This window comes from Salvia miltiorrhiza, chromosome 4, assembly GCF_028751815.1.
Source record: "Salvia miltiorrhiza cultivar Shanhuang (shh) chromosome 4, IMPLAD_Smil_shh, whole genome shotgun sequence".
In the NCBI taxonomy this organism is placed as follows: domain Eukaryota; kingdom Viridiplantae; phylum Streptophyta; class Magnoliopsida; order Lamiales; family Lamiaceae; genus Salvia; species Salvia miltiorrhiza.
The window spans coordinates 47,390,964-47,462,489 of record NC_080390.1 but is presented as its reverse complement, the minus strand read 5'-3'; the positions used below and the strand labels follow the sequence as shown (position 1 = coordinate 47,462,489).

Here is a 71,526-nt window from a genome sequence, read left to right as displayed (position 1 = left end):
ATATCTACGATGCTTTCCAAATCAAGATTATGCAGCAAAGGAGTCGGTTGCTGCACAACTGGAGAGCAACAATAAGTCCTCTCTCTCTCTCTCTGTGGGAATGAATGAGGCAATGGATCAGTGTTAAAGAGAAGCAATATACTCTTGTCGGTGGTTTTGTAGAGTAAGCCTCTCTGTGTCTGTATCTCAAACCAATTTCGCCCCACTCATCCCTAACTTACACACCATATTTTATTTACTTGGAATCTTTGGATGGCTTTTGGGGGACACACAAACTTCCTCGTTTTCTTGCACACTTCTTAACCATCTCTCTCTCTCTCTCTCTCTAAAATTAGTTGCCTGAAACTGGATTTGTTATTGCTGACGGTGGTGCACTGTCGTTTTATCTCAGGGTTTGGTTACTTTAATTGCATCTTAGCTAGGGTGGTGGAGTTGGGGGCCCATTTAAGTTTTATGTCCGAAATTTAGTCTCTAGATTCTTTGATTTATTATTGCTCCTTAGATTTTCTTGGAATGAGGTCAAAATGTGTAGCACCTCCTGCTTGCTTATTGGGAATAGGGTTTTGAGAAATATTGGCCAAAATGGGTGGTGGGCTTACCACTAAAAGGTCCAATTCAACATAAAACAAAAGGCAAAAGCTCTTGGATTACTGATTTGATTAGCATCTTGTCCTCACATTAGCTCAAGTTAAATCCAAATTAGAGGCAAAAATTCAAGGAATCAATTGAACACATAGCTAGATTGTGTTTGTGTTTGCTCATATTCATATTGTGGTGTTTCATGTTTTTAGGTAGCTAGGATTTGATGGAACGCAGAGGTCAAGAGAGAGATATCGGCCTGAATCCAGAATCAGAATCTCCGGTGAAGCTGCCGCTTGCCGCCATTGTTTCGACTCCGGCGGATAGGAGGGGAAATGCGACGGCGCCTACCCGCCGCGGGAGCGCCATTTTCAGCCCTACCCAAACCCTAGATCACCGGCAGCGGCTGAAAGACCCCTCCCCAGATCCAGATCCATCCACCCCCACAGCTGAGGGGCCGTCAAATTCAAGGACTCCGCCGTCGCCGCCAAACAATTGTGTTATTAGATATAGAGAATGCCTGAAAAATCACGCCGCCAGCATGGGCGGTCATGTCGTCGACGGATGCGGAGAGTTCATGCCCAACGGAGAGCAAGGCACGGCCGAGGGTCTGCGATGCGCCGCCTGCGATTGCCACCGCAATTTCCACCGGAAAGAAGTCGACGGCGAGGCGCAGCCCTCCAACCTGTACCAATTCCGGACACCAGTGGTGAACACCCAAACTCCGCAGGCGGCGGGAGGCTTCGGCGCGGCGGCGCCTGCTATCATGAGCTTCGGCGATGAGTCTTCAAGCGAGGATCTGAACATGGGCGGCGGCGGGGGGCATGCAGCGGGGTCGAAGAAACGATTCCGGACGAAATTCAGCCAGGAGCAGAAGGATCGGATGCAGGAATTGGCGGAGAAATTGGGGTGGAGGATTCAGAAGCAAGACGAGCAGCAAGTGCAGCAGCTCTGCCAAGAAACCGGCGTAAAGCGCCAGGTTTTCAAGGTGTGGATGCACAATAACAAGCAGGCCATCAAGAAGAGGCAGATTTGAACGTTTTAATTAGGTGAGTCATCAAATCTTAATTTACCTCTCTAATGTTAATGTAATCATTACTTGATTAATTAATCACCTCATTCTTCCCTCTAATTCCTAGTTTACCTCACAAATTAATTCAAGGACTTGTCTGTGTGTGACTAGGCCAGCCTACGCTGTCAAAAACTTTATAATACGCAAATTATATAATCAACTGAATTTTACATGTATACTTGTAATTATTGCATGGATCATCGAACAAGTAAAGAGAATTTGCATTGATGATAAAGGTTGATTGAGAAATTTGACTTCAATCTACCATGAAATTGTGAAATAAGACATTTATGTGGGAATAAAATTCTTTGCAAATAGGACACTTATTTGGGGACTAGCTAGGTAGTAGTATGATCATGAAGTTATGTCTAGAGGTAAACTAATTCTAGTTGTTTTATTTGTAGTATACATAATGCATGCAAATGCTTGAAAATTTTAGTGACAATTAGAATTATATTGGTATGATAGTTTCGCAACTGAAGTTATTAAATCAAATAATTTTAAGTGGTTGAAACTAGTCCGAAACACACGAGTAGGATGTGTTATGTACAGCGTGATGCACCTTAAATTGTATAGATTTGTACTCGTGACTCCCAACTAGTTACCTAAGTAAAGGCTGGTGAAAGTATCTCTCTCTCTAAAGAGGAAACAAATTCTATACTGGTGTGAATGTGATGGTATGTTTAAGGCCAAATATCACGTGTACAAAAATTGGGTTTATGTGTACACTGATTTTTCTTATCATAAAGAAAAGATCACAAATTTAATTTGAATTTCACCAACTCTTGCACATGCCCTTCTTGTATAGTGGTAAGTGCACATTGTTTTTTCTTGTCACACAAAAATATCACAAGTTTTAATTTAACCAACCCTTCGGATAGCAGGAGCAGAATGTGATTTACTGACTTTCCTCATCATAAAAGAAAGAAAGAAAAGAAATTAATTGTAGAGTAGTAGTATTAACTTGTTAACTGTATATACAAAGGCAACTCACACGTCATAACTCTGCACTTGGAAAAAAACAGGAGGGAATGTACGACAACAGTTGTTTTCTTGTGTGAAAATGGTCAACACTTGGTTTTCTATCAAGACAATATTTAAGAAAATATCTACTTATAGTGATTATACAGTTGGAGCAAATGCCCTATTTATTCAAGGTTTAATACTTACATTAGATACCAACATACTCCAAGGAATCGCACATAAATGGTACAAAATCAAAAATATATGCAAACCATACATATTTGAAATTGAAATCCTTTTTTTTAATAAATTAACAGTATTACATATTTGAAAGAAATTAAACGTACGCACACAATTGAAGTCCTTTTTCTTCTTCTTCTTCTTCTTCCAAGATCACCCGTCGTCGGGTGACTATTGCCTAGTTCTCAAAAATGTATTAAAAGATTTAGTGAATTCCCTAGCAATTTGCACGCGCCTAGCAAGTGGTTATAACAATCTTGATTTTAACTGTGAAGTAATTAATAAAAACTGACCTCTCAACTAAATAATTAAGTTCAGTGTTCTGTGGTGAGCTTTATTATTTTCAGTCAAAAAGAACAGCTTAAAGCGTGGGACCATTTAATGCAACGCTACTACTGCTCTTATTTCAGGGACCTCAAAAAATATGTGAGAAAAAAAATTGATGAGAATAAAAAGAAATATGGAAAGTTATATAGAAGTTACAGTGTTGCAATGAAGATGCCTAGCTAGTTTTAATTAGGTCATTTACTCGTTAGATATGACTCATTATTATAAGGTACAGCATCCTTTGTTAGATAGAATTAATGATGATCCATTGATTAATTTCTTATTCACCACCGGCATCAACAATTTGCAGGTTTTAATGCATATCAGCATATGTTGTATGTTCGCTATGTATTTACAACATCGTAATACAAATAACTTTAACTTTGATTAGTGGAGTAGTATATTTTTCCACGAGAATAGATCTTGATTAGATGTATGATGATATTATCTTACAGGAATAATAATGCTATTAATTGTGGTCTCATAAAATTGCATGCTTATTATTAATTTAGTGTAAATAAAATTCTATTCATCCAGCACAAAAAATTAATAGATCTTGATTAGATGTATGATGATATTATCTTAGGAGTATTTAAGAATTTAAATTAAAGTTGTGATTTACCAGTATCACACAAACAGACTACCGAATTCCAAAACACTTGTAAAAATGTTTTTTTTTTTTTGTTAAAGTTTATTGTATTAATTATCTATTCCAAAGGCTATATTTCCAACAACTATCTTTGGTGAAAGTTATGTTGGAATAATAATTTCAATAAACATTTTTTTTAATCACAATAAACATTTCTTTTTATTCCAACACGTTCTTTTGTTTTATTAACTTGTAATGGTATATATAGCGCTGCTCGCGAAATCAGAATTCAATATAACATACTAATTCTATTAAGTCATACTCCCTTCCCTCTGTCCCGTAAGAGTGTATCACATTTTTCATTTTCGTCCATCCCACAAAAGTATATCACTTTCATTTTGGGACATGACCACACTTTTTTTTTAACCACAACCACTCATTTTTACATAATACCCACAATCAATTCAACTACAACCACTCATTTTCGTTCAACACATTATCTACCACCCTTTCTTAAAATCAGCGCGATACCATATATACACTCTTACGGGACGAATGGAGTATGTTTTTTTTTTATTTGAACATTATATCTTAATAGATTATTTTCCTAAATGAAAATGAAAATTCCCTTCGTCCCCAAAAGTTATAACTCAAGGGAGATGGCACAGATTTTTTTAAAAAAATATAGTAATTGTATTTGAGTGGAGATTGAGTTCCATACATCTCTTTGTAAATAGTGAGAGGAAAAATTTGTGGGGTCATTCCCAAATAAAGAAATGTCACAAATTTCAAGGGACGTACCGATATAATAATAAGATCACAATTTTCAGAGCAGAAGAGAATATATAACAAAAATTGTCCACATAAGTCATTATTTATATTAAATGCTCATGTGTCTCACACATAATTATATCTCATTTCACTTCAAAAATAATATCTTCATTTCTCTTTCCATTTTTTGAATAAATATACCTTAAAATTAGCTATTTTCTCTTTATTATATTATTATAAAGGGATTTATGGCAAAAAAATACACGAACTTTGAAAAAAGTTGCAATGTTCACATGAACTTTCAATTAAGCCAAAAAATACATGAATTTATTTTCGCCTAAGTTTGACTTTCATTGAAATTAGAGCTTAATTGACAGTCGAAATTAAGTCAAATATATTAATTTCAGCATTCTTATACGTCCGAGCTTCTAAATACTCTTCATCATTATAAGTTAGACTAACATTAGGTGAATTTTCGACTGCCAATTAAGCTCTAATTTCGTCGAAAGTCAAACTCAAGTGAAAATTACAACGAAAATATAAATTCATGTATTTTTTGACTTAATTGAAAGTTCATGTGAAAATTACAACTTTTTTCAAAGTTCGTGTATTTTTTTGTCATAACCCCTATTATAAATTATTTGTTTCTTAATATATGTGCCTAGGTCTTATGACCTATTGAATTGAAACAGATAAAGTAATATTTAACTTGCTATATATAATTAAGTAATTCATATTTTTAAAAGACAAAAACTAAAACCCCAATTAATTAGGGTTTTAATTAGAGTTAGTATGGTTTTGATTAGTATTTATTAATCTATAATTAGGATTTATTGATATATGATTAGAGTTTATTAATTAACCACAACCCTTTAAATAATTAGGATTTTCATTTAAATTAGGGTTAATTATGTTTTGTGTCTGAACTTTCAACATTTTTTACGGAATGTCCACAACTTTTATAGTCTCAAAAATCCTCAATTTTAAGTCGTTTCCATAAAATATTCCTAATTTTTAGTGTTTTACAGAAGATGCCCCAACTTTTATTTTTTCTACTCTATCCATTCCGCTTCAGTTAGCCTAGTTCTTTTTGGCACATTTATTTAGGAGAATAAGATTATAATGTAAATGTGTGTGCACCTATATTTATTGTAGTGCAAATTAATTACCTAAAAAAGAAACAAGCCAAGTCAAATTGAGAGCAACCTAAAAAGGAAACCAGACCAAGTCAAGTGGGACGGAGAGAGTATTATAATACCCCAACTTTCAACATTTTCAAAAAAATGTCCCATTATATATAGGGTTAAGTATCAAATCTGCCCCTAACATAGAGGCCCTTATCACTTCTAGCACCCTATGGGCAGGGGTGTGTCAAGTAAGCCCCTGAAGTACCTAATTTTCGTCAATTAATCATTCCGACTTAACGGACTGTTAACACCGTTAACTATTTTATTTTTTTTAATTTTATTGTTGGTGGGACCCACACCATCTTCTTCACCAACCTCGTCGAAAACTCGCCGGAAACCTAATCCACCCCTTCCCCGAAACTCCGGCGTCACAGCGGCGACAAGCCGCCACCTCCTCTCTCTAACTCCTGAGAAGGAGATCCACAAGGAATGTTGTTAAAGGTCTCTCCGACTCCGGCCGCCACAACTCTTCTCCGGTGAAAAGCCGTCGACTGTCCTCGGCCTCTCTCATCTCAGACCGGAGGTACTAGTGCCCGTCTTCACTTTCCAAATCGCGAGCAGCAACGAAGGCTGCTGCCAATGACAACACTGAACCAGACGGCGTCGCCGTGGTCCCTGTCGCCTCCCTTACTGCTCTCCCTCTCTATTGGCGACGGCAAGGGTGCCGCCGCTTCTCTCATAAATCCCTAGATCCCGACCCAGATCCTACTTCGGTGAAAAAGTCACCATCGCCGCCTCCGCAAAAACCTAACCCCCACCCTCGGATCTAGGCACTAACGCCGGTCCACGCGGCGTCGCGTCCATCCTCGATGACAGCGAAGGCTCCCCCGCCTCCCTCTGTTTTTGGTGAGCTTGGTAAAGAAGAAGGTGTGGGTCCCACCACCAACAAAATAAAAAAAATTAAAAAAGTTAAAAGAGTTAACGGTGTTAACCGTTCGTTAAGTCGGAGGGTTAATTGGCGGAAATTAGGTACTTCAGGGGCTTAGTTGAAACACCCATGTCCATAGGGTGCCAGAAGTGATAAGGGTCTCTATGTTAGGGGCGAATTTGATATTTAACCCTCATATATATATAAATATAAAATCCGACAACAAAATGATTAGTTACTTCGCCGAATTTTTAGGTGAAATATATTTTTTTTCACCTCACCTAATAAAATAATATCGTTCCACCTAAGAATCTTGTGAGATGACTCATCATTCTGGTGTCATATTTTATATAACGTGATGTTTTTCTGAAAACCGTTGAAAGATGAGGATATTTTCTGAAAAATTAAAATATTTTATAGAAAAATTAAGTTGACATATTGAGGGATTTTGAAGATCGAAGATAAAATTTGGGGATATAAAATATGATTAATTTTTAAAATTATTTTATAGTTTTATTTTAAATTTATTAATTCGTAATTAAATTTTATTAGAGCATCCGCATCGCTTACACGATGCGGCCTACTCGTGTAAGGCTGCTATCATGTAAGCCGATGCAGTCGCTTATTACACAAGGGCTACACGTTCTAACGTGTAGCCCTTTTGCCCATTGCTGAAAGGCGCGTGTGAATTAAAAAAAAATAATAGAAAATTTGAATTTTGAAGGATTTGTTTTTATTTTATTAAGTTTTATGTAATTTTTAGGATTTGTTTTTATTTTATTAAGTTTTATGTAATTTTTAGGATTTATTTTAATTTTATTAAGTTTTATGTAATTTTTAGGATTTGTTTTTATTTTATTACGTTTTATGTAATTTTTACGATTTCAAAATTAATGCAATTTAAATTTGAAGTAAATTGTGTGATTTAAATTTATGCAATTAAACTTAAATGAAAAATGGATAAATCAAAACTAAAAAAATCATGTAGGCTATCATGTAACCCCAATGCAGCCTCTTTATACCATGTGGTCCCCCCTCATAAAGTAAGCTATCATGTAACACCAATGTGGATGCTCTTAATTCATAATAACTACTGTTGTCAAATAATTAGACTTGCCGAATGGGTGCGCCGTCTGCAATGCATGCGGCTCAATTTAAAATTATTAAATATGCCAACACAACACAAGTGTCGCTGGAGATGGCTTGTGTATGTGCTCCCGATCTTGTTAGCTCGTCAAACACCCAAATTGCCGGAGTTGCATCCCTCTAAAAGTCAATATATATATATATATATATATATATATATATAGGAGCGTGCTCCAATGAGATCCCCTATTTTTCGTGAGACACTAAGGACAATGAATAAGACATATATATTGATGAACAAGGGCCACAAGGCAGTATATACCGATGAATAACGAAATTTTAAAAATTTTGGTAATGATCAATAAGACATATAAACTGATGAACAAGACAGTATATACTGATGAACAGTGCAGTATATACTGATAAATAACAAAATATAAAATATTTCGCTCCCTCCAAGATTCGAACCCTGAGAAAAAAAAAATATTCTTCTAGGTACAATATCACCCATAGAATTGATGAAATAAATACACGAGGTCATGTTTCAAGTCTCATTAATAATAGGGGGTCTCATTGGAGCGCTACCTTGTAAATATATATGGGGTTAGGTTAGTAGGTATTAATTTGATACTAGTTGGTGTTAATACGACTTTAATTATTTTATTTCAAAGCATGCATGGGTTAATTCTATAATGCCAATCTCGAAGGCTACGTACTGACTTTTACATATGATGAATTAATCATGGACTAATTTAAAGTGCTTTGGGATTGATTAAGAACAAATCGATGATTCTCCCTCCCTCAATTAGACAAATAGTTTTCACTTGGAAATGTTGGAGTAACAACAATTGATTAAAGTGATAAAACTATAGCATCAAAAGTTCATCTTTTATAAGGGTCTAGTGATAGTTCCAAGAATTAGGGTTGAATTAAATATTAAGAGTAGCTCCAATAAGGCTAGACTAGCCTGCACGAGCCGTGTACTAGCGATTATCCATGCCTTGCGGAGCCCAATGACTCGAGAAGGAGCTTGCAAAAGCGAACCAGACACATACTTTGTACTGCCGAATAAAAAACAAATACGGAGTACTAATATGTTAAATGTTGTACTAACTATTATTTTAGTCGAATTTCTTTTTATTTATTTTCAAATAGTCGTTTGCAAACGGCTCTTTTGATATCTATTTTCTAATTCCAAAATTACTTTATAAATACTCCTTCATTCCATTTATGTTTTCCACGTCAACTCCTACTCCATATTTCAATTCAAAAATATCTTCTTCTTTCAATTCTTCTTCCAACCCCTCTTCCAGTTCTTCTTCCAATTCTTTTGCCAATGAGGTTCCGACCGTCAAGAAACCGTACGTTCATCCTAGCATTCAAATGTTCCAACTTGCGAAGGATTTTTTGGAAATAGCAAGTCATATAAATATTCATAGCGATCGTGAGGCTGCTGCTCAATGACTTTATCGAGATTTAAATTTAATGAAATTTTTGTTGTTAAACTTCAATGTTTGTTTTAATCTATAAATTCATTTAAATTCGAGAAAATATAAATGAATTTTATATAGTCCGATTTAAGAGTTCATAATGGATGGGAGAAGCTCTATAGAAGTGGGGACCACTTAAGAGCCCCTTAAGAGACTTGGTGGACGGAGATGCTCTAATGATACTTTACTAACATATTCATTACAATTAATAAATTTTAGTTATGAATTAATAAATTCTAATTAACTCGTATTAAATCATAATTAATTAAGGGTTGAATTAATTAATCCTAATGTGGGTCTTCTCATCTTTTCCAGCTTAAACAAAAAGAAAATAAATAGATGAATCTACGTAGTGGAACGATTAAGCGTAGTATGTAGATAAGACGCTTAATTTTCCTGCAATCAATAAATTTAAAATTTGAATCACCTAAAATATTAGAGTGTAAATGTATTTTTCTTTCTTTGGGCGAGTAGTTTCTCTATGTGGGAGGAATCTAGGGAGGATAGAGCTGTACATGTTGGGGGCTTTATATTTTTCGAGGATTTTTTTAAACATTGGTGTGCTGTAAGACCAAAAGTGTCTACATGTTATTGTAATTTAAATTGATATTTCGTCAATGAAATAAAATAACCCAAATAATTTTGTACCTATAGCGCAAAAATTATATATTGCAGGCCCAAATTATTTATACTATGCGCTATTTGTCATTTATGTTGAGCTGAAAATTATTGAGTTAGGCCCCATGCAAGTATTGTTGTAAGCCCTTCGGATGAAGCCCATAAATGATATGGGATTGGTTTACAGTGCGATATGATAATTAAGTAACTCTACCATAAAATGAAAAAGGAATTTCTAATTATAACGGAGTGTCCCTTTATATTTTTGTTTTGTTCTTCAACTATTTTTGAATAATATTCAGTTTGCCAGAAGATATGAATATCGCCATATCGGCCACTAAATATCGTCGGCGGCCGCGACGGTTTCCTTTCTTGTTAATGGGTCTGAAAACCGAGAATGAAAACAAAAAAAGAAAAAGAAAAAGAAGAAAAAAAAAATAAAAATAGGCCATTTTCATTAAAATAAATAAAATAATCTGGCCCTGCCATGATGGTATGGCATTATCAATCAAAATCGTACAGCAACATAGGAGACTTGGTAAGTATTTTGTATCCATTACTTTTTTATTTTAAATTATTGCATTAGATAGAGACACAGTGAAATTTGAACAAATACCGTCTACTCATGAGTCATGATGAGATCATCGTCATTATGTATTGCTTCGTATGATGAAATAGATGAGGAAATGGAATGGTGATTTTTATTGTTGGAAATGTATCTTCACTGTGCATGGGTGCATGCACACACGATTGCTCCTTTCATTATCCTAGCTGGCTAGTTAGTTAGAATTTGCAGCTGTATTGCATGAGTGCGTGAGTGTTTATATACCTCTTGCTGTACTCTTTTTTTTATCAGAAGATAATGAGAGAAAAGTTTCTTTTCCACTTTTCGGTTCTAGCTTTTTCTTACTTTTCCAACATGGTATCCAGAGCATAAACCTTCCGCTGTTTTCCGATCTGTTTTCCGATGGCCCCTAAGCCGCAATTTCCTCCTGTTCCACCACATGAAGATCAGTCCAGCCCCTATTATTTGTCCAGCAGTGACAATCCTGGTGTGCAGCTGGTCACACAACAACTCAACGGATCCAATTATGTGAATTGGAATCGCTCCATGATGACGGCACTAATGGCGAAGAACAAACTTGCGTTTGTTGATGGTACCATCGATCGACCGCATCCGATTGAAGCGATCTATTCTCAGTGGCTCCGATGCAATAGCATGGTTGTTTCATGGTTGCGCAACTCTGTCGTGCCTGATATTAGCTCAAGTCTTATGTATCTCGATAATGTTTCTCTAATTTGGAACGATTTGAAAGATCGCTTTGCTCAAGGGAATGTTGCTCGAGTTTATCAACTCAAACAACAACTTCTCACCCTAAAGCAGGGGTCTGATGATGTAGGAGCTTACTATACCAAGCTCCGCATTCTCTGGGATGAATACAAGGATTTTCAGCCCTCACGTTGGTGCACTTGCGATACTTGTCGATGCCATAGCTCGCGCAAATGGTGTGAATTCCAGATGCAAGAGTGCTCAATGCAATTTCTCATTGGATTAAGTTCTGTTTATTCGCAGATTCGATCTCAGATTATCTCTTCTCTTCCTTTTCCTTCCTTGTCAAAGATTTTTGCATTGGTTCTTCAGGAAGATAGGCAGAGGTCTATTGATTCTGTATCAACTCTTGTATCAACTCCAGCACCTCCTATTATCAGTGAAATGCCTAGATCTATAATTAATGCAGCAGGTATTGGTCGTGGCAAAGGAGGTAAGGGCAAGTTTCTTTGTACTAACTGTGGAAAAACTAACCATACAGTGGATAAGTGCTTTGAGATCATAGGCTATCCACCAGGATATGGCAAAGGCAAAGGGAAATCTACTGGTTTTTCTTCTAATGGTGCTCGATCTGTGAATCAGCTGAGTGCTGCTGATAATACACCTTCACATCAGAGCACTACTTTATCTACTGCAGATATGGCTCAGATGATATCCTATTTGCAAAGTCAGATGCAAGTAGCTGGATCTATGACTACTTCCGCTCCTACTATGAATGATGTGAAGACTCATGGTCATAACTCCACCTCTGCTGGTGCAAGTCCTCCATTCAGTGGTGCGATTTCCAACCATCCTTTCATTTGCTCTATTTTTCAGCCTTCTGTATGGTTGCTTGATACAGGAGCAACACATCATGTGTGTAATGACCCTGCTCTCTTCACTAAAACATCCATATCCACAAATACTCATGTGAATCTTCCCAATGGTAGTAATGCTCCTCACACTTGCATTGGCACCATTGTTCTTTCCTCTACACTTGAGCTTACTTCTGTACTTTGTGTACCTTCCTTTTCCTATAATCTGATCTCAGTAAGCTCACTCACATCTTCTACGCAATGTTCAGTAACTTTCACACCTGATACTTTTGTGATTCAGGGAGCTTCTCAGGGGATTGTGATTGGGAAGGGTAGCAGAGTGGGCAATCTCTATGTGTTAGATGCTTCTTCAGTTTCTGCAAATCCACCAGTCCATACTCCTTCTCCTCCAGTGTCCAATATGGTGTCAACTGATACATGGCATCATAGATTAGGGCATTTATCTTTTAGTAAACTCCAGTTGTTGTCTAAAACTTTATCTCTTTCCAATTGTAAAAATACTCTTTGTGAGATTTGTCCATTGGCTAAACAAAAGCGTTTGTCATTCTCTGAATCTCAAACTGTAGCTCAGAATATTTTTGATTTGATCCACTGTGATATATGGGGACCATATCCAACACCCACTGTGCAAGGATATGTTTATTTTCTCACAATTGTTGATGATCATTCAAGATTTGTTTGGACCTTCTTAATGAAGCATAAATCTGATGTTAAAGAAATTCTCACCCAATTTTTCAATACCATACAAACTCAGTTTGGGAAGAGTATCAAAATTCTTAGATGTGATAATGGTCCAGAGTTCAATTTAGGAGAACTATATTCTAAATTTGGCACTCTCATTCATCATTCCTGTGTCTCCACTCCTCAGCAAAATGCTAGAGTGGAAAGAAAGCATCAACATCTCCTTAATGTAGCTAGGAGTCTGCTTTTCCAATCCCATTTACCTGTCACCTATTGGGGAGATTGTGTACACACTGCTTCTTATCTCATTAATAGAACACCATCTTCAGTTCTTCCACATAACACCACTCCTTTTGAAATGTTATTTGGGAAACAACCATCTTATTCACATTTAAGGGTTTTTGGGTGTTTGTGTTTTGTCTCCACTTTAGACAGACATAGGTCAAAGTTTTCACCTAGAGCTTCCAAGTGTCTGTTTCTGGGCTATCCACCTTGTTACAAGGGTTATAAGGTGCTGAATTTAGATACTCAGCAAGTGAGCATTAGTAGGGATGTGATTTTTCATGAAAATACTTTTCCTTACTCCCATCTTCCCTCTTCATCTTTTCCTGAGCCACAATTCACTTTTCCTATAGAATCTGCTCTTCCAACTGCCACAACTACTGCTAATTCTGCTCCTACTTCATCTAGTCCTTCCATGGCCATTCCTATTTCTGTTCCTGCATCAGCAGCACCTCCTCCTCCTTCTCTTACTACAAAATCTGGCAGAACTAGCAAGGTTCCTGCTCATTTGTCAGATTATGTATGCAACTCTATTACTTCTTCTCCTTATCCTCTCCATAAATACATCTCATATTCTAGACTTTCCTCCTCTTACTATCGATTAATCTGCTCTCTCTCTGCCATTCCTGAACCTTTCTCCTATCATCAAGCTTCCTTGTATGCTGAATGGAGGAAAGCTATGCAGGCTGAGTTAGAGGCTCTTATTAAATCTGACACTTGGTATGTCACCTTATTACCTCCCGATAAGATTGCCATTGGATGCAAATGGGTTTTTCGCACTAAATTCTTTGCAGATGGATCTCTAGATCGGTATAAGGCAAGAATTGTTGCCAAAGGGTATACACAGCAGGCTGGTATTGATTATCTTGACACCTTCTCCCCAGTGGCAAAGTTAGTTACTGTCAAGATGATGCTTTCGTTAGCTGCTATTCATGATTGGTCCCTCACACATCTTGATATCAATAATGCGTTTCTTTATGGTGATTTGTCTGAGGATATTTACATGGAGCTTCCTCCAGGCCTCCTTGATTCAGAGGGGCAATCTTATCCTCCAGGATCAATGTGTAAGCTCAAGAAGTCTTTATATGGCCTCAAGCAGGCCTCGAGGCAATGGTATATCAAATTTTCTGAGGCACTCAGTGATTTTGGATTAGTTCAGTCAGCTTGTGATCACTCATTCTTTTACAAGAAGGAAGGCTCAAAATTTTTGGGTCTTGTGGTTTATGTAGATGACATATTGATTACCAGCAATGATGATGACTTAGTCTCTTCTTTCAAGCAGTTTTTGGGTCAGACTTTTAAATACAAAGACTTGGGAAGACCTTCCTATTTCCTTGGTTTGGAAATAGCTCGCAATAATCAAGGCATTTATCTTTGCCAAATGAAGTATGTATTAGACTTACTCAAAGATACTGGTTTAGTCAGTTGCAGACCTGCTTCTACTCCTATGGAGTCAGGTAAACATTTGACTTTAAATGAAGGAGCTCCTCTGTCAGATGCTTCTTCTTACAGAAGACTTATTGGAAGGCTCTTATATCTCAGCTTAACTCGACCTGATATCACATTTGCGGTTCATAATTTGAGCCAATTTGTCTCTAAGCCGTGTGAAGGTCACCTTACTGCAGCTGAACGTGTCTTGCGATACTTGAAGGGTAGCACTGGGCACGGTCTTTTCTTTGCCAAAGACTCTAATCTTAGCTTATCTACCTTCTGTGATGCTGATTGGGCTTCATGCCCTACCACCAGAAAATCAGTTACTGGTTTTGCCGTTTTTCTTGGCTCTTCACTTGTTTCTTGGCGATCAAAGAAGCAAAGCACGATCTCTCGTTCTTCGGCTGAAGCAGAGTATCGCGCTATGGCACAAGTATGTTGTGAAGTCACTTGGATACGTAATCTTTTACTTGATTTTGGGATTCCGCAGAGTAAAGCCACACCGCTTTACTGTGACAATCAAGCTGCAGTATACATCTGCAACAATCCGGTTTTTCATGAAAGAACCAAGCACATCGAAATCGACTGCCACACTGTCCGTGAACGATTCCAGCAAGGTGTTGTGCAGCCACTACATGTGAAAAATACCTTGCAGCTTGCAGATGTTTTGACTAAGGCATTACCTGCTCTGGCCTTGCATAACATCATGAGCAAGATGGGCTTTTCCAGCATTTACGCTCCATCTTGAGGGGGCGTGTTGGAAATGTATCTTCACTGTGCATGGGTGCATGCACACACGATTGCTCCTTTCATTATCCTAGCTGGCTAGTTAGTTAGAATTTGCAGCTGTATTGCATGAGTGCGTGAGTGTTTATATACCTCTTGCTGTACTCTTTTTTTTATCAGAAGATAATGAGAGAAAAGTTTCTTTTCCACTTTTCGGTTCTAGCTTTTTCTTACTTTTCCAACATTTATCATCGTTTAATTTCGTTGTTTTGGAATAATATATTTTTATGACTAATTATTTCTACTAGATTAGGCATAATCACTACAAAAAAACGCGTATTTACCGGCGAAAATTACCGGCGGCTATTTTGCCGTCGGTAGGTAACGGCGGCACGGCGGCGGCAAAAACGGCGACCCGCCTTTTGACTATTACCGGCGAATTACCGACGGCAAAACGACCGCCGCTAATTAGCGGCGGTTACGCCGCCGCTAATTTAAATATATATTAATATAAATATATATTATTTTATTACCGACGACAATTGCCGTCGGTAATTACCGAGGGCAAAATGCCGCCGCTAATGACCACCGCCGGTGCCATCCGGCGATAGCACCACCGCCGTCCGGCCAAAATTACCGACGGCATTTTGCCGTCGGTAATTACCGACGGCAAATTCCAATTACCGACGGCAAATGCCCTCGGTAATTAATTTTATTTATTTTTATTTTTTTTATTTTTTTTATATTTTTTTTATTTTTTTTATTTTTTTATTTTTTTTATTTTTTTTCAATTATCATCTAATAAATTGATCAAAGATAATAATACAAAAACATTAAAATTAAATATATATTGAAATACAAGTGAAAATTTAAACATTGATTATTACTAAGAATTCAAGATTCTTAGTAAGAATCTTATAATTATAACTTAAGAATGTTAATTACCTTAGTGATTTACTCATCAATCATCACTAATCCAAGATTATTACTGAGAATTCAAGATTCTTAGTGAGAATCTTATAATTATAACTTAAGAAGGTTAATTTGATTAGTGATTCACTCATCAATCACTAAGAATTCAACATTCTTAGTGAGAATCTTATAATTATAACTTAAGAATGTTAATTTGATTAGTGATTCACTCATCACTCATCACTAATCTATTATTATTACTAAGAATTCAAGATTCTTAGTAAGAATCTTACAATTATAACTTAAGAATGTTAATTACCTTACTGATTTTCTCATCAATCATCACTAATCCAAAATTATTACTAAGAATTCAAGATTCTTAGTGAGAATCTTATAATTATAACTTAAGAAGGTTAATTTGATTAGTGATTCACTCATCAATCACTAAGAATTCAAGATTCTTAGTGAGAATCTTATAATTATAACTTAATAATGTTAATTTGATTAGTGATTCACTCATCACTCATCACTAATCTAATATTATTACTAAGAATTCAAGATTCTTAGTAAGAATCTTATAATTATAACTTAAGAATGTTAATTACCTTAGTGATTTTCTCATCAATCATCACTAATCCAAAATTATTACTAAGAATTCAAGATTCTTAGTGAGAATCTTATAATTATAACTTAAGAAGGTTAATTTGATTAGTGATTCACTCATCAATCACTAAGAATTCAAGATTCTTAGTAAGAATCTTACAATTATAACTTAAGAATGTTAATTACCTTAGTGATTTACTCATCAATCATCACTAATCCAAAATTATTACTAAGAATTCAAGATTCTTAGTAAGAATCTTACAATTATAACTTAAGAATGTTAATTACCTTAGTGATTTACTCATCAATCATCACTAATCCAAGATTATTACTAAGAATTCAAGATTCTTAGTAAGAATCTTATAATTATAACTTAAGAATGTTAATTACCTTAGTGATTTTCTCATCAATCATCACTAATCCAAGATTATTACTAAGAATTCAAGATTCTTAGTGAGAATATTATAATTATAACTTAAGAAGGTTAATTTGATTAGTGATTCACTCATCAATCACTAAGAATTCAACATTCTTAGTGAGAATCTTATAATTATAACTGAAGAATGTTAATTTGATTAGTGATTCACTCATCACTCATCACTAATCTATTATTATTACTAAGAATTCAAGATTCTTAGTAAGAATCTTACAATTATAACTTAAGAATGTTAATTACCTTAGTGATTTACTCATCAATCATCACTAATCCAAGATTATTACTAAGAATTCAAGATTCTTAGTAAGAATCTTATAATTATAACTTAAGAATGTTAATTACCTTAGTGATTTTCTCATCAATCATCACTAATCCAAGATTATTACTAAGAATTCAAGATTCTTAGTGAGAATCTTATAATTATAAATTAAGAATGTTAATTTGATTAGTGATTCACTCATCACTCATCACTAATATAATATTATTACTAATATTATTATTAATCTAATAATAATCTAATATTATTATTAAGAATTGAAGATTCTTAGTAAGAAACTTATAATTATAACTTAAAAATGTTAATTTGATTAGTGATTCACTCATCACTAATCTAAGATAATATTTCTAGTAAGAATTCAAGATTCTTACTAGATTGATAAAATACTTATGGTGTATAAACTAGATTGATAAAAAAAAAAAAAAAAAAAAAAAAAATGAAAATTAATAATAAATTAATAAATAAATATTTTTCTGATATAAAAATAAGAACGGAAACGAGCCCAATCCGTAATTAACAATATTTTTTGGATATTATCTCGACATATACTAAGGTTATGAATATATATGATATTGTATATTGAAGTAGACTTTAAATGAATTAATAGATACTATATATATCAATAATACGAGTGTTCTGTACTGGTGATCATTCGAAAAGAACTTCAAGGTTAAGCGTGCTTGACTTAGAGCACAACTAAGATGGGTGACCTACTGGGAAGTTCGTATAAATTATGCAATACTGTATAAATACGAAAATAAATTGTGGATATACGATAAAATAAATAAATAAAATAAATAAATAAAAAAAATAAAAAAAAATAAAATAAAAATAAAATAAAAAAATATTACCTAGGGCAAAATGCCGTCGGTAACGGCATATTGCCGTCGGTAATTACCGACGGCATTTTGCCCTCGGTAATATCTTGACCAACTCCGGCGGTGGCGCTCCGGTGGAAATTACCGACGGCGGTGGCGCCGCCGCTAATTAGCGACGGCATTTGCCGTCGGTAATTTTCCGGCAACTCTCCCGCCGTTCAACGGCGGAAATACCGGCGGCGAAGCCGCCGTTAATTGCCGGCGGCGGCCGATCGCCGTCGGTAATGGAGTTTCCGACGAACCGTTTAGCGACGGCGAGTTGCCGCCGGTAACGCCGCCGGTAACACTATTTACCGGCGGCCGTCTTTTGTTACCGACGGCATTTCGCCGTCGGTAATCTACGATTTTTTTGTAGTGAATTATTCCTTCACTCAACTGATGAAAATAGTTATTCCATTCTTTCCTAGTTTCCTTTATTAAATTTCATCATACCAAGTATATATGTCTTTAAACAGTCATGCTATGAGATCACAACCACTAATTACATTGGCATAGAAAAATTGTTAGCAATCTACTATGTACGTTCTTTTATTTTAAAAATTTATAATAAGAAAATGAATAAAAAATATGGTTAAATTTTATTAGTACATTTATATTTTTCTTTTTATTTTATATTCTTCAGAGGGTCATAATCATGATAATATTATATAGTATTAGGAATTGGAGTGAAAATGAGGAAAAATAAACTGCATCAAATAAAAGTCCCTCTTAAAAAGGAGAATAGAGAATATGAAATTTCAGAGATTATTTTAAGGAGGTTCGAAAATTGAGAATCGAAGCCTGGGACCAGTCATCATCGTTTAAGTTGTGGATATTGTTCAACGCAGGCATCTTTGGGTGTTAATACGAACAAATTAAAGCGTGTGGATAGTTTTGAATGTGTCGTAGGCGTTGACTGATGCATTTTCAGTCTTTGGGTTATATTAATGGATAGCTGACGTTAGATTAGCATAGTGATTCTATTTATCGTTTAGTGATACCAACCATTTAGGTCTATTCCTCTAATTTTTTTTTTGAGGGAAGGTCTATTCCTCTAATAAACTCTCTTCATGCGGCCTGCTACTTTGGGTAATATCATAATTATATGTTATATACGTTTGGACGTAAAGCTCCTCGTGAGTTCGGACTTTAGTGAGAGAATTGGACATTAAACATTCTGGATGTGTTTTTTTTAATTGATAAATTTATTATGTGAAAATATAGAATAATAAAAAGAGAATATGTACTCATATAATCATATTAATTGGGGGTTGGAACTTAATATTTGGCTCTCCCTCTTAAAAACACAAATTTTTACTATTTTTTACAATTTCGAACTGTAATGTCCTTAATTTAGGCGGATCGGATCGGGTTGGGTGAGGGTTCGGGTGATACTTTTGGTACTAACATAATAATTTGTGCCAAAGATACCAAATTACTTGATTTTTTTTTTAATTTCTGTTGGTACTTTTGACACTAATATTTTCATTTGTTCTAATTAATTTGGTACTTTTGGCACAAATTATAATATTAGTGCTAAAAGTACCAAATTACTTAGCATTTTCTTGTTTTGCTTTCTGTTGGTACTTTTGACGCAAATTATAACATTAGTGCCAAAAGTACCACCCGAACCTGAGCGCCCAACCCTATCTGGTCCGTCCAAATTAAGGGCAATACAGTCCGAAATTGCAAAAAATAGCCAAAATTTGTGTTTTCAAGATGGATGGCCAAATATTGAGTTCCATTGCTCAATATGATTATCTCAAAAGTTTGCTCTAATAAAAAAAATTTCTTTAAATATCTCATTTCTTTTCCCTCATGTCCTACAAAAAGAGAATTTCACTCTTTCTCATTCCTTATTTCCACTTCAATGAGGGATAATATTATCCTTATTTTTGGTTTGATAATATTATTCCTCTTTGAAGTGAAAATTAGGAATGAGAAATGGTGAACTTCTCTTTTATAGAAAATAAGAAATTTAAAGGAAGATTTTTTTATTATTCCTCATTTTCCAATGATAAATTTATCAACCAAAGAAAACACGCTCTCGAATTATAAATTTCATAATCGTGTCATTTAATTTAGAAACAATATACTTGGATGGCCACTTTGAAGAAGAAAACACAATATTTGCCCCACTAATTAAAAAAACACAAAATTTGGTCATTTTTTACGTTTTAGAACTGTTTTACCCTTAATTAGGACGAACCAGATTCGGGTTTGCGCGCGGGTTAGGCACACATGACACTATTAGTGTCATATACTCAGTGCTGCACGAATGGTACTTATGACCATATTAGTGGCATTAGTGTCATATACCCGTGTGCTGATATTATTTAGATGGGTACAGTTATATGACCATTTTGAACACTTCCTCGTAGGGTTTAGATTATATATTTAGGGTTTAAATTCTCCATTTAATGTTTACATTATCCATTTAGGGTTTATATTCTCTATTTAGGGTGCTGCATGAATGGTACTTATGGTCATATTAGTGTCATTAGTGCCATATACTCTCTCTTATGGTCACTGGTAGTCTGGTACCATTCGTGCATGGCACCATTAGTGCCAAAAGTACCAATTTACTTAGATTTTTTTTTTCGATTGACATATATGGCACTAATAGTGTCATATGTGCCTAACCCGTGTGCAAACTCGAATTCGGTCTGCCAATTAAGGGCAAAACAGTCTTAACACGTAATAAAATGACCAGATTTTATATTTTTTCATTTAATGCCCAAATATTGTGTTTACTTCTTCAAAATGGTTATTTCAAAAGCACTCTCTTTAATTTATATTGATATCATATCATATAATATATGGTAGGGAAATGGATTAGTCCTACGTGAAATCATCATATTTTTACAATTTTTTTCTATATTAATTCTCCCAATATTTTTATATTTATTTATTCTTATTTAACTAAACTATCCTAAAGCCTCATTTTGGTAGAGTGGCTAAAATATTAATAGATGTCTATGTGAGATTTTTTATTCATATAAATTTATGGTTATTCATATAATTAAGGGGTATTATTGTAAAATTATTTTTAACTGGATCTGAAACAGGTATAAATATACTTCCTACGTCCCCATAAAAAAATATTCAATTTATTATTTTCGTCCGTCCTCATAAAATATATCCAATCTATTTTTGGTAAGTTTTTAACTTATAATAAAGTGGAACTCTTACTCCACTCACAACACATTCAATCACTTTATTAAAATTCGTGACATTTAAAAGTGGATACATTTTATAAGGATTGAGATAGTACATTTTACACGGTGCTAGGTGGTCGAACTTTAATCTCAGCATTTTAATTATTCGCCATGCATGTTGAATAGTTAATTTAGGTCTATCAAGATCCACATTAGATGATGATTAGAACTTTCATGCTCTGAAGTCACAGATGTGATATTTTGAGCTTAAGATAAGATGATGCTTAGAAGTTTTATGCTCTAAAGCCAAATATAGTCTTTTGAATTCCAAATGCTCCGAAGTTATACATGATATTTTGAACTCTAAATGAGATGATGCTCAAAAGTCCAACATGGCCTTTTAAGAGATGCTCAAGCGTGACCCATTTCTTTTCGGCACGGGAATTAAGAAATTGGTATTTTGTGTGTTAAGTGTGGTAGGTGAAAAAGTGAAAAGGTGAATAAAGGGTAAATTTTTTACTATTTTTAGAAACAGGTCAAGCTTTGTGGGACAACCCAAAAAGGAAAGTGGGTCACGCTTCGCGGGACGGAGGGAGTACATTTTTTTTTACTTTAATTGCCGATGACCAAATTAGTTCATAAATCACTGTAAAAGTTTATGGTTGAAATTCAAGTTACGTGCAAAATAATTGTGCAACTTTAGGCAGGCCCATATTTTGCCATATCTATTTCCACTTGGCCCTACAGATTAAGAGCTAGCTTTCCCCACACCGAGGATCTGGGAAATTGATTTTGTTATAGAAAAATCTATCACGTGCTTCCAACATTGATTGGATATAAAATTGACAAATCTAATTGATGGAAGAGGAAGAGGATAATTAATGGGATCTATTATGAGAAAGGAATAAGGATTATTTTGTACTTGGAATTTAATTATCATGTGTAGAAGCATGCATTTGAACCAGACAACGCATTCTAGCTAAGTTTCTGTTAATTTAGGTGGTGGGAAGATTAGAATTTTCAATTACCCAAATTGGTTGTTACATATGGCGTCAAGTGCACATTGTATCTTGATTTTTCTTCCCTATATCTACAACTCTATAAATAAATTCAAATACCAACTGCTAGTATCGGGTCAAGTTACTATTATTGTAATATGAGGGAGAAAAGTCATTCAACAAAGTGGAGTATAAAATAAAGATGACGATGTAATATTCAGAGCTTTTTATATAACAAAGAAGAAGAATAGTCAAATCCGAACGGGGGGCACACAAACTAGAAGAACCCTCACTTTTCAATTACAGCAACACAACTTTCATCTCATCATAATTTTCATATAATTTTAAAACGCTATAATCACAACCTCATTTTTTTTTTTTTTTTTTACAATTTCAAGATTTTAATTTACTAGAACGCCTGCCCTGCGATGCATGTATTGTATATATTTTAAATTTTATATTATATTCATAAATACAAAGATTTTCAAATCTATTACTTTAAAAATGTAATGATATCTGGAATGACAAAATAAGGGCGATGAGTGAATCTAAACTACACATAAATGAGGTATTGAGCCTAATAGAGTAGAGCACTCTCTACTATTTTTTTTGGTGATGCCACCACGGCATCACCAAATTTTACCAAAATTTGGTGGACGTCGTATACCACCAAATAATTCCTGCGGAATTACCAAAATAAATTAATATAATGGTAAGCAGGGTCGATCCCACATAGAGCAGGTAAAATCATTCAATTCCCTAAAACCTATAATTTTGGTGATGCCACCACGCCTTAATTTTGAGAAGTATTAATTAAAACTAAGAATGCAATAAATCAAATAAAAACTATTCTTGGAATAAATCAATAAAAAGGTAATTCGGCTCAAATAAATCCACACTAATTTAATCTCTGATCCTCGACGCAATAATTAATTAATCCATATCAACCAACCAGTTATAGGATACCGTGAAACGCAACGGACGTACCCCAATTCCTACTTACTGTGTCGATAAACAGCTGGAGACGCCAGACCTGCTTATTTCCCTTATTAAAATATAAGCTAGCTGGAGACGTCAGACCTAGATTTAATATTCTAATAGCATTACGATGAAGGAACCCAGTTTATATCAATTATCCTAGAGACGCTAGCAATAATTAATATACCAATTAGTTCCTACTACGAACATGGTAGTTATATCACTAATCAGCCCTATTCCAACAATTACGGATTGACAGGAACTAATTGACTGTAATCCAATTAAACTTAAGTTGGCCAGACTTAAATAAAACCATAATTATCATTGAACCTAGGAATTAATCGGAATCAATAGGAATCAATTCTAAACCAATTAGGTCTCACAGATCATTAAATTAGAGTTTCATTATTCTCGCCGAATTAAAAGTTTAGCTACTCATACTTAAAATAAAAACAATCAAATAAATAAAAATAAACATAAAATAATCGAAGCAACAAACTAACGAAATAAATTACAAGAAATTTAAAGTCACCACTTGAATCAAACAAATAAAACTCGTCTGCCCTTTTTTTTTCCAACTCCAGCCGCAATCTTCAAGAAATTCCAAGCTAGAAAAGTAATCACATAAACTAAAAAAATTGCATGCATTCAACTAAAAAAAACGTCTGATCATAACTAAAGGAAAAAAGTGTATCCTAACAATTCTAATCAAAGTCAACTATGAACTAAAAAACTAAAAGTGCGGCTATTCTAATGAAAGCAAAAACAAACCTAATGCTAATTTTCTAATCAAAAACTCACTATCTTTTTATTAAATAGAGGTTTATTATAAAAAGAAAAAGGAAAAAACCTTTGAAAGCACAGTAATGCAGACTAGAGGCACGAGACTCGAAAAGGAGCTCGTTAAACAGGAAACAAAGCAAAAAGCGATCTAAAAATCATTCAGAAAATCGTCCACCTCCATTTCGTCCGACCAACGGCCTTTGGCGATATTATTCATAACACGCAAACTAGCACTCCCGCTATGATCAATGACGAAGTCCCTCGGCTTCTGACCCATTTCCTCCGCATTTCTGAGGCGGCTTTTTATGCTATCTTCCTGATTCTGTGGAACGCGCGGACGCTCCATACCCTTTGGAGGACGTCCCCGTCGCTTAGGCGGTGCTTGCTCAACAAGCATTTGCATTCCTTGGCAAACCTGCGCCTCTAACCGACTGATACGACTATCAATATCTTCTGGAGCAGTAGTGTGCGAGTCTTTGCTTTGCCCACCCAAATCACCATCCATTTTTTTAGCCTGCTGACCAACCAACTCTCCAGCTTGCTCAGAATTGCGATCTTCATCCAAATCAGCTGTAGCCGTAACAATCTCAGTCGGATCCCCAGCCGGCGTCTCCATCTCAATATCCTCGTCCACCTCGTCCTCACTACCAGTCGTCTTATCAAGCTCCTGATCAACCGAAACCAACCCCGCTGCCTCCGGCTCGTATAACGCTCTCTCCTCAGAGCCATGATCGTCAACCCTCTGGGAATCCAGAATTGGGCTACTGCCAGCCATCTCATGGCCATCATTCTGGAAATCATGCTGCTGCACCCCCGTCGCCAAATTGCCAAAACTAGAAGTGTTCTGTTGTTCCCCCGTGGTTTGTACGATTGGGACAACAACCTTCTTACCCTGCTCCACAATGTGCCATTGTTTATGATTCACCACACCAGATTGATGGTTAGTAGCAGCCGTCAGAATTTCCTGAATAGCGACCGGCTCCACACGTCGCTTTTTTCGACATGTTTCTTGAGAATGCCCAGTTATTTTGCAACGACCACAGTAAAGAGGCAAATTTTCAAAGACAAATTCAACATGGAATGATGTATCCTCACCATCAATTAAAAGAGTAGAAGGTAGATTTTGCGACATATCGATTTCCACAAGGATTCTAGCGAATTGTCCAAAGTCACGTCGTGCCGACGCTCCATCAAAAACTCACTATCTAATAAAAAGGCGGCTAGGTCTTATATTAGGGAATTAATCCCACAAATCCGCCTAGTCTCAAAAACATGGGCTTCGGCCCTCTCCCCTAAATTAAGTCCAAAATAAATTAAAACAAGAGTTTTGAGCTTTATAAAAATATAACAATTATTTCAAAGCCCAATCTCTAACTATCTTCAAATTCCACGCCAAATCTTCATCGAAAGCTTGTTTTCACCAATTCCTTCCATCAACAGCTCCATCACCACTTCTTCAAATCCCTGCGCCAAAACATAGCAAACTATGTAATATCACATGAAACCACGATGAAACGCACACTAAACTAGGTAGCTAAAATACACACATCAGCATTGCATGTATTTTTTTTTTTGAAGCTTTATATTTAATCTTGCTAAATTTTTCCGTCATGACGAACTATGTGGCCGGAAAAATTAGGGAAGCCTTAATTGTAAAAATTTAGAAAACTTCGATATATATGTAAAAAGGTTCGAAAATGAGATCAAATTTACAAAATGAGTATAGATTCATGATGTATTTTGTAATTTTTCTTTTTTAGAACAATTGATTTTAACCCCTTTTTAGAAAAGAATTATTCCTTCCGTCCCACTCCAATAGACTCATTTTTCTTTTTGGGATGTCCCATTCCAATAGGCTCATTTTCCCTTTTGGGTAAAAAAGTTGTACTTAATTGGTGTGGACGGAATTGAAGGAGTATATAACTTATTCACAATTTGAATTTAAAAATTTTTGTGTAGGTCATATGCATAATCTTCTCAATTTGACTTTTAATCACTAGATTTCTCTATTTTGATTCCCGAAAAAAAAATAGTTAACTCCACATAATTTATTTGTTGCTAGATTTTGATTTGTAATGATTTTAATATTATTTAATTAAATAAATGATTAATGAATATTCAACAAAAATAGATACACTATTACTATTATTATTATTATTATTTAAAGAATGTTTACATAGATCCTTTTGTAATGTCATAAAATAAACTATAATATATAATTTGATGTTTTTAGAGAGTAATGTTATTTGTTACACTAATAATTTATATATATATATATATAATAGATATAAATGCATAATATAATAATCAATTAAAATATGGGAAATAAAAAAGAAAAAAATAATGAAAAGTTTAAACATGTCCGTTCTTTAGAAAACAAAAATATATTATAAAAAATAAAAAATTATTTAATTGATTGAAATAATTATTATTTATTTGTTTCAAATTCATTATATACCAAACTAAATGTCTTTGCATTTTAGGATATACCAAAATTATTTAATTGACTGAAATAGTTATTGTCTACAATAAGTGTGATTTTTCCATAGAAGATACACACACACACACACTTTTATACTTTATTTTCACACACAATATTTACAAAAGTCACATCTAACAAATCATTTATTTATTACCCAACAAACCAATTCGGTGTGACCATTTCTTCAATTTATACATATCTCTCAATATTTTTTTTAACTCATACCTTTTTATCCACACCACACTTATCGTGGACGGAGGAAGTATCCAGTTATAAGTAATTTCATGACCTTTCATTCAAGATGTATATTACATATTTTATCCAAAATATGTCTGATGTATAACGTTAAAAACATCGTCTTTTTACTCAAGAACAAAAGGATAGGCCTCCACTAGGATTTTGAAAAAAATTAAGAGGTATTATGATAATTATGTATTTAATATTTTTTTTGAAAGTATGTATTTAATACTTAAAAAAAATTAAAAAATCTAAGAAAAATCTTAATTGGTGTTAAGAATTTAATTGAATAAATTATATTGATAATTTTATAACATCAAAATTATTATTGTGTAGTAAAACTTTAAAGTACTTTTAATTCTTTGAAATGTAAATATTAAGGCATGGTAGAGAAATAAACTGAGTTATGAATAATTGATTATTAGTTATCTTGCTAATTTATTAAAAATGTGACTTCCACGATATTTTCTGACTTGAGTGATACACACCCTGTTCATGATTAATTGATTTTTTTTTAATTGTAGTAGATACTAAAAGATTATAATTGCATTAAAAATACTAGTATTAGCTTTTAACTTTATTTTAATGTTCTACTTATTGCCTTTTAACATTATTAGTTGGAAGAATCAAGAGTGTTTCAATTGCAAAAAAACTAAATTATTGTAATTTCAATATATTTTAAAAATCATGTAAAATGTACAAATTCAGGCTAAAGTCGTATGATTTGTAGTAGTTAAGCATTGCAGAATAAAATAAAATTAATCATTTGTTAAAACTAGTTGATCAGTATATATAATGCAACGAATCAATAAATTAAAGATGAGAGGATAATGGGGAAAGATCAAATATGATTAGTTTTGGTGAAGATGGCCTTCGACATCAAAGTGGGTCCCCAGGAACCCCATTAAAAAGTTGTCTTGTAGGTTCTATGTCTGCTTTTGGTAAACCAATCACACAACCCCCCCCCCCCCCCCCCCCCCCCGCTTCATTTTATTTTTATTTTTCTAGAAATTCATTTATCAACTAACGCAATTAAATTAAGAATTAGACCAATAATATAGCACGGCTTGTGGAATATTGATGGAGACGGATGTCTTGATTAGGAATACTAGTATTATTTTATCAACTCTACGATGCTCTTCTTTTATAATCCTTCCGTCTCACTTTAATAGACTCATTTCTTTTGGGCATGGAGATTAAGAAAACTTACTTTTTTAATAGGAAAGTGGTGTGGACCACACCAATTAAGTACAACATTTTTACCCAAAAAGGAAAATAAACCTATTGGAATGAGACATCCCAAAAAGAAAAATGACCTTATTAGAGTGGGACGGAGGGAGTAGAAAAAATTAAAAATTCGGCTACAAATAATTCAATTTACAAGGCGTATTATGTGGGTTAAATCCGCAATTTTTAATTTTGTAATCTCTCTCTCTCTCTCTCTCATCATAGTAGATAAAATATACAACATGATAGGAATCTCTTCTAACCTATTGACACACTAGTAACGCGAAGTCGCGAATTCACTAAATTTCTTGAGTTAAATTGGCTAACATGTGTCTATTCAACTATTCTATCAACCTATCAGACGTTATGACCCATGAATCTCTCATTCGAAGTGAATCATTTTACGAGTCTCTCGCTCAAGTTGAATCAGGCTGATTGTTAAGTAGGATATTCGAACAATAATGTCAGCAAAGACTGCATCCGGCAATAACCTTTTCTTTGTGTATATCGATTCAGAATGCAATGTACTTCCCCTCTATTTATAGAAGTCTTGATGCCTTAAAGTGCCTAACGTAGCAAGACTGTTTTGAGTGAAGAAGTTATGGCCTCCCAAACTTCAGCACAAAGGGCTCCACAATACTTGCTCTAAAAGCCTATAACAACTTTGCCAGCAAGCTTTGGCTTGGTCGTTCTTGTTTATTTATTCTTATTTTGATTTGTGACACAATGAAATAATTTTATATTAAAAATCATTAATTAATTTGCAGTTCGAGTTCACTATGATATGTGAATTACAATTCACTATATTAAGAAATCCTCTTAATCAAGTAGATGATATGCAATAGGATACAAATTCCTTCTAACCTATCGACATGTTAGAAAACAAAGTGATCACTAGACTTATTCTGAGCTAAATTGAACTAATAAGTGTCCATTCAACTATTCTATCAACCTAGACAATGAACCACATCTCAGTTGATAAGAAACTTCATTTCAATCAATAGGTTGGGGGTTCGAGTAATCACGAGGAGAAATGGAAAACCATTATTGATCTTATTTGAATGAAGAAATAAAGAAAGAAAAAAAATTATTCCATTAACTTATCAATACACAAGAATTTATTAGTCTCCCACTCAAAGTGAAGCAGTTCACCAGTCTTCAACTCAAGGTGAACTAAATTGATTATCGGTTAGAATGTTGAAATAATAAGCTTAACGACATTATTATTCAATAATGACATGAATTGGTGTCAAATACAACTTATTTCTTCTATGTTTATAGAGGTCTTGACACTTGAAGACTAAGAAATGAATGACTGAAGACGTGGCTAATAAGTGCTTGAGCCCTAGCCCAAATTTGAACTCAAAATATACTTGAAGATCAAATCTTAATCACTCTTTCTATCTCCATGCTTTGATTAAGTTTCCTTTATTTACTTTTTTTCATTTGAAAAAGCGACATTAAAATCTATAAGCATTACTACATTCGTCCCACTTATCTTGGCACATTTGCTTCAGGCATGGACCAGAGATTAAGAATAAAGTGTTAAGAATATAAAGTAGGTATATATGGATCATTTATTTAATGTGTGTAGAGAAGATAAGAATCAATTCTATTTTTGAAAAGTATCATTATAAATGGGATAAATTAAAGATAAGTGGGACGTTGAGAGTATTACAATATACTATCATAGACTATGACGGTGTTTGGCTAAGCTTATAAGTTGTTTAGAAGCTTATAAATTCTTTCAAAGGTTTGGCAAAAAAAGCTCATAAACAACTTATAAGTTCTAATAATAAGCTCTCCAAAAAATAATTTCTCTACCCCGACTTATTTTGTCAAAATCTTATATGTGAACAATTATTTTATAAATAATAGTCTACTATAATTTGTTATTTTCACCATATACAATCTCAAGTTTATCTCTCTCTACGATTTTATCTCTTTAACTGAAAGTTCTCTTTGTTTAATTATAGATTCTCTCTTGAGCTTATAAGGTTAATTATCCCAACACTTTGACAATTTATAAGCTCTTAGAGCATCCGTCGCGGAGCGAGCGCAGGGCCGACTCGCACGAGCCCCCTGCCATTGCTGAGCTGGGGAGGCGTGAGCAGTGCGTAGAAGTCCTAGGCAGGTTCGGGAGGAAAGAGATAAAGGTGCGTGTGATATACACACCAATGAAATAAAATAAAAATTATTGTTTTTATAATCAATTTTTTTATAAAATCATTTAAAACAAGTAATATTTTAATTTTGACTAAATGTAGCTTCATTAATTATAATGTACTAAGCATTGTAGAGAAACCTACACTTTTCAATGTGAAATTCAATACAAAATTAACTAAATATAGCTTCACTATTTATAATGTACTAAACATTGTAGGAAAACATACAATTTTTTTGAAACCTACACTTTTCAATGTGGATTTAATACAAAATCAACTTAATGTACCTTCATAGTGTACTACACATTGTAGAGACGCATACACTTTTTAATGTGAGATTCAATATAAAATCAACATAATGTAGCTTCCAAATAATTTTAATTGTATAATTTTCCATTCCATTTTTTAATTATGAATTTTTAAAATCATTACTTTTTATTATCATTTGTTTTTAAAATTCAATATTTATTTTAATCTACAATTGCATTTAAAATAAAGATAAAATATAAATGGAAATTATTTTAGTATTTTTTATAAATTCAATTAATGTATGATTTTTTAATGTAATTTTAGTTTTTAATTAATGTAGGATTGAATTTGAATTTTAAATGCAATTTATGTTGTTAATTTAATATTTAATTTAATTTAATTTAAAAGCACAATAAATATAAAGATAAAATAAAAAAAGTAAAGAGTCCGAATGCTGCAGATAGCCCACTGAGAAGAAGAGACTAAAAAATAATGTGGTCCATTTAAAATCTTCTCAAAGAGCTCTCGACTAATCTTAAAACATCTTATAAACTTTAAAAATTTATAAATTATTTAAAATTAAAATAAACTTACCAAACACTCTCTATATCACAATAAATAGAGATGGCAAAATATATACATTTCTCATAATGAGGCACTATATTAATTATTGGAACCTGAAGATAATCACTAAATAAAATAAAGCATAATAATAATAGTTAGTGTACAAGTAAAATAAGATTCTTGCTTTTCTTTAAGAAAAGTTGATGGTTGACTGCTTCCACAACTTCAACCACCATTGCTACTCCCACAGTTCACCAAATTATCTTCTCGTCACGCCCAAATTCATGTAAACACCAAAAAAGCTAACAATTATAATAAAGAGACAATCTTTCTTCGTGGTTCCTGCTTTTGAGTTTTGACCACAATTAAGTAACTGATGCTTTAATTCCAAGAGCCCACTCTCTCTCTCTCTCTCTCTCTCTCTCTCTCTCTGCATTCATTAAGAGAAAGCAAGGCGACCCACATCATCATGTTCGGTTCTGCCTTTTGGATTGGGTTCTGATTTGAAGGGTCGAATTGGATTGCCATGAAAAATTTGTTTGGTGGGCGCCTTAATTGTGGTTCAAGCACCTCAACCAAAAGGGTTTAGGCGTTGTGCAGCTGCCTTTTCAGTTTGATGTACACATCCACGACCTTAAGATTGTAATCTTGAGATAAAGTTGGCATCTTTTTTCCATTTGGGAATAAAGATACATACGTGTAGTTCCAGTTTGTACTGTTTTTACTCTTCTGGGCCGATTCCGGATAGAGAAAAAGCCGGCCTCAAGCATCATATTCCACTGCTCAAAGATATTCTGCTGCGGCTTCAAGAAAATTTGTGGCGAAAGGATTCTTTTTTTGTGTGTGTGGCATGAACATCATAGGGGGTAAGGGATTTCCATGTATTACATTTGATCTCTGAAATTCATTCTTTACGAATTTCGGTTTTGATTACTCTGTTTTCCGTTTGCTGTTGCTTTACATGGAGTTTTTAGTTTGTAGATGACCGCTTCAGTGTCATTTAATTCATATCTGATGCATTTTGATCTATTGGGAGGAGAAAAACAATGATCTACAATGTGTTAGGTTGGAAGAAAATGTTTTGTGATCAAATTTCTTAATATGTAGTAATGGTTTATTGTAATTATGAGATATCTACATGTTGGTAAAAATCTTGTGGTTGTATAAGTTCAAAATCAGATTTGTCAGATGCTGTAGTTTCTTATGCAAGTAGTTATTAATATAGGATATCACGGAGTTCAAAGAATTTTTGTTATTCTTGATGTCGAAACAAACAGTGCTAAGATTATGTGATTCAAGTGGAACGAGAAGCAAACACATTCGAGTATATACATTCTTAAGATACAGACTGTATTCTTGGTTGCTAGACTAGCTGTAATATGGGAAAGGTTGAAGAATTACAAGTGATGCATGGAAAATGCATTTTAATTTGACATGCTAGTGACTTATACCTTGCTAAATATGTAGATTTACACTTGGGTCATTGAATCAGGTTAGTTACTCTGGGACAAGTCGAGTTGGAAATTGATGATTTTTTTTCCCCACATGAATTGCTCTGTAGAAAAATTTGTACTTTATATGGTTCATAAATGGAAATTTGATGTTATGACTTATATGAATGTTTGTGTAATCTTATTAGTACTATATTTGAGAGGTTAATTGGCTGGTAGTCGCATGTTGGGATTTAATTATGTCCTTTTTGGGCAGCTGAAGGTTTCTAATCTGGGAAAGTTGTTTCCTCAATGGGAAATCATGCCGAAATTATTGAAGGACTGCCACCAACTCAGACCATCAAGGTATAACTACTACCCTCTAGCTCTAGTCCCTTTTTATATTTCTAGATAGGGTGTTTAATGTATGTCCTGGAAGAGGCTACTCAAACCTCGGAATTTCTCAGAGTTTTTTAAATTATAATTTGTATTCTACAATTTCTTTCTTTCATTCGGTCTTGAAAGGACACTTTGATGTTTCAACAAGAATAGTGAAAGTATACCCCATTTTTGGCCGAGGTTGCTGTTTCAACAAAAATCTTTCCTTATCAGTAAAAAGTGTTATGTTTATGCTTCTATCAAATTTCAAATGGTCCATCCGTCAAGTGTTTTTACATCATAATCATATATGTTATTTCAAATTCGAGGTAGTTCATCTACAATAAGTTAAGGGGCTCTTCATTTATCAAATTCTTTGTTTAAGAACTCGAGATATAAATATGATTGCAGGTACACGCTCAAATGTGTTCAGAACTATATAAGGTGGTCGTCCGAGTTTCAAAGAATTTTCCAGAAATAGAATCAGCCCGCCCTCGATGCTCTTCAGGAATAGAGGCACTTTGCTTGTTAAACAATGGTATTGTCAAAGCCAAGTCTCTGCTGCAGCACTGTAGTGAGTCGAGTGTACTTTATCTGGTACGTATCTCTCTCTGCTTCAGTTAGGCGTATGATGGAGCTTATATTTATCCTATTGATATGAAATTCTTGCTTTTTCCTCAAGATGTGATGGTGTGTATGCCGTCACATTCTTCAAGGTGCATGAGTATGAATATGAATAATTCATAAGATGTTCTTGAAGTGAAGTGGCAAAATGAGAAATCATGTGATGTTCAAATAACTTAATGATCTGATGGTTTTATCCTCTCGTGCCCATAAATGTGGAATCTTGGTATATAAAGTACAACCGTAGGATTGTAAGATATATGTCTTGCCAGCCTGACCTGCATCATGCTGCAGCACATAACATGCTACAGAAATTTCTTTTTCTGTATGTAATCTCTATTTTGTATTAACTTTCAATATTCATTAAATTCTTTAGGCACTTACCGGAGAGGCAATATTGTCCAGATGTAAAAAATCGAGAAATTTATTGGAGCAGAGTCTCTGCCAAATTCAATCTATGGTCCCAGTGATGTTGGCTGCAAAGGTGAGGAATCAAGACATCTATGCTATAAAGAATTCTCTGTGTGTTCGAAGTAGTGTTATCTCCTCTTAGAAATAAACCATGTGTAATATTCATTATAAGTGGTTTACACATTTCACTTTGTAGAGTAAAGAAATAATATAGAAGATCATCTTAAACAACTGCCTGTGTCTTCTCAAATAAGTCTTTCGTTTTTCTTCACTAAATAATGATAAGACACATCATTTTCCTTATTGCAATTTTACATAGTACTGCTGATGAAGTCTTATGTTCTCTCCGTTATTTTCCATCAGATTTCTGGAATAATTGCTGATCTCAGGAGTGCAGCTTTCTATTTGGATCCATCTGAAGAGGAAGCTGGACGGGTTCTGCGGGAATTGCTTCACAGATATGGCTCGACGGTTGATTCAACAGAGGAAGCTGCACTTGCTGCTATTCACACTGTTTCCTCCTGTCTTCGTATTTCATCACAAAAGGCTCTACTGATTGAGAAAAGATCCCTCAAAAGGTTGCTTGACAAATTTGGCGAAAATGAACCAAGCAAGAGGAAGATCTTGATATTCTTCCTCAATCTTCTGAAAAAATATGGAAAGGTTATAGCAGAAACGCAAAAGGACAACGCTTCATCAGAGCGTGGTAATCCTTTCCAGATTACAAACCCATATCTTTTAACAGATGATGTGGATCTCCGTGCAGATTATAGGTCTAATGAAGCTCATATCGACATTTTAAGCAGGCCCGTGCCACCCGAGGAATTCATATGCCCTCTATCATCGAGGTTAATGTATGACCCTGTCGTCATTGCATCAGGGCAAACTTATGAAAGGATGTGGATCCAAAAGTGGTTCGATGAAGGTCACGATACTTGCCCCAAGACTAATGTAAAGCTGCCTAATTTGTCTTTCACATCAAATACCACTATGAAGGATCTAATTATCAAGTGGTCTGCAATGCATAGTGTGTCTGTTCCCGACCCAAAAATGCAAGAGGGACTTCTTATGTCTTGGGATTCCATCACTTCCGTTGCTAGTCTGACCAATTCCATGAATGATCTAAATCTTCCACTGGATTACAGCAATGTGTCAATCGAATCTAGTCACAGTTCAGAACACTTGAGCACCAAGATCAGTGACGAAGTGAGACTTGATTGGGTATTTCTATCGAAATTCAGTACACTTCCCTGGGATTCTCAGTGCAATGCAGTTGAGGGTGTCAAGAATCTACTGATACACAATGAGCAATCTTGGTCGGGTATCCCGTCAAGAAAGTTTGTCCAACTAATTCTTGGATTTTTGAAGGACGCCCACGACCTTCATGACATGGAAGCGCAGATGACAGGATGTCTGCTATTGTATGAGGTGGTGCAGAAGCAGGGGTAATTATAATTCTACTTGAATCTGGAGTACTGTTTCTTGTATTCACACAATTAAGAGTATTTCAGTTCTATACTATTAATTGATGCCATTAAAGCCTTAACTTTTCATTTCAGTCATGAAGCACTCATTAGTTGAGATAGTTGCAGCTGGTAATCTACTTTTGTCTTTGTGGCATTACAGAAACAGTGTTTCGTATGTGAAGGAAGACGAGTATGGTCTGTTAGCATCGCTTCTTGATACAGAGGTCTCTAAGCAAGCTCTCTCCATATTGGGGGAGCTGTCTAACCACCAACAATGTGGTCAGCAAATTGCTGCTTCGGGTGCTCTCGTTGGCATCTTTAACATACTCGACAGCCAGATTCAGGAACTGCTGGAACCAGCCTTGAAGATACTGAGCAATTTGTCTTCAAACGGTGATGTTGGTTCTTTCATCATTCCTTCAAAATTGATTCCCAAACTAATCCCACTTTTTGAAGACGATAGTTTGGCAAGTTACTGCATAGCCATTCTGAAGAACTTGTGTGACAACAATCAAGAGGCTAGAGTTGCTGTTGCTGACACAGATGGTTGTATTGCTGCAATCGCCAGACTGCTTGAGAGAGACGATCGAGAAGACCAAGAGCACGCAGTCTCGATACTCCTTATGCTGTGCTCACAGCGTGTTGAATTCTGTCAGTTGGTCATGGAGGAGGGCGTTATCCCCGGCCTTTGCAGCATCTCTCTCAATGGGAACAAAGGAGCAATGGTGAGGGCCACGGAACTGCTGCGGATTCTGAAAAAGGATACTGCTGGAGAAAACTCTGGAAACGAAGATGCTAGTAAAGACGCTACGCCACAATGGAATGATAGAAATCCTCCTAAAGCATCAGGATTTTTGGGGAAACTTTTCACCAAATCAAGTGCAAAGAAGAAGAAATAGAACAACTCAAATAAGGTAGTGTATCGGAATATGGCTTGTTCATAGCTTTAGCTGTTGAAGTAGATTGAGAATTGAAGATATTAGTCTGATATGATATAGTTAGCTGATGATTAGTATTACATTTAATACTATTTTCGTAGAAGGTTTTTGATCCAAGACGACCAACTGTGGTCATAGATAGGTTTGTATAGCATTTTCTGGTTATGTTGATTTGGTGTACACATTTCACGAGGGTTTTTAATTCTATATTAATCCTTATGAAACTAGCTGTGAATTAATTCCTTCATTTTTATTTTTTTAAGATTACGTTTTTGTTAGAAATGTATAAGGACGTTTTTTTTATTATTTTTATATCGATCACATTCTTACTTCATTGATATCATAAGTGCATTATCCCCTCATCTATTTAGTAGCTATTGTTCTCTTGTACCCATCTCTATTCTCGTTCAAATGCATAAATAATTTTGAGAATTTTAAAAATATTTCAAATAACTATAATAAGTATTAGAAGTATAACAAATGGTCTCAGGCTTGAAATCTTTAAACTTGTAAGTTTGTAACCGAGGTACCTACTGTACGAATACCCAACAATTTTCCAAAGTCACATAATTTATTTTTTCTGATTATTGCTTTATTTGTTCGGGACATTTTTCTTTACTCTTCCCTTTTCTTTTGCCTTTTTCTTAATTCCATATCATTTCAACGTATAAAAAAGAAAAATGTTGATTAATTAACAATTAGCTGGAATAGCTCAGTTGGTTAGAGCGTGTGGCTGTTAACCACAAGGTCGAAGGTTCAACCCCTTCTTCTAGCGACTTTAAAAATTTTTTTTGTAAGAACTTCAATCTCTTGTATTTAAATTTTATTTATTAATTATGAACTTTTAATTTTTTTTTGAAAAATCTTCAATCTCTTATATTTAAATTTTATTATTAATTATGAATAATTCTTAATTAGGGTTGTCATATCTAATTACCCCTAATAATATTCTTTGCATCTAATTTTAATTATTTTCTTTGAAAAACTTTCAATTTGTTGTATTTAAATTTTATTTATTAATTATGAATAATTCTATTTCTTTGAAAAACCTTCAAATTGTTGTATTTAAATTTTATTTATTAATTATGAATCATTCTTTATTAGGTTATCATATCTAATTAGTGCTAATAGTTTATTACATTTAATTTCATTTTTATAGTTAATTTTCATTATTTTTAGCATTTAATTTTAATATTTTAGTTAATAATTAATTAGTTCGGTTGATTATTCCATGCTAGTGTATCACTTTTGATTTTTCCCCTTCAGTTTCAGTTTTTTGTATTTCAATTTATTTTGTAATTGTAAATTAGGGTTGACTATATCTAATTACAGTATATAATTATACTACAAGATTTCTTTCAATTTTTTAGTCAATACTTGATTATTAGGATTCGTGATGTTAAATAATGTCTGTTTTTAATAATATAAGTGAGACACATAATAAAATATTAAAAGAGAGGACCCTAACCCTTTATTTTGTACTATTATTCATCACTTTTAAGAATTTTCACATGGATACCAGATTAATTTCCGATATAGATTTCCCAATAAATTTCAATCTTTCAACTAAATTCGCTAAAGAACCGAATATAACCAATGTTTTTGCCATAAAGATTGATCATTTCATACCAAGTTGCAGCTGCAATTTTCAATTGTATATTTAAGTTGCATAACATTTACCCATATTTAGAAGATACTCCATAAAAGGGTGAATCATCAAATCTTTGATATGACTAAACATGGTATATACATGGAAGCTAGTTCTCGCAACATTCATAACAAATTTTATATCCCAAATCATAGTCTCATCTGAGCTTCTATGTTACTATAAGCTACTACCTGCACAGTAAAGGCTCTCGATAAACATAGTCTCATCCCTCCGGAAGCTAGACGATGATCTTGATGTACATAATCCATCATTCACAGGCCGGTTTGGTGTCGAAGCTGCTCAAGCAGATTGCAAAAGCTTGAAATGCAGAAAGGGGGTAGCGATAATCCATTGTAAAAATGTCTTTCCCAATCTTCCCGAACTGCAAAATTACCTTGTCCTGTTCTGCAGCAGGAATATTTAGCGAAGGGTCGATAGCAGCCACAAGCTGGAAGTTTTTAACAGATGCTACTGTTACACGGCCTTTGAAATTCAGGCACCAGCATTGTAAGTGTTCGTGCCACCTTGGGGCCTTGTTTTTCAGAACGAGCGCCTCTCCACAATGTGGTGTTGGTCCCGGTGAAGTTGTGAGGTTTGGGGAGCTGAAAGATATAGCCGGTTCCTTTTCTTTCGAAATCCTTAGTGCCGGAGACTTGTCATCACTATACTGAGGAAATGATGTCGGGGTTGGGGCAACGCCCCCCTCCTGAATAGAAGAGACTGGAATCGAGAGCATTGTGCAATGCATTCTTCTAGGGCCTCTTGTGCGGAGAACGTTGAGTTCATAGGAAATGGTGGCCACACTGTAGTTATAAGCAGGTAATTTGGGAGAAACTTGCTTAGCATTAAATCTTCGACTGTGCCGACTCCTATGCTGAATTGCAGCATCATTTGGAGATTGGCTATCATATATGGTAAACTTGGTGCCCAGGAAATTAGATCTGATCACAGAAATACAATCTTGTTAGATTAGAAGAAAGTAATAGATTCAGATGAAAATGGTGTATGAGATGGCGTGCCTACCTAAGTTTTCCAACATAAGTGTTGCTGGCTCGAGAAAAATCATCAGCCACCAGAGAAATTAAGAAATCTGTGCTTGTCGCCCTCCTCATCTTTCTGGCTGTCAGCAATAATTTATCGCTCTCGTCTTCAGCTGCCAATTTAGATTCATTAATCAGCAGAAGGCATCCCAGCGACTAACAATACACTATCTAATTGAATTGCTGAAGCGATTAAACTCATCCACAAAAGGATCCAAATTATTACGTGTAAATAAAGGAAAAATATATTTCAAGAACCCAGAGACAAATGGCCTTTATTTTGTCCTTCTTAACCCAGATTCATCCTATTTGAAGGCAGAGTATGAACATCATTCAAGTTCACTAAAACATAGCTGAGCTGTATCAACTTTAAATGTTTGATTTATTTCCCATAACCCTGATTATTCTCCAATAAGTCTGCAAATGTGATTCCATCCTCGTAGCAATCTACTTATGGAAAGTAACAATAATAAGTCGGAACATATAATTTATATTAGAGGCAATTACTTCGGCATGAAAGGAACAATAATAAGTAGGGAGAAAACACCCTTTACAGTCATTTTTGGATTTAGGTAAATTACATGCTTCACCTGGATCCTGGAATACCCTTGCGGAAGATTACAACTGATGCACTCTAGATGCCTTTTATTCCACATTGTAGTTAAGAAACATGTACATGCATTTTTACACGATGGTTATCATAAGTAAAAGCAATCACACAATGGTGTACCTTCACTATTTAAATACCAAGTAGATTATCAGAAGGAAAACACTTTACGGTTTACATAGCTGAAGTTTGAAACAAGCAGATATACCCTGTTTGCATCCCCGTGCAAACTATTCTTGATTTCATATTATTTCTCTGGAGCTTGTTCACTCATGTTGCTCAGATGCATTATTCTATGCATAGTGGAGAGGCAGTGAGTTCAGAAAGTGATTTCCATACTGTTGTAGGTCAATGTGGGAAAAGAGGATGAATTATGATGAACTTTGCAGATTGGATTTAAACCATGGAGCAACAGGCATGGAAGTGGCCTAAAGAACAAGGCAATTCCCGGATGAGACAATTGTTTTGTATATGTACATGGAGGACACATATTTCATAAGAGACCACTTAAAAGACCTATTACAAAACTACAAAAGTAAGCCAAAATATTAATTTCCAAGCCGAGCATGTAAAATGCATTGATGTATAAATACATAGTTTATTAATCAACATTGTTAAGTCCTGATGCATAAGCAATTAAGCCTTTTGAAGATAAAAGTATGTAGTTTGGGAAATCATAGAAACAATGCAAAACCAAATTATCTAAGTGAATAAAACAACTTACATGGGGTCAGGCCAAAACACAGACGATAGGTAGAGGTTGCTCTATCCCTCTTGATAAAGCATTGGACTGGAGCATCTCGAGGTCCCGGCTTGAAGCAATAAAATGAACCACATAAGATTAGGTAGATAAAAATCATCCTCAGAAACAGGTCTACTACTAAGACAGACTGCACAAAAATACCTGCTTTAATGAAATGGGGAATGTCAATCTCCCACATTCCTCGGGGGTTTTAACAATTTCCTTGGTAACATCCCTCCAAGATCTACAGACTGATGCACAAGAAACAACAACCGCCCTAGCAGGCCAAGCAGTCTCACTCTCCTCAACCCTCCTAATGATATCCAAAAGCAATTCTGGTGGTAAATTTGCCCACTGCCCTTGCTCTATCGGCTCCGAAAGAATTACATCAGGGGCTACAAAAGACCTCGTATGGCTGCGCCAGTGCTTCACCTCAATCCCTCTCCTAGACATGCTGCCAATCCCATCTCTCATCTCCTTCAGCTCCCTTACAATGCTCTTGAATGACATCTTGAGCGATATCCACAATCGTTATCTTCAATGAAATATGGCAAGTCATAGGCAATCAGAAAACAATAAATAACTTCTTCGATTCGCAGAAGCACCAGATAGACTATATCTTCTTAGTACAAACAGAATCCCAATTATTTCATTTAGCTCTAATTCATTTTATCAGTCTTCCTTACGGATCTGAGACAATTATTTCAAGCTCAAATCCCAAAAGCACATAAATTGCTAAAGAATCTGTATTGAAGAAGTTTCAAAGAGAGATACACAAACACAAATCATATTTTTCCACCTTATGAATCAGTGGACCTATAGATTAAAAGGCGAAATTCCAATTAAAAAAGAAAGACGAATAATATTTATTTAAGTGTGCATTCATTAAGCTACAAGATAGAATTTTTAAACCTCTAATTTCCGAATTCTACAGATTCACGAGCGTCCGATCAAATACTTGTTTAAACCCAAACTTCAATCTTGAAATTATTATAGAATACTAACAAAAATCAAGAACTAAACCCACAGTGCAAAAAGAAAACAGAAAAGCAAGGGGGAATCTTCCAAAATTCCAGAAAATAAATTGAAGCATTCACACAAACCTGGAGAACAAATTAAGAATCAAATCGAAGAGACCAAATTCGTTGAGAACGCATAAATCGGACGAAAGCAGATTCAGATCCATAGGAATGTGAATACCCAAACCTAATCATCGTCCCTAATTCTCAGGTTTAAGCTATACATAGCTGAGCCGCAGTCTCCGCTGTGTTAACGAAAATAAAAGCAAATTGTGATCACGAGCTCAGAGAAGACAGGAAATAACAGCTGCTTTCACAATAGTGAGCGGAAGCATGCCCTGCTTTCTATGCACACCTTTAAATATGTGGTTCTCTCTCTAGATAACTATATTTATATTTATATTATATACTTTCCTCTATATCCCAAACCAAAGTATGATGATGTGAATTGGATATGTATAATTTTTTTTACTTGGAGAGTTGGGGAAGGAGAGCACTGGAGTTTGAGTCCGAGACTTCATTGTTCACACACAAGAGGTCGCACCCTTGGTGTCCCTTTCGGGACTGAATATGTATAAATTAAAAAGTAAAGAAAGAGACTTATCAAAATTAATTTGTTAAATAAAATTAATTCGTTAAATAATTTATTAAATATTTTTTTTTATAAATACTTCATTCGTCTCAACTTTTAATATTCATATTTCTATTTTAGTTCGTCCTAGATTTTGGTATTCATTTCTATCTGATGTAAAAGTAGGTGAAACTCGTATTCCACTCACAATATTAGGGGTGTGCAGCGGGTCGGACCCGGACCGACCCGCCGGGTTTGCAGACCCGAAAATTTCAGAAAAGAGGACCGACCCGGACCGAAACATTCATGCGGGCCGACCCGGGACCAGACCGAACCCAAGCAACGGGTCCGGTTCGGTCCGGGCCAGACCCGCCAATAACCTTTTTTTTTTTTTTTTCTATTTTACACTTATTCTTCCAATTATACAAACTGATTCAACAATACATATCAATTACCAAATTGATTAGAAAGGAACATTGTGTTTCCAATTACACAAATTGTTTGAAAAGAAAGTCCAGAAGGCTGCTCAATAATTATAACTAGTTTACTCAACAAATTGGGTCAAGTTATTTAGCTGTTTCGAACAGCAGTTTCCTTTCATAATTCCAAGCTCATTGAGAAATATTTCTACAGCGATACATACCAATTCCTCCCTCAAAAATAAAATAAAAAGATACATATAAATTCAGAAAATAAAAGTAATTAGAACTCGGTCTGAGTTCATTTAGCAACTCGGCGTCAATTGCAAGTTGTATACTAAAAAATCAACGAAAATACTCCAAATGACTTTGTCATGGGAAACTTAAAATAAGTTAAATAATATAAATTTTATTAAAATTATTTTAAATATTAAATATATAAAAATATAATTAATTTATAAATATATGGGTCGGTCCGGGTTCGACGGGTTCGACCGGGTTTCGACCCGGACCGACCCGACAAAATTTCGGTCCAAGCAAACTGACCCGGACCGGACCGTACATAGGTCTTGGGTCGGTCCGGTCCGGACCGAACCCGTCGGTCCGAGCGGGTTCAGTTTGGGTCTGCACACCCCTACACAATATATCCAACCATTTTATTAAAGTATATGTGAATTTCAAATGAATACTAAAAATTGGGATGAACAGAGTATTAAATATAAACGAGATTAAAAATATAAAAAACTAAAAGTTTGTTAATAAAATAGAAACATCACGCTAAACACATTTATTACAAATAGTTTGATTCATTTTATTTTTCACACAAACTTTGAGAAATTGTCCAAAAATACATAAATTTTGATTCATTTTTTTTTCACGAACTTTGAGAATTGTCTAAAAATTCAATCATATTCGTGATTTCAGGGGCTACTTAGGGCGAACTGCTACTGTCGGCATGACAAACATGATTTTCATACATCAATCTATCATGAATTGTTGTCATTTTCCTTCGTATTTTGCTTGTGAATGAGTGTTTGTGCCCTAGTATTGAGGTTTAAGATTATTTGATGCTTGGTTGTAGTTTTAGTGTGATTTCAAATAAAATCAAGGGAAAAATGGGGAAATATGAATGCATGTGGTCGAAGTACAATTCGTTAGGAGTCTGTGAACACAAACGACAATCGAATCAGAGATTGGATGAAGGAGGACGAAGCCGAGCAAGTCGACTGCGCAGGGCGCCCACAGTCGCCCTATGATCGTAGGTGGGACCGTTACCATTGACGTTTCAATCCAGGGGCACCCACGGGCCGCCTCACGATCGTGGGCATGGCCGCAAGTGCACATGTGGAATTGCTATATGTGGAAGCAAGATCGTATCCTACGAGGGATTAATGATTAGACTCTAGTGATTATCCTAACTCTTTGAACAAAGTTATTTAGACTAAGTGATATCATGATTGGTTTATTTATTAAAGGTTCCTAAACAATGAAATTGACAATTAAACTCAACAAAGTAAATGTGGATTAATGGAATGATAGAGGTGATTTAGGGACTAGAAATCAATGGATTAACAATGAACTTCAATCTAAATCAATATTATTTTTTATATGGCCTATTTATCTAGGGCGATCAAACATCTAGCTTTAGTTCCTGATGAATTAAAAATCAACACCTAATTGTCCCCTTGGGATGGCCTAGTGGATGGGGTGGTTGCCTGTTGTCCAAGAGGTCACAGGTTCGAGTACTCTCGGCCACTATTACCACCATAGGTGGGGTGTGTGAGTGGTTTGTATTATTTATTTAGAGATTTCATCAAAAAAAAAAAAATCAACACCTAACGGGGGGAGTAGGGTGTGCACCCAAAATATGTCTAACGATATAGTTAACTTCACCTCATCCAAAGATGAGTAAAAATATTGAAAAAATGTCCAATGACAAGAATTCATCTCTACCTCCCCTAAAGAGGAAAAGTTGAAAGAAAATTTTGGAAAGAATGCCCAATGGCAAGAATTCATCTCTACCTCCCCTAAAGAGGAAAAGTTGAAAGGAAATATTGAAAAAATGCCCAATGGCAAGAATTCATCTCTACCTCCCATAAAGAGGAAAAGTTGAAAGGAAATCTTGGAAAAATGTCCAATGGCAAGTCCGTCTCTAAATCACCCAACGGTGACGTTACTTTAAATCGTTTCTCAGCGACGACTCTAAACTAAAATAAAAATTACTATTATCGTTGACCGGATCTGGATCCCATTTTTTTGGATCTGGGTCTGGATCCCATTTTTTTGGATCCAATGGATCTGGACCGGATCTGAATCTAAGTAAAAAAACATGGATGTGGATCTGGACCAAGCAGGATCCGGTCCAGATCCGGCCCATTGCCATCCCTACTTATGGCTATAAATAGGACATTTTATTACTCCCTCCGTCTCACAAAAACATGAACGTTTTTTCATTTTGGGGTGTCTCACAAAAACATGAACCTTTCTATTTTAGTACATCATGGCCCACTACTACTTTTCCTTAATTAATTCATTACTCTCACAACACCTTTTAAAGTGGGACCCATTTTTCACTTACTTTAACTCTCAACTAACATTTCTTAAAACCCGTGCATTTCTCTTTGTTCATGTTTTTGTGAGACGGAGGGAGTATTAGTTTAGGGGACTTTCAACTCATTTTCTCACCATGTAAATTGTAAACACAAAAAGTATAGTGAAAAGCTCTCAAAACTCACCTGTGGATGTAGATCTAATGATCGAACCACGCAAATTATTGTGTCGTTATCAGTTCCCTCTTGGACGACTAAAACGGTAGATACAAGTCATAATTTTCGTCCCCCGTCAATTTCTAACATATAACTCCAAATAGCATAAAAGATCAATTATTCCCTCACTCAAACTCTCAACTTCCTGGTTTATTGAGATGATGTGCTTCAAGCTGCTAATCTAATGTTCATTCTTCTATCCCATATCAAACCGACATATTAGAAATGCAAAAAAGGTGGCCAACCATTCATACAAGGAAGAAATTAATATGGGGATTGAAGAGATTATAGAACACAATCAAGATATATATCAAATAAAAATGTCAATCCATTTCATAATCCACGGAGTCTAATCCCCAAATCAAGGGAAATTTAGCCACACACAGTCACAAACAAAATACCTAAATCAAGGAAACACATAATCAAAGGAAATAGGTATAAATGACAAATCTTATTTTAAGTCTTGTAATCCTCAATCTTCTTTCATCCTCTATCTTCTTCAATGCTCTTCAATTTTGGATAGTTGGGAATTGTAATGGAGGTTAGAGTTTAGAGTGGAGTGTTTGGTGAGGGTGGAATGTGTAGAATGAATCATTTCTCCCCAAATTGAAGGTTGAAATGGTGTTGAAGCTCAAAAATCGCGTCTGGGGCCCACAACTAGCCAAAGTTCGTCTTTTTTTGTGGTCATAGTATTGACATCGGTTAGAAATGGTGGAGCAAGGAGGGACCTGCGATCGGGCCCACGACCGTAGACCAAAGCGTATGGACGTTGAGAAAAGTTTGGCATAATGACCGCGGTCCCACCCGCGGCCGAGGGTGACCGCAGGGCGTTGTTCTTCACACGGTCGCTAGGCCGTGGTCGTGGGGCCTGTGCATAGCTGACTCGTGCGACTTTGATTTTCCTCGTTCGAGTTTCGATTTGACCGCTGTTTGTGCTCACAAATTCCTCTCAAATTGTACTTTTACCCCATGTTTTTACATTTCTCCAATTTTTCCTTGATTTTTTTTAAATCACGCCGAAACTACAACCAAACATCAAATCATCATAGAAACTCAGCACTAGGACACAAACACGCATTCACAAGAAAATAACAAAGAAAAACGACAACAAATCATATGAAATTGAGGTACGAAAATCATGTTTGTCACGACAATGGACATCTAACAACGGTGTCAGCGACTTCGAGAAGGAAGGGGGGTGGGTGGGTGAGGGGGAGGGGAGGTGAGGTGAGGGGTTGACGAATTTGGGGTTCTTGTGTGTGTGTTTCATGAAAGAAACGACGTCTTATAAGCTATAAATAAAATTATGTTGTTTCTCTCATCGGTCAGTCTTGTCATACTGAATTTTCCGGTGTCCATGTCAGCTTTAAATTGAAAAAAATGTCACGACGAAAATATTAAGAACGAATGTTGAAGTGATGGATTAATTTACAATGTCGTGGGGAACATCCGAAAATTCGATAAATTTACAGGCAATTAATCATTATATTTATTTGTTTAATGAATTGTGAGTATTACACATATTGAAGTGCTTGATACAAACGCACATCAAATCACAAATCAATTAATGTGATTGTATATGTATTACATTCATTTATTTAATGAAGAGTTAAAGTTCAAATTCATTATTGGCTCTAAAATATTGGTTAATTTTTAAAAACGTTGACAATAAAATATTATCAATATTCAATTAACTCTAATTACAGTTCGTGGAAACTCAAACTCAATACTTTTGACCTTAGACATTAATCCATTTTCGCTTAGGCAAAATACGCACGCAATCCGCGTAATAATTAAACTCTAACAATAGCGCTCGTAATGATTAAATGCAATACAATGAATTCTCAAATTTCCATTTCAATATTACAAATTAATTATGTCCTCCAATTAATACGTAGAACTCCTTTATGTTTCGCCCTTATCAACCCCATGCTTCTTGGATCATATTATCCAAATAAGATGTTGTGCATAATTTTTGATGATAATATTTGGACTCTTATGCTTTTCCAGAATTAAATTATTGGACCACTACACAATATCTCAAAAGTGTTCATCCATCATTATTTCACTCGTATGGGTCATATAAACTGCATTACTAAAAGTACTCTATTACTGTTGCTTGATTTATTTTTTATTTTTTTTTTCACTTTTTGAGCATTGCAACAAACGCCAGATTCTTTCTTTAAAATACTATTTTGTGGGAAATTATTTTAATTTAGTTAGAACCCTTGGATCCGAATGATTGTCTTTTACCATTATAAGACCTTCTATGAATTTCATGAGACCGATTATTATTATTATTATTATTATTATTATTATTATTATTATTATTATTATTATTATTATTATTATTATTATTATTATTATTCAACAATATATAACTGAGTAGCAAATGAATTTTGTATGAACATTGATCGATTTAATAGTGCAAGAATTACATATGAGAAGTAAGTTGCACTACACAAATATACTAATGTACTCAACCTCAAATGAAGTACTAATAGTGCAAGAATTACATATGAGAAGTAAGTCGCACTACACAAAAAGCATTGAGGGATTTTAATAGTTAACATTTTCAGTAAAAAGTACTCACTACTCAAATGAAGTCATCCAAACTCTAAAGAGCAAACTAAATTGAGGTATTTACATAAAATAAATATAAATATTTTAGAATTTGATAATAGTACGTAAAATACTTAAGTACAGACTCTTTAAGCAATATGATACTATAAAGTTTGAGCTCCGGATTAATCCAATTACAACTACTATCTTTATAAAAAATCAAATTGTGTATGACATTAGAGAATATGTTTAAGACTCAAATTTCGTAATCATATTATTATTATTATTATTATTATTAGTTTACGTGTGTTTTGACCCTCATTTTTCATTTGCTTAAGATTGAAACTTTTATAAACAAAAGGAAATGTTGGAGAGGAACAATTGTAGGGAGAATCTGATGCTCAGCCCATAGTAAAAATCTAAATATTGAAACATTAAAAATGCGCACGTTGAAAACTAGGTGTGTTTGTATATACTAATATATTAATATTAATTCTGTCATTATTTCTACTGAGCTGTATCTCCTATATACATGCCACGATTATTCCAAATTTCCTTCATTTTCCTATATATATGCTTCATACAACCTGGAATTATTATTATTTTTATTTCTTCAACAACCTTTTTTGTGACCACAACTTCCGAATAGTCGATTTTCTGAAATGATTAACCCTTTATTTGTCCTTTTATGTTTAAATGGGATATGTGGTACAAAAACTTTCTTAATGTTTAGGCAGAGCTAGGAATGTGCTTCCTCTAAATATCCTTTTGTTTTTTCCCCCATTCGTGAATAAAATAACTAGTCTATTGACTCTATTGATTTGCTGGATCTACCCTAATATCATCCTAAAACCACATTCGCATGTCTCAAATTAGGGTTATTTTTAGAGTTAGTTGTCGGAAAAATCATTGTTGTTTCTACACTTATTTACAGATTCCATAAATCACCGTTGTCCGATATACAACTACATTATGATCACCTACAAATCAGTTAAATGATTTAAAAAAAAAATTATTTAACTTATTTTTTAAAATAAAAATAAGATATACTTATTTGACTGTATTATCCACATTGTAGTTATTTTCTTGTAATTTTTTTTGTAACATTTTTTTAAACATAAAATAAAAATAAAAAATGCAATTCTTTTTAAAAAATAGGTACAATATAGACAATACATTAAAATAATTAAATTTTATTTTTATTAAATAATAAATTAAATAAATCAAAATTTTACTTATTAATTTAATTTGTGGCTACAAAAATTAACAGATACAATATAAACAATACAATAAATAATTAAATTTTATTTTTATTGAATAATAAATTAAATAAATTTAAATTTTGTTCATTAATTTAATTTGTGGGTGTCCACAATATGACTACATAGGTCTATTGATAAAAAAGAACAATAAATCTATGCAGCCACATTGTGGTCACCCAAAAATTATATAATAGAATTTTTTTTGACTTATTTAATTTATTTTTAAAAATAAAAATAGGATTTGATTATTTTATTCTATCTTCTGCATGGAGTACTTTTTTTTACATTTTTTTATTTCATTTTTTTAAAAAAATAAAAAATTACAAAAAGATTATAAAAAATAACTATAATATAAATGATACAATAAAATAACTAAATCTTATTTTTATTTTAAAGAATAAATTAAATAAATTTTTACTATTTTTTATTTAAATAATTTATAGGAGGCCACAACGTGGCTGTTTAGAGCATCTCCAGCGCAAGGTTGGAGAGCCAGATTGGGCCGAGCAATTGGCGTGTCACACGCGCTGGAGTGTCGCCGCGGTGCGTGCTGGGCGCTTCGCCTAGTGCCGGGACGCGCCTATTTAATAAAAAAAATTAAAATGAAACTTGCTTTATCATACTTCCCAATTGTTTCTTCTTCACTCTTCACTTTGGGGCTGCTATTGTGTATATGATGAAAAATGAAAATGGCGGTGGGTTTGGGAAGAAAGAAAAGAAAGGAAATGGCGGCTCAGGTGGGTAAAAAAGTAGGTTTTTTTTTTGTTTTTTGATTTTAATTTTAATTATTGTAATGCTTTTAATTTTAAAAGTCTATATTTTATTTTAATTAATGTAATATTGAATTTTTAATTTTAATAAAATATTTAATTTTAAAATAAAAGAATAAATATAAAATTAAATGAAAATAATAATTTTAGCGCATCTTATAGCGCCTCTCCACGGGAGAATGGGAGATGGTTGTATAACCGAGCCTCAATTCGACTCGGAAGCTATAAAATGAGGACACTGTATAAAGCATTGGTTGTATCGGAAGTCCCACTTTCTTCGATAATCAAAATTGCTACTAGTTTTTTATTTGGTTCTTAAAAAAATGGTAGCTAGTTTCGCTATCCAAAGAAACGTTCAAATTTCTTGGTAAAGTTTGAGCATCTCTATGCCGACAAAGCAACATGATGTATGCTATTTGTGCGTTTTAATTGACCACTTAAAGTATATAGTATGCATTTAAGAGGCCTATTGAATCAATGTAAATCAAATAAAATTGAAACTGTTTAATTCTTTTAAATTCTGAAGTGAAGTCTTGGAAAGAGTCGACATAGACACATGTATCTTAATATAATTGTATATATTTATGCCATAGCCATATATGAATTGAAAATGTAGAAAATTGAAGTACTTTTTGTCGAAGCAAGCACGGTGCATGTAGTGTCTCTTTCGACAGAGATAAGGTTATGGATAGAGTTATGGTCGTACTTTTAATTCAATTCTTATTAGATTCCAACTAACATTAATTATTACATTACATAGGCCTATAGATATCTGCTTTTGTTGCTGCCCAAAAATACAAAACCATTACTGTGTTTTTAATTTGATTTTTTTCCCACTCCCAGACACGCCTCAGCATCATTCCCACTCCCCTAAAACAAGGGAATATCGCATATGCTCATTCATGTATGGGAATTTTAATATTATAAAATCAAATTCAACAAGACAACTATCCTTGTCTGTTTCCAAGATTTCAAATTTTAACTTGATTTTTTTTCCCTAATGAGGGCCAGATGTTGAGGTTTAAATAAGTGTCTTGTACATGTAGCTCTATTTGCTCCATTTTCAAGAATTTTAGATTGAATTCCGCACACCCATATCCGTGTACAAAATAAATCTCAACTCAAGAGCTTTTAAATTGCAATTTTCTCATTTTTTAAAAAAAACTTCCGAATACTAGAAAAAACAGGTCATATAAACTACTACTATATAATGCTATTTAAGTTTTTACATTTAGCTAGATTTGGAATTATACTAGCTATAATAACGTTGTCATGAAATCTCTACTTCGGCATAATCAAGGAATACGGCTAGTTTGATTGATACTATGCGAGAATATTTGATTTATTTGACTGAGATGTCTTATATTATAGTATAAGGTACTAATTAATATATGATTAATAAAATATATTAAATTATCCGCTTTATAAATAAATTATTGTAGGATACTAAAATTTTGGTACTTTAATATATTAATTTGTAGTAGGAAGGCGATATTATGATGGTTTAATCTGTTATCAAATTGATAAATGATACAATTAAGATTTGTACTGCGTATCTCACCTAGAAGGTGGTATATGAATACATGACAATTTACTTTATAAAGGACCTTGTGTTTTGAAGCAAATATGATATTAAGGTGTCGTAATTATATTAAACACTCTAGTCATCCTTAGCAATATAATTTAAAATAGCTAGAAATCTACATAATATATAAAAAGAGTATTTTTTTTTCCCTCCAACTTCTCTATTTTCTCCCACCAATCTTTTCACCAATTTCTCTCACTCTCTCTCTCTCTTTCTCTTCTAAACATCATCAAATTAAATTCTTAAAAAAATATTCAATATACATTTTAAATTTAAGTGAATAAGAGATTAATTTTATTATTTTTATTTATCAAGACTAATCCTCCCTAAAGAATTAATAAAAATATTGGAGTTATTACGGGTGAGACGACGGAGGAATGGCGTTGGCCCAAAACTATCAAGTATTATCGTAGGAGTAGATACTTTAATTTAGTTGGGCTCGGCCCAAAACATGATAGTTATATGAGTTTGAAACATGTCGTAGACAAGTAATCCAGTTCACGGATAAAACTAAGAGCGAAAAAGCCATGAGTTTTGATTGCATCTGTCTGTGTTGGTGTGGTTGGAGAGTCTCAACAAGCTAGCGTCATCTTAATCACCATATGCCTTTTTTATATCCAACATTTGGTGTAGGTTAATTTTGATATGAAAACTGAAAAAAAATTAAGAGCGAAAAAGCGGAGAAAGGTGATACTGATACGGATGCATTGAATATCCGACTTCACTTTCTTTTCGCTTATAATCTACGCAACTCACTATATATAATACATGTCACACAAAATACACAATCAATAATGGAGTGGTCAAGCGTAAATGGGTTGGGAAATCTACCAAAGATCATCTTAACTTGTATGGACGGAAGGTACAATCATCTACTTCAACTTTCGCAGTTTAGGACTTAAAATAGAAACTGAAATTGTTTAGCAGTGAGGCAGAGGTATATCTATATGGAGGCTGTGTTACATCCTGGAAAATAGATGCCAAAGATGTTCTTTATCTTCGTCCCGACGCCATATTTAGCGGTGAGAAGCCGATTAGGTATCATCTATCTCTACTCTAATCTACGAACTTCCATATTTATCACTTGCATATATGCTAGCTTTTCACCTAATGAATTCATTCATATTTGGTTGCTTCCTTTGGATACAGTGGAGGAATACCACATTGTTTGCCACAGTTTGGACCTGGCCCATTGCAGCAGGCAAAAACACTATACTCCTATTATTTCAATAATAATACATAATAGGTTAAATTAAACGTGATTATTTGACAGCATGGATTCGCAAGGAACATGGAGTGGTCTATTGTTAGTGTTGAAAATATGCAAATTAATCCTTGTGTAACTCTCGAGCTGAAAGACAATCCCTATAGCCGTAGTATGTGGGATTATGGTTTTCATGCTCTATACAAGGTATTAATCACTAATTAACTTCATTTCTCTATCATTATTTTTAATATAATTTCACTCATCGTTCATTCGTTTTTCAGGTGACTCTAGGCACACACACTCTCTCAACAGAGATTAAAATCACAAATACTGATCAAATCCCATTTTCATTTACTACTGCCTTGCATACATACTTTAGAGTAAGTACAAAATTCAACGACTAACCAAAATCACAATTAATAATTGTGTTGCATGTATTTAATCCATGTAATGCAATGCAGGCTTCGGCAGCAGAGGCGTCTGTTAAATACTTAAATGGTTGCAAGACATTGAACAAACAACCTGATCCAAAAAATCCAGTGGAGGGTAAGGAGGAAAGGTGTGTATGAGCTGTATTAATTAGGATATCAATGTCTCATTAATTTGTAGTTGATTAAAACCCTAATGTTTTCAATCTGTAGGGATGTTGTCACATTTCCGGGATTTGTAGATTGCATCTATCTTGATGCTCCTGACGAACTGCACCTGGATAACGGCTTGGGTGATTCGATTACTATTAGGAATACCAAGTAAGACAATGCAAAAAATCTGTCTGTTTATTAATTAGGGGTATTTATAAGCTTTTGAAAAGTGTTTAGCAAAATAAGCTTCTAAAAGTTTATAAGCTGTCCCAAGGGGACACCAAGCGGTGCGACCTCCTGTGTGTAAACAGTGAGGTCCCGGTTCAAACCCCACTGCTCCCCCTCCCCAACTCCTCCAAGTCAAAAAAAAAAAGTTTATAAGCTGTAAAAAATAAGTTACAATTACTCCTAACAAAATAAGTTCCTCAACCGAAATTTATATTTTTATTATCTTACCAATAACAATCATTTTATAAAAATAACTCCACCATCATATACCTTTTCAATTTCAGCACTGTTTAATTGATCAGTTTTTGAAGTCTTACATTGATCAGTTTTTGATGTTTTGTGTTATCTTTTGCTAGTTGGTCTGATGTTGTTCTGTGGAATCCTTATCTGACGATGGAATCATGTTACAAAGATTTTGTGTGCGTCGAAAATGCCAAGGTAATGTAGAAGATTTACAGACTCAAGTTTCTCTTTATGATTTTTCTATATCTATTTTCTGTATGATCACCGTCTAATTTCAGTATTGATTTTGTGAAGTTTTTATTTTGTTTATGTGGTGAATGTACGTATTACTTAGATTGGAGAAGTTGAGCTACAACCTAACCAATCATGGACTGCTGTGCAACATTTGATCAAGACTTGAAATGCAATGGTCGACCAGAATGCCTAATCAAATAAGGTCGTCTTTGCACATCTGTTTTATCTAATTAGAAAATACCATGTATGTCTTGGAATATGTTTGTGCTGTACGTGACTGGTTAATTTTAAGACAAATTATGTTATCGCTTTCGATTAGGATCTATCCGAGTAGATTGTGAACTAAGAAGGGAGAAGAAATAAATAACATTACTACAAAAAGTCTATCAGGCATTCATCTCAATGGGCTATTACAAATAAAAGGCAAAAAATACACAACAATCTTCAACAGTTTAGATGACTGCACGATTCCAGACCCTTCTTAGGATCAAAACAAGTTTAGATGCCAGAAATATTCACACAACAGGTCTGTGCAGCTGCCTTCCGCTTTAAATCCCCTCATTTTTTCACCCTGCTTTTTATGCAGTCTCGAATCCCATTTATGCCGATACAACACTTACTCAACAGTTCATATACTTTTTCCAATTCAAGATTCAGGCAGCATCTTCTGAGTGGGCTGCTTCACTAAGAACCCATGGCTAAAGCAATAAATCCACACACAACAAATCAATTAAATCGTGCGCTTGGTTTCACGAGCTGAGGCAAGATGATCCTACAAAACCAGCACAAGTTAACAAAATACTTGCACGTGAACTATCAGCTCAAGTGTAAAATATAAAGGTGAGGAGCATAGGTTACCACTGCTTCAACAAGAGTTCAGTTCAGTTAATAAAAAAAAAAATAGAAAGAGAAAAGGAAAGTCCTATGAGATTCCAGACAAATCCTAGATCTGAGACCAAGTGACTTCCCAATTTCTTTAGAGTTTCAATGTATTTATTTGTATCATACTCTTATTATATGTACTAGCTGATACTTAAATACTGCTGGAAGCGAAAGAACATTCTTCATTCTACAGGCTACACCTAGTAGGCCCAGAAAGGCCATTACCACAAAAAACATATTTCCGAAAACCAAGATGTAATGATAAGACTAACTGAAGGAGTTGTCGAGTTCTGAAGCATCCCAATGAGAAGCACTGTGCCAAATATTGATATTACAGAAATATGGCAACCAAAAAAACTTACCGAGATAAAATCAAATGCTTTTGTATCCTCTCTTTTTGATCCATTCATCAATGAAGTTGGAGGTTGGGTAGCTATGCCAGGATTGAAAATATCTGGAAGGGGTGAAACATTCCCTCCTACAGGTCCAGGAGAATTAATAGTAGAACTGGATTGTAGATTCCCTAGTTGATGGAAGTTGGACATTGCAGCTAGAAACTGCTGTTGAGCAAAGTGACTCCCCATGGCATTATAGTTTATTGGCTGAGAAGCAAATGCAGGATTGAGCACAAAACCAGAAGGAATATTATATGTCACAGCACCCAGGGGGAATATGGGATTTACATTAACCTCAGCAGCTTGCAAAGGAAATTCATTATTTAAAGCAATGTTAGGACTTCTATTATCTGCACTGGATACTGAACCCAAAATTTTGCCACCCATCTCTTCACTACTTGCATTAACCTTTATAGAGTGATCATTTCCACTCACAGGCATACCATCCATCAAGTTGGTAGCATATTCACTAGAATTTCCTTGCTCCGTGAAGACCTCAGAACTAGAATTTAAAAGGTTGAAAGGTTCAGATTCATTTTCATGAGCTGCTACATGGGCCTCTGAGGCTCCTGGCTTATCAAAAGCCATCCCAGAAAGTAGATCCGCAACACGGTCAAGATCTTGACTTATAAGGAAGGAGACATCTGCAAAAGGGTCATCATCAACGTTCAGCTTGTTGGTGCTCTCACAACCATCGGAATTGTTACCAAGTAAGTCATTGATCAGTGGAGCAACAGATGGTCGTGCACTTGCTATTTTTGGCTCACATGCTGCTTTTTCTGGATCTTCCATGCCAAGATCATCTAGGTCACCAGTGTTTATCATATCTGGTATCACTGAAGACTGAGGAATCTGAGTTGATTGCTTGACACGGTTGGCTCCAGTGCCATTTTGTTCACAACCGAGAAGACTCAATACCTGAAGCCACCACAAATTACTCATTTCTTATTCTGAAATGAAGAGAAGCCAAAATTACTAATTCTGCTGTAATATGCAGTATGCAATTCTTTTGGGCAATAATAGAGTAATTCTTATGTGCAGGTTGTTACATGCTTGATCCAGTGCCTAGATACAGGCAAATCCAGTGAATCCTAGGTTCAAGAGAATACTAGGAAAAGTAAGAGTGGTGGTTGTCATCTTATCAAAGACCCTGTATCCTTGCAACTTCACTTTAATTTGCAGTGCACCAATAATTCTATGTGATTGCCGTCACATGTTTCAAACCACACTGATAATTCATGAAAATTAAAAGTTCAAAGAAAATTCAGAAGAAAGGTGCAAAAGAAATCTCTGGTTACTTCTCTCACTCAACTCCATTCACTTAAGTTTTATGAAGACAAAAGATAGAACTAGAAGGCCACCTAAATGGGACTAAAATCTCACCTTAGTTGCTTTCTCCCTCAAAGATGCTTGGGGAGATTCAGAGCATTGCACCACAACATCTTTGTTGTCGTCGAAGTACGAAGCAATAAGTGAAAAATGCCCGTCATTCTTCTTCCTCAATAGTGCCTCAAGGATGCATATGGCTTTCATGCGGACCTAAATAAATGGCGGAAATCCAGTTAGTGAAAACATTAGACATGATTAAATTAGAATAGTTACTCCCTCCGTTCCACTTATAATGACACAATAGAAATAGGCACGTAGATTAAGAATAAGGTGTTAAGAAAGTGGGTAGGGACACTTAATTGATGTGTGTAGAATGGGTAGGTAGGAACCATGTACTATTTTTAGAAGGTATCATTATAAATGGGACAACTAAAAAGGAAAATGTGTCATTATTAGTGGGACGGAGGGAGTATTTCATTAAAAAAAATTTTATAACTAGTACAGCAAAATTTTAGGACAACATTGATGGTCATCAAATTATTAGTATTATAATGTGAGCCACAAATAATGGCACAAAGCACACACCTGCCACATAGGAGACCTCAGTTTCATTTCAATGGCATGCGCTAATGATTTGGCATCTAATTTTGAGGCCTCCACCAGGAAAACATGAAGTGCATCCCGAGTAGGCTGTAGGCGCACACCAGTTGATGTTACTATGGTCTCCAACAACTTCTCTTCACGAGTTTTTTGACTATAAGTCAAAGCAGGATCTCCATTGCTAGTTTCTGACTGGCTTGTAGAAATCTCTTCATCCCAGCTTCCATTACCAGCATTTTTTGAGAAGCGAGAAGAGCTGTTATATTCGGCATGAGACCCAATCCCTTCATACCTATCAGAATAATCATTTTCTCTAGTCAAAGATCGCTCAAGATTTGGGCTTCTGTAACTTCCAGTGTCATTACTTTTCCTAATGGAAGGAGATTGTTTCAAATTACTAAATCCCTGTCTAATTGTAGCACTTCCAATGTCAACAACCTCACTGATGAATGACTTTCTATCATCTGAGGGCATTTCATAGTTGGTATTTCCAAATCCTTGTATCCGACTGCGAAGACTACTTTCTGTAGGTGCAGCTGTGCTATCATCTGATGAGAATAAAGTAGATAATGTTTCTTGTGCTGTTTCTCGGACAGCCTTGTTCAACGCATCACCCTTCAGAGGATCTGGCTGGCCCCTGTAGTGGATTAACTGCCGTACTGAAACAGAATTTTTTTGCATCTCCCTTTTGAACTCTGCACCTGACTTTCCCACAGCATATTTGATGACCCTTAATGCCTGAAAACAAATTAATAAAACAATTATATTCTGTTGGCACGATAAGGATTGGAGTACTTAAATCTGCTAGAAGTTCCTCACTAGGGTTCCTCGCTAGAGGCAGCTGAATCGAGATCAATACAACAGTTCTCAGTTGTGCTGACAATCCATCCATAGGTCAAGATAATTATTTACACAAACACTTATTCAACATGTCAGTATTCTGCTAAAGTTTTGGTTGCATCCTTACCCAAATGATTCAAATGCTCCGAGAAGTTTCGAAAAAAAACATAACAAAGTAACAAACAAACCTATGGAGACGAATATGCAACTCAAGACACAGAAAACGATCAGATAACTTGGGGGGAATGAAATCTCCGTCTCATAACTATACTCATGTAAGAGATCAGCAAATTGAACCATGGTAACACACATAAATAACCGCAAAACCACCATTTTAATCAACTAAAACAAGTAACACACACAACAACTCAAAATTATCAAAACAACAAAAGCGTACAGCTAAAAAGAACAACGAATCGCATAATTGGATAACCTTCTGTTTAACAATCGGCGATTTGTGATCAAGCCGTCTGAGGATGAATTGGGAGACCTCTTTAACAATGGAAATGTGTGAAGACCTCAGCAAATCGCATATTTCCTCCAATTTGTAAACCGGAGTAACCTTATCCTCGTCGGAAGTCGCGACGTCGATCATTTTGGACCTCCAGTACGACTCCACTGCCCTCCTGCTCTGCTCCATTCTTCACCAAAATCACTTTTTCACTCCACCAAAGAAACCGATCGATTAGCCGATCCGCCGACTCGATTTACAAATCAAACAAACAGATTGTTCAACGAATTACTACAGGATCGGTCGACCGACCAGTGATTAATAGAGTTGTTAATCCTTGCGATCGCGGAGGTCTATGTTCATCGAAATGGAAGGAACGGAGAATTGGGATATTCTTTTTTTGGGGGGTTGATTTATTTTGTTAACAGAACTTGAATTTCTAATTTTGTTTATAGTTTTCCTTAATGAAAGTCAGGTACTCCTTCATTTTCTTTTTTATTTTTTATTTTTTTTAAGTCACAGTCTTGTGTAACTAATTTTGTCGGTGTTTTTACACCTTCAAAATCTTCTTCCTTCTCAATCAAATTTAAGTAAATTGCGTGGGGATGTTGACTAAGAGCATCTCCAATGCATTGTGTCTTATGGGGTGTCTTAGATGGTGGTTCCCTTTTAAGACACACCCCTCTTCAATGCATTATATTTTAGAGGAGTGCTTAGATCGTTATTTCCACAAAATTCACATTTCTATACTTTTATTTTTAAAATTTCAAATTTCATTAAAATTAAAATTCTATATTACAATAATTAAAATAAAATAAAAGACATAATTAAAATACGATAATAAAATTTAAATAATTAAAAATAAAAATTACATAATGTAAATAATTAAAAAAAATTACATAATTTAAATTTTATTTTAAAATTTAAAATTAAATATTCAGTATTACATTAATTAAAATAAAATATAAAATTAAAAACATTACAATAATTTTCTAGGTGAAAAAACTAAAATAATTAAAAACCAAAAGAAAAACAAAAAAAAGCAAAAAAAAAAAGTTAAATAACGAATCAATCCCACCGCCGCCCACTATCTTCTCTTTCTTCCCCAAATTGCTTCCTCCCTATCTCCCCTCTTTCTCTGCAACTACTATATTTATTTTACAAATTTCTCCAGTTTATTTCCCCAAATTCTTAAATTCATGAAATTAATTTTTTTTAACGAACTCGCGTTCCATGGACGCGCCTCACCCTTCTCCCCCATCGACCCGATTCTCCCCTTCAGCCCGGCTTCGAACCACGTTGCATCTCCAGCGGCGCAGCCTTCCCTCCACCGACCTGTATCGACACGGGCTTCGCCTCGCCCGCTGGAGATGCTCTAAGAGGTTAATGCATAAGTTTAAAGACTTTTGAGCTTAAATATTTTTTTTTATTTAATACTATTAATTTATAAAAAAAATTAAGTAAAATTTCGAATGTTTGACATGGAGTCCAAAAAAAATCAATAATACAACTATACAAAATTATAATGCTATATTTTCGTGTTCGTTATAAAGAATGCAATTACATTTTTTTTTTTTTTGTGTAGTTGCGTGATAATGCTTTGGTAAATTAAATCTTATTCAAGTAAACAATTTATTTTTAAAATACCGACTATTATTGTCATTTTCGATTAATTAATTATCGATTAATTTTAGTTTTTTATATAAATTACATAAATAAATAAATAAATAAATTTAAAGACTGCGCTATAGGGTATTTTAATCAGGTTTTGAGCATTAATTTTTTACCGCTAGATTAACACACACACAATTTTAGTTTGTTAATTCCACATAATGATCTTTTTACATTTCAAATTATTTTTCTTCTCATTCTCTGCATACAACATATTTTTACAATTTTCAATTAAAAAAAACATATTTTTACAATTTCCATGCAATAAAAATACACAATAGATTAAATTATTTAAAATTTAATTAAATATTTTTTTAAAAAAATCTTTAATTTGACATATAATATGTAAAAAAATGAATTTTTAATGAATAGATTAAATTATTTAAAATTTAATTAATTAATCATATCTTACTTTTTCCTTTTCCTTGAAACGTACGTTGCAACATTGAGCTATATAATTTTAAAATAATAAATTTAATAATAGAAAAATAATAATATAACATGTACTAGATTATAATTTCCTTTTTGGATAAAAAGAAATTGTACTTAATTGGTGTGGACCACACCACTTTACTTCAATTTTCCTACTAAAAAGTAAGTTTTCTTAATTTATGTGTGTCCAAAAAAAGTGAGCCTATTTGAGTCGGACGGAGGAAATATTATATAATTTTCTTAAAAAAAGGAGGAAATGAAAAGAGCTTTCAATGCACTTGATTTTTATCATTTAGGCTCAATCAAAATTTATAGAACTTTCAATGCACTTAATTGGTGAATTTCAATTTTAATGTATTATTAGGAGTGATAAATGTATTTCCTTACATCAATTTAAAATTTTAATTGATGAATCTCAATTATATTGTATTATTAGAGTTGATAAATTCATCGTTAGAGTGTATAATTTCTCAAAATTTTAATTTTTGGAATAAAATTAAATAGTATGTATAATTATATTCTTATAATAAATTTTATTTTAAAAAAATTATTAAAGTAATAAGATAAGATAGTTCGTACAAATTGTGAAACACTAAACTCTAAACTATTACTGTAATTTTTTTTTTGTTTTTTTATTTATTTATTTATTTATTTATTTGATGAGTTTATGTGGCGGCTGACCATCATTCAATTTTGTTGCCGATAAACTCGATCTTAAAGACTTATTCATCACTTTTCCTCATATTCACGACTTCGCCGGCGGCTGCCGCCTGGCCACTCTGTAAGTTCCGTACTCGCAATTCACCTATCAAAGTTTAATTTTAGGTATTAATTAGGAACTTTCATTTTGATGGTTATGAAGCAGGCGGAGATTTTGGTTTGTGGAACGATTTTGAAGGCAAAAAGGTTTTGATCATTTTTTGAATCTATAGATGCACACATCTAATTAGTTAAAAATGGCGTTGATCAACGCTGCAACCTTCAAAGTAATTAGGAAAAACCCTGAGCTAATCCGGCCGGCAAAGCCCACGCCTCATGAATTGAGAATCCTCTCCGACATCGACGATCAAGACGGCCTCCGTTTTCAGATGCCGCTGGTAGAAATATACCGGCATAACCCCTCCATGGAAGGGAGAGACCCAGTCAGGGTTATTCGCGACGCTGTAGCTGAGGCATTGGTCTTCTACTACCCTTTTGCCGGGCGGCTGAGGGAATACGCCACCAGGAAACTGGTGGTGGAGTGCACCGGCGAGGGGGTGGTGTTCGTTGAGGCCGACGCCGACGCCACTCTGCAACAGCTTGGCACACTTCTACCGCCGATCCAAAACCTGCACGAGCTGCTCTACGATGTCCCTGCCGCTGCTGGAGTCATCGATTGCCCTTTGATGCTTATTCAGGTATTTTCTAGCTCATATTGTGTTTCTTTTCTAGGATTATATATAATGTTTAGTTTTACGTCAATTACCTTATGAAGTCTTTCATGTGCTCACAGTTGATGGATTAAACTGATTGTGATGAACAAGATGGTTGTTGAGTAAATGAAAACCTGATTCATTCTTTCTCATATATTGATTATAGGTTATTAAGCTCAAATTTGACAGCAAAGTCAAGAAGCCCAATTTTGAATTGAATAGCATAATTTGTGTTTGAAGTTTAATTGCAACGAGTGAAACGTGATATGAGAGAACGGTTAAATTATTACCAAAATCATTCTTATAAAGTATTTGAATTCTTAAAAGCAACGAGTGAAACATGATTTTTGAACAACCAAAAAAGGCCTCTGCAAGTTGCAGATGCCAATCCGGTCCATGAATACATTTTACTGAGAAGGGAAAGCACTGAGTGATTTATGTAATCTTCAATGTTTAGATATGCATTGGAATGGTGCCACATTGTTCATATCTGTCTATTTTTTTCAAAGCACTGAGTGATTTATGTAATCTTCAATGTTTAGATATGCATTGGAATGGTGCCACATTGTTCATATCTGTCTATTTTTTTCACACATTCCGCCTCTTCAGGTTACGCGCCTACTATGTGGTGGATTCGTCTTTGCCTTGCGCTTCAATCACGTCATGTGCGATGCTGCAGGGATTCTCCAATTCTTCACAGCAGTTGGCGAACTTGCCCGTGGTGCTGAATACCCTTCTGTTCTACCAGTTTGGCAGAGACACATTCTCTGTGCTCGTTACCCACCACGCGTGACATTGAGACACCCCGAGCACGATATCGTGATTGACACTAAGCGAACCATCATCCCACATGATCGCATGATGCGACACTTGTTCTTCGGTCCCACTGAGATCTCCACCCTCCGCCACACCTTACCTCCACACCTCCACAGTTGCTCGAGGTTTCAACTGGTGACAGCCTGCATGTGGCGCTGCCGAACAATTGCTACCTCTCCTCACCCTAGCGAAGAGGTTAGATTGCTGTGTGTTGTGAATGTTCGTAAGCGATTGAATCCACCTCTCCCAGATGGGTACTATGGTAATGCTATTGTTTACCCTGCAGCAGTCACCACTGCTGACAAGTTATTGAAAAACCCATTCCATTATGCAGTAGAGCTCGTGAAAAGGGCGATAGACAAAGCAACAGAGGAGTATGTGAAATCAGTTGTGGATTTGATGGTGATGAGAGGGCGGCCGAATCTCACGGGGGTGCAAACATATTTAGTGTCTTACGCCAAGGGTTTCGAAGAAGTGGATGTTGGTTGGGGGAAGCCCGCGTATGGCGGGGTGGCAAGAGGCGGCTTTGATTCGTTCCCGCGAGCCGTGAGTTATTTTTTACCCTTTAAGAATAGCAAGGGTGAGGAGGGGATAGTGGCCCCCATATGCTTACCGCCAAAAGCCATGGATGCACTCGTTGAGGAGCTTCAGAAGATGTTGTTTTGTCGAAGAAGCTCAATTGTTTCAGCGCTGTAACAGTCGCAAGTCGCAACACCTATGAGGTGGTGATGTATGGCGAGTTTCGATTACTTTTACTTGGCATGTTAGTCATGGTAGCACCAACCCCGTGTAATTATCTAAGAACTGATTTCATAATTCATAACAACTTCCTCTAAACTCATTATGTAAATACAAATATACAATCATATAATTCGGCTTCGTTTGACATGATGTTGCTTTGTTGGAAGTTATTTCTTTATTATGGATAAATATAAGTTTTTTAGTCCATAGTTTGAGCGTTTTCTCAAAAATATCTCACCCTAAATATAGTAATTAATATCCATCGTTTCACTTTTTTGTGCGTAAAAATTATTCGGCTACCGATATTTGACGTGTTCTGGCCAAGCTACAACATGGCAGACATACAGAATTAAAAAAAGAAAAAAAATGAAAGAAAATTCACATTGCCAAAAACCCATATCTGGAATTAAAATAAAAAACGTTTCTTCATTCTAATCTTATTCTAATTCCTCCCTCCCCTGCCACCTCATTCGCCGCCCCCTTCCCACCCATCGTCATCTCCTCCGCCGATTCCTCTCTCCCCCGCCATCTCCTTCGCCGGCCCCTGCCCACCTACCGCCATCTCCTCCACCGCTGACCGCATTTACAATCATCTAAGTTTGGTTTCGAAAACCATCTTTGAATCTTAAAACAAGGCTGAATTTCCTAAATTCTTCATTGTAACTAATTTTGGTTTCGAATTTGGTTTTCGAAAGGGTCCATCTTATCTTGGTTCCCACGATATATTAGCGGTCAGTACACTTTTTATTATGAAAATGTGTATAAAGCATGCATTGATGGTAGTAGTTAAAAATGTGAAATCCTAAAAATTGAAATTGGAGCATAGGAGTTAGGATATATATATATATGTAAAGGCCACTCCATTGCATCTATATAATACTATATAATAACGAAATCGGGTTGCTGCAAATAGTAATCTCAATTTTTTGTTCTTTTAATTATTCCATTTATGAAAATCTATAATTATAACTTAAATAAATGTTTCTAACCAATTGTTTTATTATATATAGAGTCAATTATTTTTCTTATATATTTAACCGTTACATTAATCAATCAATGTGCATTTATATGAGATACATTAAAATTTTGAAAGTCTATATCAATTATAGACATATAAATTAGTTTCAAATTATAAACTAATTCTAAAAGAATATTTTTATGGTCACATAACTATGAACTTTCTACAAATGTGTTATTTCCATCAATGCTTCAATTTTCTTTTGTCAATTCTTTTAGCCATGAATAGCTTATGTCGGATGTTCTGTTCCTCATTTACCATTCACCTTAAGTCTTTATCTCCATCTACCCGTCTCATCCACTCTCAATTCAATTAATTCATTTTTTTCACAAAAGAAAAGAATACATAATCACTTATCTACGCAAACGGCCGGGTGAGTAAACTTATTGTAATATTTATCTTATTAGACTTGGGGGTATTGATGTGTATATTTTAGTTGTTCATATTTTTAGATTATTTTGTGCTTTAATTAAATTTAATATACATAATTAGGTATTTATTGATGCAGGAATTGAAGAGTTCTATGTCGATGGAGGAGAATAGAAGAATACAAAAATAAAAATAATAAAAAAATGAGGAATTTTGTTGCTGAAATAGAAATTTTATTAAAAAGAAAAGAGAAAAAGGACCTGAAAACCCCTGAGAGCACAGACGCTAGCAAAGGGCCGGGTCACTAAGGAACCGTCTAAAAGCAAAATAAAAAACTGTGGAAAACGCTCGCAAAGGGACCAAGGAAAGACAAAAAAGAAAACGAAAACTAAAAGTTGTTCGGCCTGTGCGAAAAGATAATCATTATATTAGTGAAAGAATAATTATTATATCATGAGAATTAGTCCAAAAAGAGATGAACTAATGTTGGCTATGATTTTGATTAATTTTATTTCTTGTAAATCAATAAATGATTTTAATATATTTTTATATATGAAGGGTATATTAAGTAAAAGAGAACACTTTTGAAATAGTCATTTTGAAGAAGGAAATACAATATTTGGCTACTAATTAAAAAAACACAAAATCTAGTCATTTATTATGTGTAAAGACTGTTTTGCCCTTAATTAGGGTGGATCGAATTCAGATTTGCGCGCGGATTAGGCATAGTGCCATATGTGCCAACCAAAAAAATCTAAAATATATGACACTAATGACATTAATATGGCCATAAATACCATTCGTGCAACACTACATAAGAGAGTATATGACACTAATGACACTAATATGGTCATGAGTACTATTCGTGCAACATACTGAATGGAGAATCTAAACCCTAAATGGATAATGTAAATCCTAAATGGGGAATCTAAACCCTAAATGATAATCTAAACCCTAAATTAATAATCTAAATCCTACGGGAAAGTGTTCAAAATGGTTATATAACTGTACCCATCTAAATAATATTAGCACACAAGTATATGGTACTAATGACACTAATATGGCCATAAGTACCTTCCGTATGACACTAATGACACTAATATGACCATAAGTACCATTCGTGCAGCACTGAGTATATGGTACTAATAGTGCTATGTGTGCCTAATCCGCATGCAAACTCGAATCTGGTCCGCCCTAATTAAGGGCAAAACAACCCTAAAACGTAAAAAAAGGCCAAATTTTGTGTTTTTTCAATTAGTGGCCAAATATTGTGTTTTCTTCTTCAAAATGGTCATCTGGGTATATTGTTTCTTTATTGAATGTGGCAGCTAGGTATATGTTGGGGGGGGGGGAAGGGATTATCATCTTTGGCAATTCACTTTTAGCTGCAGGAGATTGGCGACTGGATTCTGGGACGGGCAGTAGCGCATTGGCGGCAGCATTAGACGTTTTCTTTCTTGTTTTTTTTCTTCCTAATTTAGACTTATTTTGAGTTTTCAAGATTTGTTCCTCAGTTTTCGGTAACAATTTTATTTATTTCATCATTCGATTATTACTTATATATGTTTTCTTCGTTCGATTTTATTGTATGAAATACGATAGTATGAGTAGCTAATTTTCTTGATTCTGTGAGAATAATGAACTACTAATTCAAAATCTGTGAGACCTAATTATTTGTTAATTGATTTAATTGAATTTTGATTTGTTCCCTGAGCAGAGTGTTTTAATCTGGTTAATGAGCCCGATCACCTTAGGTTAATTCAGATTAGTGTCAATTAGTTCCCTCAATCCGTAATTGTTGGAATCGAGCTAATTAGTGACGAAGTTATCGTACCGGTAGTAGGGAATAAATTGGTAGACGAATTATTACTTGCGTTTCTTGGGTAATTTGTCTAAATCATGTTCATTCATCTTAATGCTATTGAAACATTAAATCTATGTCTGACGTCTACAGCTAGGTTGTGTTTTGATAAGGGGAATAGTTAGGTCTGGTGTCTACATGTAACTATCGATAAAGTAAGTGAAATTGGAGTACGTCCTTTATATTCACGGTATCATATAACTGATTGGTTCATGAGAATTAAATTATCTTTACGTCTATGATCAGAGCAGTGATTAGTGTGGATTTATTTGAACCGAGTCCGTTTTATTCTTGATTTATCTCTACTTGTTTTTCTTAGTTTTTAATCAATCTCTCCAATTTAAGGCGTGGTGGCTACACCAACAAAATTCTTTAGGAAATTGAGTGCATTTACCCGTTCTCTATTGTTCGGCCCTGCTAATTGCTATACTAACTTAATTCTTGGTAGGATTACGGGAATTATTTGGTGATATACGACGTCTACCAAATTTCCGCACAGGCCGAACAACTTTTAGTTCTTCATCATTTGGGAGTTGGAACCTTTCCAATTTGGAACAAAATCCCTCATTTTTTGTATTCTTCTATTCTCTTCCATCGGCATCGAACTCTTCAATTCCTGCATAAAAAATCACCTAATTGTGTATATTAAATTCAATTAAAGTACAAAACAATTCAAGAATATGAACAACTAAAATATACACATCAAACATCCTCACACTTGAATCATGCTTGCCCTCAAGTATGAAGTGAAAGCTAAACTCAATTCTCAATCATTGTTGTTCACACATCTTAATCCTCTCAAGACACGACACAAGAGACCCCACAAAAAGAAGGAAAATAAAAAGAAGACGGACACAACAAACACGACATACAAAACAACCAAGTAAAACCAAACAATTTCCTTGCCAAAGTTGAATCAAGCAACTCACAAGGCAACTCTCAACTATCGAATATCAATTTGAAATCATCAAAAAATGGATCATTATCATCAACTTGGTCAAAATCGGGCACAATCAGATATATCTCACGGTTTTCGCTCATTCACTCCCTACACTAATTCCGGACAGCCACACATAGACATGTTTCACGCAGTCACAATATATAATGGTCACTTTGTAACTCAAGAAGATTTGTTCTCATTTGACGTGGTGGGGGTAATGACCATTAATAAATTTGGAAGGATCTAAACGGAGTACCTAGGCTTCAAAAATAAGAACAAAGTATCATGCATGTTCAAACCAAATCATCATCCATAAACAATAAGCATCTCATGAAAATCAACTGACTCATCATTGAGCGAACAAAAGAACATCATATATCAGCCTGTATGCTCAACTCAACTTAGGTGCAACCGTTCCCAAGTTTGATGAATTCACATCTGAATTGCTAGTGTTAGTTGTGAATTCGAGTTTTAAAGCTCGAAGTCACAACTAGAAATAATGCTAATCGTAAATTTGAGTTTTGAACCTTGAATTATAAAACCCCCCCTCAAATATTACTTTAACTTGACCAACATCATCCATTATAATAATAAGAATAAAAAAATAATACTACCTATCATTCACTAAATGTACTGTAATTTTCTAATAGTTACCAATTTTTCTTACACTTTTTTTTTACATATAATTATACTTGTGTAAGAAAAATGTATGACTTTTCACAAAAAATAATGACAATCATCAACATCAAAGAACTTATTAGGAAGATCACTACAATTTGGATATATGATTCATTTTCCTTATAATAAAGGACGTTTTTAATTACAATTTAACAATGTGGATATTTTACCCATTGACAATTAAAAAAAAGGCTCATGACACTCCATTTTCTTTCAATTTGAAAACCTCCAATGTACCCACACGCACGCTCTCTTTTCTTTCACCCTCTATAGGCACCACCATTTCACCACTTTCAACACTAAACAGCTCTTGATTTATACTCTCTCTGCCCCATTATTTTTGGACACAAAGATTAAAAAATGTGTAATTCGTAGATAAAGTGGATTGGTGGAATTATTTAAATATTAGGTATAGAAAGAGAATATGTTGCCAAAAAATGAGTGAGATATTTGTAATGAGACATCCCATTATAAAAAATGGGACATTTGTAACGGAATGGAAGGAATATCCCATTTACTACGCATTGGGTTCCTGCTTTTTCACCACTCAAATTTCTCTTTTCCTTTTGTTGAAAACTCAGCCGTTGCGAAAGCCACGTCAATACAATCCCATCAGAAACATGGAAAACGCGGGCTATGAGGTTGTTTTCAATAATTTTAATATCAAATTTTTAATTAGGTTGTAACTGGCCAAATAATAAATAAAGGTAAAGATAACAAAAAAGTTAATAGTTGGTGGTCGTCGTTTAACACCAAATAATTCTTGCAATCTTGTCAAGAATCAAATGAGTATAGCAATAAGTAGGATCCAACAATACACTCAATTCCCTAAAGATTGAGTTTGGTGTAGCCATCATGCCTTAAATTTGAGAGATCAATTATAAACTAAGAAAATATAAATGAACTAAATAATAAACAAGATATAAATTAAAAATAAAACGAACCCCTTGACTAAATCCACAGTAGTCACTGCTCTGATCATTGACGTAAAGATAAATTAATTCTCATGGACTAATTAGTTACCGTGAATGCAACAGACGTACTTCAATTCATACTTTCTTTATCGAGAGTTAGCTAGAGACTCTTAAATTAACTATTTTCTTTATCAAAACATAACCTAGTTGGAAACGTCAAACCTAGATTTAATGTTCTGATAACATTATTTGACAAATTATCTAAGAAATGCAAGTAATACTTCGCCTACCAATTTATTCTCAACTACTGATATGATAGCTTCACCACTAATTAACCTGATTCCAGTATATAATTACAGATTGAGGAAACTAATTGACACTAATCTGAACTAACCTAAGGTGATCAGGCTCAAAATAATCAAATTAAAACTCTACTCAGAAAATAAATCAAAATTCAATTAAATTAATTAATAAATAATTAGGTCTCACAGACTTTAAACTAATGCTTCATTATTCTCACATAATCAAGAAAAATTAACTGCTTATGTTATTGAAATAAAACACAATCAATTTTTTTTTAAATAACTATTAATCTAATAAACTGAAATAAATAAAATTGTTACCAACAACACTGGTCCAAATCTTGAAATTTCGGGATAGCCTAAACTACGAAAACAAAATAAAACCAAGAATCGTGTCGCCGCCATTAACCTACTGCTCATCCCTAATCTCAAAACTTCCTCCTACTCCAACCCAATAATGTTGTCTCATATGAAGTCATAGGCCAAAATACAAATAGGCAAAAATTAAAATAGCCAATTTGATTAAGTAAAAGTTGATAGTGATCATAAAAATAAAAATATATTAATTAGGTACATTTTTACAAATATACCCTTTTATTATTTGAATTTAACAATATTAAATTTTGAAATTTTGAATTTCGTTTTACTAAAATTTGAATAAAAGAAAAAAAAATCAAATCTTCCCCCTCACGGTCTCACCCCTTTTCAACTTCGTCCCCTCCATCAAATTGTCGATTCCTCTTCAAAAATTCCGGCGAACAACAACAGTCATAGGCCGCAGCCTTCAACCCCCCTATGTCGTGTCGTTCCCTATCGTCTACCTCTCGACGACGGCAACATCATCTCTCTCTTTTCTCAAATCTTGATCCATTTTTCCTTCTTAATTCCTCGCAATTTTCGGCCAACATTGTCGCTGTGACAGCAACAACGTCGCCACCCGATTTCTTTCTCTTCCGCATAATAGTAGCGGGTGGAGTCACCACCATCGGCCTGTTTTCCCTTCGTCCCCGCCGAGCAACTGCAACAAAGCCACCATCGCCGTCGTTTGCTGCTGCTCAACATCTCCCCCTTCTCGGTTTGTTAGGTCCGGAGGGTCTCGAATAGGTGTAGGGAGGAATACACCTATAGGCTATTTTCGATCTTTACAAGAGATCAAAACGAAACTTCAAACACAAACTCAGACACCTGTTTACTGAACAGGAGTTTTGACCAAAATAGGGTTAACGACTGATACTGAATACTCTTCAGTAAGGAGTTATCAGTTAAGTCAAAAAAGCTTAACTGATGCACGTAAGGCTTCAGTCGAGTTTGATAAACAGAGATGTTATAAATCTTACTGACTATCAGAAGATAGATCAGTCAGACTGATAACACACGCAGCGGAAAACTTTTATTTCGCAATAGCCTGTGAGTTGAGCACGTTGTTAGTCTTAAGTTTCTTTTTGCAATTAATCAGTTTTCAGTTTACGAAAGGAATAACACAAGTAAGAAAGTAAAAACTGAAAGCTGTAAATAACACAGAGATTTTACGTGGTCTGGAAAACACTTCCTACATCCACGATCGGTTGATCAGACCAACAACTTCACTCGGCAAGTGCTTACTGGTGCACGGGTGCACACAACCGAAACAACTGAAGATCCAATCTCCAGTACCAACACACCTTGTTGGATTTCTCACTCCTAGCACGCACTGGGCACTAGGATCTCACGAAGACAGAACGCCTTTATCAACTCCTTTACAACACAAACACTCGATTCGGTCGGTTGAAGGGAAGTTTGAAACTTGCCAACTAAACTTCAAAGAACAAGTTCTTTGCAGTTAGTTTGACCTAGGCTTTGGATAAACGAGGTTTGCCTAAGGTCTAAGAAAATTTATGTAATCAGTAGTGACTGATTTTTGGCTTTGGGATTCACTTCTTCGATTCAAACTTTGGAGAGTCTGGGCTTTAGCTGAGAAACAATTTTGGCATAGTTTTAGTTTATGTCGTTGAATCGGTGAAGATTGAAGTGATCCTCGAGCGCTATTTATAGGGGAAGTCTTGAATAGATCCGTTGGCGGAGAAGGTCTTCAAGATTTCTTCCGTTAGAGAGTAATTTGAACTTGGGCCGAGGCTTCAATCTTCGAGGTTCCTTGTTTGGTGAGAATGACTATCTTGAAGAGCAG

General features: G+C 34.6%; 6 protein-coding genes and 1 non-coding gene across 15 annotated transcripts in view; 5 read left to right on the top strand and 2 right to left on the bottom strand.

The window, feature by feature from the left end:
• Window positions 1–1,711, top strand: part of LOC131023880 (zinc-finger homeodomain protein 2-like) — a 1,906-nt gene extending 195 nt beyond the window's left edge. Inside the window, exons 1-2 of one of the 4 annotated variants that reach the window (XM_057953515.1) lie at window positions 1–163; window positions 792–1,711. The exon at window positions 1–163 is cut by the window's left edge and continues 195 nt beyond it. In XM_057953515.1, the coding sequence (XP_057809498.1) occupies window positions 806–1,615 (810 nt within the window). In that variant the 5' untranslated portion in view covers window positions 1–163; window positions 792–805 and the 3' untranslated portion in view covers window positions 1,616–1,711. Of the gene's footprint in view, window positions 178–218; window positions 633–791 lie in introns of those variants that run through there. The other 3 variants (XM_057953517.1, XM_057953518.1, XM_057953516.1) reach the window with 3 other exon arrangements.
• A 29,470-nt stretch (window positions 1,712–31,181) lies between these two features.
• On the top strand, window positions 31,182–36,455 carry LOC131023878 (U-box domain-containing protein 5-like). Its single transcript, XM_057953514.1, has 6 exons — window positions 31,182–31,847; window positions 32,689–32,777; window positions 33,201–33,386; window positions 33,790–33,897; window positions 34,188–35,269; window positions 35,451–36,455. Exons 2-6 carry the CDS (start codon window positions 32,724–32,726, stop codon window positions 36,187–36,189), a joined length of 2,169 nt encoding a protein of 722 aa, XP_057809497.1. The 5' UTR covers window positions 31,182–31,847; window positions 32,689–32,723; the 3' UTR covers window positions 36,190–36,455.
• Window positions 36,456–36,929: 474 nt separating this feature from the next.
• TRNAN-GUU (transfer RNA asparagine (anticodon GUU)) lies at window positions 36,930–37,003 on the top strand. Its single transcript has one exon. It is a non-coding gene; the product is annotated as a tRNA-Asn (tRNA).
• Window positions 37,004–37,929: 926 nt separating this feature from the next.
• Window positions 37,930–41,710, bottom strand: LOC131023877 (tubby-like F-box protein 5). Its single transcript, XM_057953513.1, has 5 exons — window positions 41,369–41,710; window positions 40,428–40,800; window positions 40,248–40,335; window positions 38,900–39,029; window positions 37,930–38,817 (listed from the first exon to the last, which is right to left on the bottom strand). Exons 2-5 carry the CDS (start codon window positions 40,773–40,775, stop codon window positions 38,145–38,147), a joined length of 1,239 nt encoding a protein of 412 aa, XP_057809496.1. The 5' UTR covers window positions 40,776–40,800; window positions 41,369–41,710; the 3' UTR covers window positions 37,930–38,144.
• A 10,169-nt stretch (window positions 41,711–51,879) lies between these two features.
• Window positions 51,880–54,092, top strand: LOC131023876 (putative glucose-6-phosphate 1-epimerase). Of its 2 annotated transcripts, XM_057953512.1 has the most exons (10): window positions 51,975–52,080; window positions 52,146–52,256; window positions 52,368–52,419; window positions 52,492–52,629; window positions 52,707–52,805; window positions 52,887–52,984; window positions 53,067–53,174; window positions 53,591–53,672; window positions 53,812–53,913; window positions 54,031–54,092. In XM_057953512.1, exons 1-9 carry the CDS (start codon window positions 52,013–52,015, stop codon window positions 53,875–53,877), a joined length of 822 nt encoding a protein of 273 aa, XP_057809495.1. In that variant the 5' UTR covers window positions 51,975–52,012; the 3' UTR covers window positions 53,878–53,913; window positions 54,031–54,092. The 2 variants fall into 2 exon arrangements, with proteins under 2 accessions (XP_057809494.1, XP_057809495.1); XM_057953511.1 differs by lacking the exon at window positions 54,031–54,092 and having other exon boundaries at window positions 51,880–52,080; window positions 53,812–54,029.
• LOC131023875 (protein MODIFIED TRANSPORT TO THE VACUOLE 1-like) lies at window positions 54,055–58,656 on the bottom strand. Its single transcript, XM_057953509.1, has 5 exons — window positions 58,191–58,656; window positions 56,903–57,655; window positions 56,372–56,527; window positions 54,956–55,906; window positions 54,055–54,483 (listed from the first exon to the last, which is right to left on the bottom strand). The coding sequence occupies exons 1-5, from the start codon at window positions 58,395–58,397 to the stop codon at window positions 54,442–54,444; spliced, it is 2,109 nt and encodes a 702-aa protein (XP_057809492.1). The 5' UTR covers window positions 58,398–58,656; the 3' UTR covers window positions 54,055–54,441.
• A 2,290-nt stretch (window positions 58,657–60,946) lies between these two features.
• On the top strand, window positions 60,947–63,446 carry LOC131023873 (benzyl alcohol O-benzoyltransferase-like). Of its 5 annotated transcripts, none has more exons than XM_057953507.1 (4): window positions 60,947–61,092; window positions 61,174–61,708; window positions 62,333–62,801; window positions 62,874–63,446. In XM_057953507.1, the coding sequence occupies exons 2-4, from the start codon at window positions 61,268–61,270 to the stop codon at window positions 63,233–63,235; spliced, it is 1,272 nt and encodes a 423-aa protein (XP_057809490.1). In that variant the 5' UTR covers window positions 60,947–61,092; window positions 61,174–61,267; the 3' UTR covers window positions 63,236–63,446. The 5 variants fall into 5 exon arrangements, with proteins under 5 accessions (XP_057809490.1, XP_057809489.1, XP_057809488.1 ...); XM_057953508.1 differs by having other exon boundaries at window positions 60,955–61,092; window positions 61,177–61,708; XM_057953506.1 differs by having other exon boundaries at window positions 62,333–63,446.
• The last annotated feature ends 8,080 nt before the right edge of the window (window positions 63,447–71,526 follow it).

Bases quoted from the DNA above. Each gene is read 5' to 3' on its own strand.
- LOC131023875 (XM_057953509.1), bottom strand. From the start codon at position 58,397: ATGGAGCAGAGCAGGAGGGCAGTGGAGTCGTACTGGAGGTCCAAAATG. The intron at 57,656-58,190 runs GTTATCCAATTA...ATTTGTTTTCAG, and splicing joins CGCCGATTGTTAAACAGAAG to GCATTAAGGGTCATCAAATA. The intron at 55,907-56,371 runs GTGAGATTTTAG...TGGTGGCTTCAG, and splicing joins TGAGGGAGAAAGCAACTAAG to GTATTGAGTCTTCTCGGTTG.
- LOC131023878 (XM_057953514.1), top strand. From the start codon at position 32,724: ATGGGAAATCATGCCGAAATTATTGAAGGACTGCCACCAACTCAGACC. The intron at 33,898-34,187 runs GTGAGGAATCAA...ATTTTCCATCAG, and splicing joins CAGTGATGTTGGCTGCAAAG to ATTTCTGGAATAATTGCTGA. The intron at 35,270-35,450 runs GTAATTATAATT...GTGGCATTACAG, and splicing joins GAGGTGGTGCAGAAGCAGGG to AAACAGTGTTTCGTATGTGA.
- LOC131023877 (XM_057953513.1), bottom strand. From the start codon at position 40,775: ATGTCATTCAAGAGCATTGTAAGGGAGCTGAAGGAGATGAGAGATGGG. The intron at 40,336-40,427 runs GTATTTTTGTGC...TATTGCTTCAAG, and splicing joins TCCCCATTTCATTAAAGCAG to CCGGGACCTCGAGATGCTCC. The intron at 39,030-40,247 runs GTAAGTTGTTTT...CTAAATTGGCAG, and splicing joins GTGTTTTGGCCTGACCCCAT to CTGAAGACGAGAGCGATAAA.
- LOC131023873 (XM_057953506.1), top strand. From the start codon at position 61,268: ATGGCGTTGATCAACGCTGCAACCTTCAAAGTAATTAGGAAAAACCCT. The intron at 61,709-62,332 runs GTATTTTCTAGC...CCGCCTCTTCAG, and splicing joins GCCCTTTGATGCTTATTCAG to GTTACGCGCCTACTATGTGG.
- LOC131023876 (XM_057953512.1), top strand. From the start codon at position 52,013: ATGGAGTGGTCAAGCGTAAATGGGTTGGGAAATCTACCAAAGATCATC. The intron at 52,985-53,066 runs GTGTGTATGAGC...TTCAATCTGTAG, and splicing joins GTGGAGGGTAAGGAGGAAAG to GGATGTTGTCACATTTCCGG. The intron at 53,673-53,811 runs GTAATGTAGAAG...CGTATTACTTAG, and splicing joins TGTGCGTCGAAAATGCCAAG to ATTGGAGAAGTTGAGCTACA.